Genomic DNA, 72089 nt, shown 5'->3' on the forward strand with positions numbered 1-72089 from the left:
ATGGGGGAATAAATAATGAAATATAGATGAGTAAAAAGAAGGCAGAAAATAAGGTCATTCTACTTCCCCAAACTAACTACTGGTAAGATTATCTGGTGAACATCCTTCCAGATTTTGATCTCTCTGTGTGCTTTTTAACACAATACCGAGAATTGGGTTGTCTGTCCTCTTAAATGGCACCAAGGAATCAACCCTGAATCTGATCAAGGTTCTAAGTCTTGACTCCTGGCTTACGGGGAGTTCAGAGAACAAAGAAACATGTTAAATGACATGGGGGTTGGAATCAGCAGAGTTTAAACTGTGGGGATGCCTACAGGACAAACACCCCAGTTTCTTCAACAGATAAATTGCAGGGGGAAAAATGGGTCAGGAGCATCCTACAGACCAGTGCTGTCCAACAGAACTTTCTGTGACGATGGAAGTGTTCTGTATCTGCACTGGTAGGCACTAGCCACATGTGGCTATTACACACTTGAAACGTGGCTTGCATGGCCAAAGGACTGAATTTTAAATTTTAATTTAAATAGCCACCCGTGGCTGGTGGCCGCTGCGCTGCGCAGCTATAGATTGAAAGGGACTGAAAGGCATGTCCGCCGACTGAATTGCAAAGACTTAGGTTGGATTCTTAGTCAAACAAATGAACTTTCAAGAAAAGAAATCTATGAGACCACTAAAACGCTGACAGGCATCTTTGGTGATATTAAAAGACATTGCTAATTGTGTAAGGCGTGATAATGTTATTGCGGTTATGCTTTTTAAGGAAGTCCTTATCTTTTAGAGATACTAAAATACCAATAGATGAAATTATATGATATCTAGAATTTTCATCACCATAACATGACCGAGGGAGTGATGTGTAGATGATACAAGAAGTTCCTGAGTTGGAAGCCGTATAATGGATAGATGGAGGCGCATTATTCTCTTTTCTCTACTTTGGTATTTCCTTGAAATTGTCCATAATAAGAAAACTTTTGTAAAAACCGCTTAATCAACCAGTAGTATGTGTATGTCTTTCTTCCTCAGGGAATTCCGCTTTAAGTGAACACTGACATTTATAAATGAAAAGCCATCAATTCTAAAATTATTATTATCTGGCTTCCCTGGTGGCGCAGTGGTTGAGAATCTGCCTGCCAACGCAGGGGACACGGGTTCGAGCCCTGGTCTGGGAAGATCCCACATGCCACGGAGCGGCTAGGCCCGTGAGCCACAACTACTGAGCCTGCGCGTCTGCAGCCTGTGTTCTGCAACGAAAGGCCACGATAGTGAGGCCCGCGCACCGCGATGAAGAGTGGCCCTCACTTGCCGCAACTAGAGAAAGCCCTCGCACAGAAACGAAGACCCAACACAGCCATAAATAAATAAATAAATAAACAAACAAAAAAAAAAAGTAAAAAAAAACACATGTAAAATTATTATTATTAGAGTTTTAAGTAGAAGATAAAGCAGTGCTTTTTACAAAAATCACAGCTAAGTCCATGTTACCAGCTTCCTTCAAGGGGCCTGGAATCACTCCCATTCTTTGTGGTATTCACATATCAAACAGAATTGGCAGGACAGAGACCCTAGTTGCCTCCATATCTGTATCCCCTTCTCCCTCAGCAGTAAAATCTCCAGCTTTTAGTTGGCAAGTGGCCACCCAGATAAAAGAGTATGTTTCCCAGCCTCCTTTACACCTGAGGGTAGTTGTGTGACTACATTCTGACCAATAGTTTTTAAGGGGAAGTGGTATACATGACTTCCTGGAAGTGTCTTTAAAGAGGCATGTCTCCTTTTCTGACCTCCCCTCTATTCTTCCTGCCTGTTGGAATGTGGTCTGATGGCTGGAGCTTGAGCAGCCACAGTGGATCTTGAGTCAGAAGCTACATGAAAGAATGGCAGAAGAGTAAGACAGAAAGAGCCCAATTCCTGACATGATGGAGTGCCACACAGCCCTAGACTACCTCCAAATTTACTTTTCATGAAGCAGAAATAAACTCTTGTGTTTTTCTGTTATGCACCACTAATTCTGATCCTAATTAATGTAGTTGCTAAATTTTATTTTTTCAGTTCCCTAATATTGAGTATTTACTCCATATGTTGTATCATGTTAATTGCTGTGAGAGAAACAAGTTAAAAGCTGTAGATTCAATTTAGTTGAGAGAAAGATACACAAAATATAAGATGATTAATTAAGATATGATTAAATAATAATTACTAGTAAGCATATATTGAGTACTGATTATGTGCCAGACATTGTTGTAAGCACGTTACGTATATTAGCTAATTTAGTCCTCACAACAAGATTGAGAGTTATTATCATTCCCACTTACAGTTGAGAAAACAGAAGCCCAGAGAGGTTAAGTAAGTTGTCCAAGGTCAGACAGCTTATAAGTTGGGAGATAGGACGGACAGATGGTATTGATTAGGAAGCTTACAGAAGGAGAGAAAGGGTTAGAGTCAGCTGGCAAATTTTTGTAAAGAAGACAAGATCTTGATTCATTCAACAAATGTTTATCGAGTGCTTGCTGTTGGTCAGACACCATTCAGGCTGAGAATGGAGCAGACCTGGGGCCTAAATTCTAGAAGCTGTGAGGAATGAGTAAGTTGTGTTTTGGAGGCAAGGCTGCCATGTTACACAACTCCAAGACACTGCTCTATGAATGGTGCCCCCTGGAGTTGTGTAAAGCCACAGCAGTGACCCTGAATTTGAGGCTCACAGGCTGAATGTAGCCACAGATGCATTTTGGCTGGTGTGCGGTATCTATCTATTTATTTATTTTAAATTTATTTATTTATTTATTTATTTTTGGCTGCATTGGGTCTTCTTTGCTGTGCGCAGGCTTTCTCTAGCTGCGGCAAGCGGGGACCATCCTTCATTGGGGTGCACGGGCTTCTCATTGTGGTGGCTTTTCTTCTTGTGGAGCACGGGCTCTAGGCTCACGGGCTTCAGTAGTTGTGGCACGCAGCCTCAGTAGTTGTGGCTCGCGGGCTCTAGAGCTCAGGCTCAGTAGTTGTGGCGCACGGGCTTAGTTGCTCCACGGCATGTGGGGTCTTCCCGGACCAGGGCTTGAACCGGTGTCCCCTGCAATGGCAGGCGGATTCTTAACCACTGTGCCACCAGGGAAGTCCTGGTGTGTGGTATTTAGAAAGTTGAGAGACTTCACATAAAAACTCAGATATCTGGTTCCTTTTGGAAAAGTGGAATATTCATCAATATTAGACCAGCATTTCCACACCTCGACATCCGGTGGATGCTGAATAGGGTTGCCCCCTTCGGATCCCTCCCTTTTACGAGAGGAGAATGGTTACAAGAGGCCCCTGCGTGACATGATGTGACAGTCAATTTCATGTGCCTTGTGCTGCAAGCATGGAGTGGGATGAGAGACGAAAATCACAGTATTCACAGTTTTACTTCTCCCCTCTCCTCTCAGTTGCCAGAACAGAGTCAGTATTTTGAAACTAAAATCTTCTCGAATATTCTTAGAATCTGACAGAAAGCTTTTGAGAGCTTTCCAAATTGTAGCACTAGTAATGACAACTTGGCTATCCTGCCTAGCTATCAAATCTCAGCATCGGGGAAACCAAGGAAACTTCTGGAAGACAAAGAAGTTGGTTCATTCTATATGCAGAAGATGTGCATGTTTTCTTCTCCCTTTTTCAGAGGAACCCCCAATCCCTAACAAACAAAAATCTAGATGCTTATTAGCATTAAAAATATAATAATTAAAAGTAGATACTCATGTACACTTTGCAAATCGATAAGACAAAAATCAATATATCTGAAAGGTTTATCTCCTCTTGAATGCAAACTAGGAATCAGGCAAAGGGTGGGGCGAGGGGGTGGGAGAAACAGACTCATGTTTTTCTTTGTTGTCTGTAAGCCCAGCATTCACTGGCCCCTGCCTCAGTTCACACTATTCTTCCCCATGCCAGAATTTCTCTAACCCTATTGTCATCTTTTAGTTCCTCACATTTTCGTGCTCTTTCCTACCCCAGGGCCTTTGCATATTCTGTTCCCTTTGCTTAGAATCTCTTCCTTTTACTAACTTCTCCATGCTTATTCCTCCCTACACTGCTTTTAATATAGTTGATTTCTACTTACCCTACAGGTCTCAACTCAACTGTCCCTTCTACCTGGAAGCCTTAACCAACTTTCACCACCTCCAGGGCCAGGTCCCTTGTGTATATATATATATTCCCATAGTGACAGGGCCAAATCATGGCTGTTCTGAGCCCAGGGTATTTTGTCTTTGTGGGCCACTTCCTCCATAAAAGGATATTAAAGATTGTATTTTGCAACTGCAAATACATAAATGAATAAAGATGAATATAATCCAGGCTGGATTTATTATGATATATTCACGATTATTATATTCTTTTTTTCTTCTGGCTTTAAAAGAAATGAAAATAAAAACATTTTTGTGGGCTCCTAAAAGTATCATGGGTCCCAGGTACTGTACCCCCTCTTCCACATAAGAGAAGCTGGCCTTCATGGCACAGTGTAATTTTTCTACTGAGCACGTATTCCAACTGTTGTTAGTTTCTGCAAGGTGCAGATGAAGAACATCTACATGTGGGGAATTCCCTGGCGGTCCAGTGGTTAGGGCTCCGTGCTTCTACTGCTGGGGGCCCTGGTCGGGGAACTAAGATCCGCAAGCCGTGCAACCAAAAAAAAAAAAAACAAAACAAAAACAAAACAAAGAACACCTATATCTGAATCGCCTGGAGTGACACTCAGAGTGTGAGACTTCTAGTGTCCCAGGGAAGGACTGGCCAAGGGGCCAAGGCCACCCTGCATTTTTAATCAAGCCTCTGATCATTCTAATGCTTACAAATGGCTGAGATCCACTAGAATTCACTGTTTAATGTCGGTTTACCTGGCTAAAACTTTGACTCCAGTTAGGACCATTTTGTGTGTGTGCAGTTCTGCATTTCTGCACCAGCATGGGTCCAGGCACATAGTAGGTGCTCAATAAGTTTTCAATGAATAAGGGGAAGAAAAAAAGAAATGTACCTGGACGTATGTCGCAAGCCTCCCATTTTGTCATGGTTGTAGGAAAGTAACTATATTTTCAAGGACCTTGTGTATCTTATATATCAATGTACCCCTTTCCCCTAAAATATTGCCTGGTAGAGTAGGTCTACAGTAGATGTATGTTGTTGAATGGTCATCCATGGGTGCAAAATTTTCATATATTGCACACTTCCATGATTTTACCCAGATTACAGATTAGTCATTTCATAAAAGTCTCTTTTTTTTTTTTTGGCCGCATCTTGTGGCATGCAGGATCTTAGTTCCCCAACCAGGGATCTAACTGGTGCCCCCTGCATTGGGAGCGCGGAGTCTTAACCACTGGACTGCCGGGGAAGTCCCATAAATCTCTTTTTTTATCTATTTGAATTCGAGATTTGTAATGCCAAAGACATAAGAAATCCATGGATTTTACATAGGTGATTCATTTGGCTGAATTTTTTTACTGTATTTTCTTTCAGTTGAGGTTTGGGTGAATGGAAAACATCCTGTCTGAGGTGGAGAGAAAGAAGGCTACTTCATAGAAGGGATTGGCATAGCCTTTTGCATTCATGATGTTTGGCTTTAGCAGTATAACTTTCTTACACGCAATAAGAACTTAAAAGTTCACTGAACTCTTTAATACAATGAAGTCATTTCAACTTTCTCTTGTGGGGTTTACTTTGAGTTCACTTTAAGATGAGAGCCTTCAGGTCTTTTCATTATCCACAGAATGGAGAGCTTAATTAAATTATACTTGTCAGAGCATTTTTATGTGTTCTTTAGTGGTTAGCAACTTGATAATAATAATGATAAGTTTTAATGACCCGTATAAGTTCTGTATATTTCAGTTGTGTCCCAGGGATAGCTTTTCTTCCTCTTGTTAAAATTGCACTGCAATATCCAAAGAGTGGGTGCTGCATTTAAAAACATGTGTGTGTCGGACTTCCCTGGCGGTCCATTGCCCTTCCAATGCAGGGGGTGCGGGTTCCATCCCTGGTCAGGGAACTAAGATCCCACGTGTCCATGCAGCACTGCCAAAATAAAATTAAAAAAAAAAAAAAAATGGTGTGTGTGTGTGTGTGTGTGTATAAAAACAGAGGCCTTTTATTTTCTCACTTCCCCTTTAGAAGGAGGAAGAGATAAATCATGAGAACAGGACTGATATTAGGAATTCGGTCCAAAAAAGGAAGGTTCCAGTGAATGCTGTGAAGTCCATGTAGGTAAAACTCGACTTAAGATGCCTTCTATTTCATCATAAGTGATAAGGCAGTTCAGAATGAGGGCTTTGAAGACTTGTGAGTTATCCAAGAAAAATGATACTTGTTTTCTACTTCTGGTTTATTTTATTGATATCCAAACTTGTTTCATAAAACATGACATATTTCCCATATTACATGTTTAAAGATTGAAGAATATTTCTTGTATATTTAAAAATGTACAAGAAATATTTATATACATATATTTCTAACATGTGTTTAAAATATATGAAAGCTGAAAGAAAACTTTTATTTGTGGACATCCGAGTAACTAGAAAATATAAGCAAAATATATATTTTCTCAAGCATTATGGCTAGATCAAATTTGTTGTTTGCTTGGTTGTATTTGTTTTTTCTTTTTGGTTTGTTTCTAGTTTGCTTGTTGATACCGGTTGTTTTGTTTTGTTTTGTTTTCTTTAAGATAGTAGAGTCCTTCAGCTAGTGAATAAAATCCTCCATGTTTTAACATTTTATGGTTTGTTTTATAAGCATTTAAAATGAATTGAAATGCATCTGCTGGTTCAAAGCTAAGGTATCTAGCGCTTACTCTTCAAGACACGTCTTATTTTCTAGCTGATCTGACTTAGCTAGGGAACCACACCTTGTTGGTGTTGCAGCAAATGATTTGACTCAAGGGTTTAGAGGAAATATTAACGGGTAGAAATAAAGTGTTGCTGCAGATCAATGCCACACCCCTTCTCTTTCTCAGTGGGTCCCAGCTGTCTATTGAATCCGAGTCTCTGCAGTGAGATTTCCCCGACTTTCACCTACACTCCTGTGACTTTAGGAAAAAAATCTGCCTCTGGGACAAAGGTCAATGAGCTAGCTTCATTGAAGGTTTGCAGGCTGCATTAATGTCTGGAGGCAGCAAAGAATAATGGGTCTGAGCATGGTGCCTAGCTGTGCAATCTAGGGCAGGTGAGTTAACATTTCTGTGCCTTTTTCCTCCTCTGTAAAATGGCATCTGCCCTACAGGGCTGTAGTAAGGATTCACTGAGTGAAGAGATATAAAACGCTTAGAATAGCACTTTGAGACGTGGTGAGCAAGATATACAATTGTTTGCCATTATTGCGATGTGCGTTGGTGATAACCCCCCTCCCCCCAATGGCTACAGCCCAGCAAATAAGAGTCTGCTCAGGAGGGAGGGGGCTGGAACCACTGGGGGAAAGTCATTTACTGAAAGAACAAAGTTTTCTTTTATGTATTTTGAAAATGGAATCCTTCACAGAAGACAGCTCTTCTGCATAGTAAAAATGCCAGTGAAGAAGAGAAAATGCTGATTTCTCCCAGCCTGTGGCACCAGGGAGGAGGGACTTTTAGAGCCAAAGGGACTTTTAGCTGAGTAATAAAGCAATATTCCTCAGGAACACCACCCTCGTCCTTCTCCTGGTGATTGTAAAACTCTGTAACAGAATGTTCAAGGTCTTCTAGGTATTTTACAAAAATCACTTGAGAAAGACTGCTCCTGAACCATCAATTTTTAACCAGTGCTTACCAGGCATATTCTAAATAAGTGATACCCAAACAACTGTTTAATGGTTCATCATGAAACTCTGCAATTGTTTTTTCTACTGGTGTTAGCAATAAACATCCATTATGAGAATTACAACATGTGAGTTACACAAAAACGATAAGATCGTTTTTAAAACTAATTTTTTTTCCCTAAATAACAACAACAAAAAAATCACTGTTAAAAAAATGTGAAAAATAAACACTCATACACAGAGGAAATTAAAAATTACCGGTGATTATTAATAACATCTTAGTGGATGAGAATGGGTTTTTAAAAAAATCCCTCACATGTGGTGCAGAATCTGGGATTTTTTTTAGACGTCGGGATAAAATAAGACCAAAATAAATTCAAGGAGAAAAAGAGGAAGCCATTCTACACGAATACCAGAATGGAGACCACTTCCTTCTCAAATAGGTACATCCCCCTTTGCGAAAAATGACCAGGATCTTCAAAGTAGGGAGGAGAAACAAGAATATCCCTTGGGAATTCTAGGAGTTGAAAAGCACGGGCTTAATGTAAAAGCAACAAGCACAGGAGCTGACAGAGTCTGGATGTACAGAAGGAACATGCAGACTCAGGTTACAGGGGACAGGGTGTGCTGTGGGAAGGCCAGTACTCTTTGCCAGAAGTCCTGGATTTAAGTTTGAGCTGTGCAGCTGACTAACTTTGTGACCTTAGGAAGGTCACGGTCTCTCGGAACCGCGGTTTCCTAATCTGTGAAATGGGACCATACACTTCCTCTTTCTCCCTTGCCGAGTCATATTAAGATAATGTGTCTGTGAGATCCTTTCAGTAGTACAATGCAAACATGCTGTTCCTGAGGCACAACTCCAAGCTTTTCTGTATTGTTTGGATCAAAACATTATTTCCTTGTCTGCATTACTTACCTACATGGACTTACAGTTGTCTGTAAAGATGAAATGAGCTGCTTCCCCAGAGGCTGTTCAGAAACCTGGGTGGTTGAATTCTTTGCAAATTTATCTAAAGTCATGTTTTTAAAAATAGGTACCTAGAAATACGCTTCCTCAGCTGTCCCGAGGTTAAAACCACCTCACTCACAGTTTATTCCTGACTCGGAACATTTGCTGACTGTTTTTGGACACCGGTTAATGGCCTAAGCTTAAGCACTCCTGATAAATGGATCAAGAAGTCAGTGTTTCCTCGCCAAACACATTCTCATCCTGTACCCCATCTCTGGCCAAATTCTTAGGGCTCCGGCCATAAATATGTAATGCCTCCTAGGAACACGGGCCTGCCTATCTGTGGGCCCACGCCCATCTGCTGTTCCACGTGAAACTTGGAGACAGGCCAGGGTATGGCCAAATAATGACTGTGCCAGAATGAGTTAATCACAGGCCCTCCAAAGCAGGGCGGACAGAGACCCCTCCATGCTGGACCCAGGCGGGCTGGGGACGCACTTCCGAGCCTGCCATTCTGGTGGAACAGTAACCCTTCCGGGCAGCAGGAGCCTTTGTGAAATTACTGCAGTGTTGAGCTAATTGGGTGCCGGCTCTCTGGATTTAGGCCACGGTTACTGGTTGGCTTTTCTGAGCCTGCTTTTGGCAAGGTGGGAAAGGAGGAGGAAAAAAAAATGGTGTAAGCAAGTTTCGAAATCTTAGATCATTTCATGAATGACTCAGTGTTTCCTTTTGGAAAAGTGCAATAATTGACGTTCATTAATAAGTTACCTACAAAAAAAAAATAGTTCTAAATATTGAGGAGCCTTTTGGGCTATCTGAACACAGCCATCCTCCAATCTTCATTTTTATAGCTTCCAGAGGAATCTCATTCACTTGATAACGTGTACTTGTTGAAAAATAAACTGTCACATACTTCCTTCTTCAGGCTTCCTGTTCTTTCTGAGAAAAGCATTGAGGTTGTCTTTTTCTCTCTTTCTTTCCTTTTTTTTTTTTTGATTTGAAAATGCAAAATATAATGTATCAAATTAACACGTACAGTTTAAACTTACATAATGTTATGTGTCAATTATACCTCAATCGAGCTGGAAAAAATATTCAAAATATAAAGCTATTACCCTTCTTTACAAGACTAGTTCTATTCAGACAAGAAGAGAAGAGCAACTTCTTTATCTCGTCACAGAATGAGCAGGTCATACAGTATATTTCTTTAGTGTATGAAATAAATAACGAAGTATGTTTCAAATATTATCTTTAATTCATTTGGGCATATTTCAGTTTTAGAATTAAAAAAACAAAACAACAAAAACCTCTTTTTCTGTCTCTCTCTGGACAGAAAAAATCCTGAAGTTGTAACGCAGAAGACACCCATTTTTCCGGCATTAGCACTGTAGAATCCAGCTAAAGAGCTATAAACCCTGAGGATGTCTCCAATGACTCATTACTGGAATAAATGTTTCTAATGTTGAAGGTATGCAAATAGAGCTTAATCGGCGAAGGAAGACTCTGCAATTCAATAAATAAGGTTGAGAATGTTACTGTGGTTACCGTGGACTCTATTTGCATACAGGCTTATCTTGTTTTTAAAGCAGTGGGGAAAAAAAAGAGGAGGGAGAGAAAAATCCCAACTTTCACCGCAGGTTCTCAAAGTACAATCTTATAAGGCACCACAGTTCAGGCCCCATTAACAAGCAAAAGAAAGAAAAAAAAAAAAAGCTTAGTGTGGAAGAATCCAAAACCCATTAGAAGCATTTTCTAGAATGTAGAAGGCAAACAAGACACTAGCCTCAGGTCATCTTACCGAGAAAATTACACAATCAAACTTTTTGTCACTCACGTCTGTGTTAGATCGGGGCTGATTCCGTGACTGCTCTGGTCTCAGGAGTCGGCCCTGCTCAGGCTGTGGGCTCATCACTACGTGTGTCCCTGGCTAGCGCTCCAAGCCAGACAGAGGCTCACATTGAAATAGAATAGAAAAAAGACAAAAAGGGAGAGGGGCCCCATAGCGGATTCTCACGCTATATATCGAATCACAAATCTTGCCTCGTTTAATACTGTGAATTAAGCTGGAATCACTCGTCCTCCTTTTGCAAGAAAAGCTCAAACTGTACATTTTTTTTAAATTAATTAATTAATTAATTTTTATTTTTGGCTGAGTTGGGTCTTTTTTGCTGCGCTGCGCATGGGCTTTCTCTAGTTGCGGAGAGCGGGGGCTACTCGTCGTTGTGGTGCGCGGGTTTCTCATTGCGGTGGCTTCTCTTGCTGCGGAGCACGGGCTCCAGGCCCGTGGGCTCAGTTGTTGTGGCTCGCAGGGGCTTCGTTGCTCTGTCGCATGTGGGATCTTCCCGGACCAGGGATCGAACCCGTGTCCCCTGCATTGGCAGGCGGATTCTTAACCACCGCGCCACCAGGGAAGCCCAGACTGTGCATCTTTGTACTTCCGTGTGAGCACATCTGATTCACTTTGGGCTCCAGAAGAAACTGCGCTCCCATGCGATAGCTCGTCCGTGTGTGGTGGAAGTATTTCAAGGAAATAGACTGGGCAAAGTCCACACTGACTCAGGAAGGGAATGGATTTGAAGCTTCAAAACTTGTCTAAATTACTCATACCCCCGGTGGAGGAGCAGGAGGGAACGGGCAAAGCGCATCACAGGCAGATGCCCTGCTGGCGTGTGGCGCCCACGACAGACAGCATCTTACACTGTGGACGCCAGCAAATCCGACATCCGTTTTGCCTTCCAGGAGGGGATTCACCGTCTTCCAGGTCCGACGTGCTGGAGAAATGCTGAAAACGCTTAGAGTAGAAACAAATACACATGCTCTAAAGATTCATTTTATAACCATCTTTACGTGTTTGTATTTTATATAATTAGATCATCTAGCTTTGGGGGCGTTGTCAAGGCTGCTCTGACAATTAACTCACGGACAGGACGGAACAGGTGTCCTATTTTTAGTTACTGCGCACCGCCCCTCCCCAATGAAGTCTGATTCTGAAGTGGAAAGTGAGAAAAGGGCGCAGTGGTTAAGAACCTTAGGCACGGAGAAACAGAGATGGTGTGCTTTTATTTAAGGAGCTTGGTCCCTTAAGATTGTAATACAGCCATAAGTTTTACTGGACTTTAAAAAAATCTACGGTCGTATTTTTCTACCATGCTAATACCTGCCTCTCATATCAAATTCCAGAGGTACAAAGGGGACACAGAGAAAAAGCCTATCCCCTGCCCACTATGCTCCCCCCGCCTCCAACCCTTCCCAGGTCCCCTCCCTAGAGGTCTCCACTATGACCAGGGTGAAGATTTTTTAAAGGAGATAATTACCCTGTCAATTTGGTTCTCCTTTACAATGTGAATACCTCTTTTGTGGTCTTTATTCCTGGATAGCTTGCTCTGAAATATCTTAAGATACAAAGGGAAAAAAGAGTTTCAGTGGTATGATAGTCTTTACCTATTAGGGTTTTAATTCAGCTGTCAGTGAAAGCTTTTTCTTTTTTCTTTCTTTTCTGTTTCACTTTTTGGAGATATTCTGCACCATTCTGCTGACCGAAGACCAAAAGGAGTTGGGGTCAGGGGTGTGGTGGAGGAGTGCATACAGCATTTGTGTTTTATAAATATTTATATGAGAAAGAAAACAAGGCGTGATTTAAGAAGCTGACATGTTTAACACATGAGAAAAATCATCGTTGTAAAGGATCAGGTGAAGAAAAGCAGAATAAAACCAAGTACTATGCCATTTTTTAAAAGCTGCCAGGAAACATACCAATTTAGGAACCATGGTTGTTTCTGAGGGTCATGTGTTGGGTTTATGGGTGTTTTCTTCAGCTTTCAAATTTTCTGTAGTGAACATTAAGTCCTTCTAATCATAAACATTAAAAAGTGTCTCTTAAGCATTCTATATTGTGTCTAGAATGTATCCTCTGGTCTTTCCTCAGTGATACTGTAAAATGTGTAAACTCTTATAATTAAAATATGGCAGGTGCATAGACCTAATAACAATATTCTTCTGCTTATTGTGGACTTATCCTGAATAATTCTGATTCATCTACTGTGGCCTCTACTGTATCCTATTTACATTTGTTCAACATATATTATGTATAGTTTAACCATATAGATAACATTTCAGCAACTATCCCTACAGTTTGGAAGTTGGTATTTTTAACACTATGCAGGATATTCTGTATCAGGTCAATAAACAGAAATTAAACTTGAATATTGAGGATCTGGTCAGCTTTTCTTAAAGAGTTGGTCTTGACACCTACAACAAGCCTGAGAATGGATTACAGACACTATAAAGATCCCTGGCGGTAGCTTCTTGGCTTGATCAGCTTAATGATTCATTTATATTGTAATGTTATTTTTCAGTTGTATGCCTGTGTGTGCTTAAAGTAAAAAGGACAAAAATAAGTTTGAGGGGGAAAATACATTTTAATTGCTTTCAAATGTTCCAGTAAACTCAAACCCATATACTCTTGCTCAAGAATTTCTTTGCCAGATTATTACGTACTTGCTTGCCAAATCTCTCTAGTTTTCTCTTATTTTCTTCATCTTAGGAACCAAAGAAGATATTATGCTGGCTGGTCAGAAAATGTAAATATTTTCAAAAAACTTAAACATTCAAACGTCATAGGAAAGAGTAAAAAAAAAAAAAAAAAAAATCCGATCTCTACTCCTAAAAACAACTAATAGTAAGAATCAGAAAATAGCAAAACCAATCTTAAGCCCCCAAGAAGAAAGAATATATAATTTTTTCACATTCATGTTTAATTTTGTTATCTTCAACTGTAGTTCCTACTGCAAACATCCCAATAAACGGCCAGTCTCTATGACTAAGGAAATACTCCAACTTATGATCCACCGATAAGGCGAAGAAATATCAACAAGTCCAGGAGGTCTCCTGAGTCGCTATCTAACAGATGGTGGCACCAGCAGCAGGCCCAGCTAAATGACAAGGAGCCGTGGTTGTACCCAAACCATTGCAAGTTTGCTAAGATTATTTCAGCCCATCGAACAACTCCAGGTGGGCACCAGGCACACTGGATTCTATGTGACCGGAATACAATAGAATATACGTGAATGGTGGGTGCCCGTTGTTCAAAGAAGTTTTGAATTATTACAGGTTGAAATTCCAGTGTTTCTCTGATGAATTTACAGTATTTAGCTGCATACTTGAAAACTCAGAAAGACATAAAATCTTTCATAACTTGGAGAAATAAAGAGGAGGGCACACACAGAGATGGAAAGAGACAAAACTTGAGAGTGAATTCAGATATCATCTTTTTTCACAAGCAAAAACTCAGATATAAATAATATCCCTAAAATGTTTATAAGAACAGTTTTATTTCAGTCTTGATTTCTTTGAGGGTGAAAGGAGACAGCTTCTTGGGTTCAGGATTCTCTTACAAAATACTGTTTTCTTTGTTTGTTTGTTTGGTTTTTTTTTTTGGCTGCGCCTTGCGGCATGTGGGAATCCTAGTTCCCTGACCCGGGATCGAACCTGTGTCCCCTGCATTGGAAGTGCAGAATCTCAACCACTGGACCACCAGGGAAGTCCCCAAAGTACTATGTTTATTTTATTTATTTATTTTTAAAAAATTATTTATGTATTTATTTTTATCTTTTGCTGCGTTGGGTCTTCGTGGCTGCGCGCGGGCTTTTCTCTAGTTGTGGCGAGCGGGGGCTACTCTTTGTTGCGGTGCGTGGGCTTCTCATTGCGGTGGCTTCTCTTGTCGCAGAGCACGGGCTCTAGGCGCGCAGGCTTCAGTAGTTGTGGCATGAGGGCTCAGTAGTTGTGGCACACGGGCTTAGTTGCTCTGCAGCATGTGGGATCTTCCTGGACCAGGGCTCGAACCCGTGTCCCCTGCATTGGCAGGTGGATTCTTAACCACTGCGCCACCAGGGAAGTCCAAGTACTATGTTTATAGATGGTTATTTTCAAGACAAAATATCTGTGACATCTTGATGTCTCCAAAAAGGCAATATTGGACTTCCCTGGTGGTCCAGTGGTTAAGACTCCGCACTTCCACTGCAGGGGGCACAGGTTCGATCCCTGGTGGGGGAAGTTCCGCGTGCTGCGTAGTACGGCCACAAAAAGACAGTATCACGCTCATGGGGCACTTTTCCTGCACCCTCCTAGTGTCTTGTGATATAAGCAGGGAAACTGAGTCAGGGATAGAGTCAAACTGTAGCTCTTATATGATCCAAGAACAGCAAAAGCCCAAAGTCTGTTTAATTTAATCCAGTGCCCTTGGCTCTCAACTCTACTTGACATCCTTGTTACTTAAAGCACATGAATTTTAAAGAACAGTTTTCATCATAATTATCATGTAGTGTTAGAAGTAATTCATTACTCTCTGGGGTCAGAAGGAAAGGCTTTCATTCTTAAGAGACCCAATCAAAGGTTACTTTACCCACTAAACAGCCTCAGACATTCTCAAATGCCAGAGGATGTCTTCAGAAGAAATAAAATTCGTAAGTAGGCCTTCTTTGCTCCCTCTTAGACCCCTAAGAAGGCACGTTTGCCACTAAGGCAAACACCTGCTTTATCTTGTAGTCTAAGATTATGAGCTTTTCTTATCTGTCTTCTTATTTACAGCTAAGGTACTTAATTAAAAACTAAATATAAATCTATCAACCTGATGGGCAAAAAGAAGGAGTCTTTGAAAAGACACAGATTAAGGAAGAGAAGTCTGAAATAGAAAAATGGAATATTGTGTCATAGAGCAGATTTAGGATCCCTCAGACTGCAAAATAATGTTTTCCAAATAGTTTTTAAGTGTCTGTCAAATCTGTCAATTACCTGCTTTGGGTTATTTTACATTTCTTCAAAACCTCTGAAGTTCAAAGTAAAGAATGGTGACAATGGTTAAATCCAGCATCTACAAGGAGACTGTTTCCAGGGAATTTGACATTTCAATTAAGGTTGCAACGGTGATGCCCCTCCTTTTCAAAGATGATCAAGTGTATCACCTTGGAAAACCATGTCATCTTGTTTGGAACCCTCCCTCATGCTCCTGCTCCCTGTAAGAGATCTGCTAGAGAACTTTAATACAAACCAGAAACTTAATTTAAGTAAATGGTACTAAAAAAGAAACTTCTGGCCCAGTACTTCAGAATCTTTGGACTATTAATAACCAAGAGAACTGTATTTTCAAGTTGGTGTATTGTTCATCTATTCTGCTCCCAACTTTGATCTCAATATTTACAGGGTGTCTGTGAAGTCTGGAAACAAAGAAGGAAATGCATAATATCATCATGAACCTCTTCAATCTGCAAAAAATTAGAATACAACAGAATAGACTAATAGAATGGTATAATCGAATAAAACAAAACAAAAAAACAGAGTAAATTAATAAAGTAAATGAAATAACACTATCTAATGTTTCCAGACTTTATGGAAATCCTCCCCGTGAACTTGTGGGGTGTGTTGAGCCATGAGTAGCTTGGCGAAATGGGAAACTCCACTGCAGGAAGTGGTGCTTTTCTGATGCTGCTAATTAAGGAATGTGGAACCCTTCCTTCTGAGTCAGCTTGGCGGTATGTGGATCTCTGTGCTGCTTGCTGCTTACGTGATTATTGCATGAAACTTTGGAAATAAAACCAGAGTATCTCACCACTTAACACTTAAGAGGCAGGAGGTGGTATGTGTGTGTGTGTTTTTTAAATGGTTCCTAATCTTTAAAATGGTTCGCTGCAGCTGGCCTTGTTATCAGCTGATCATATTTACAGCATAGTCTCAGACAGTGGTGCAACCCACAGAGAGGATTTGGACCATTTATGAGCTCGCATTTTAAGGTACCTAGGTTTATCAGAGCATTCTGAGGATTCACTACTACTACACAGCAATAAAAACATCTCATGGGACTGTCAACTCTTTTTAATTTCTTTTTGGTAAAACAAATGTTAATTTATTTTATTTCAAAGGTAATACAGGCATATAAGAGAAAATATTTCGAGAAAAATAGGAGGTAGAAAAAGGTCATGCATATCCCATGATCAAAAAACAACCATTTAAAAAATTTTAATAGAAATTTTGAAATGAACATAAGAATAGAGAGAATAGTGAAGCCCCCATGGCCAACCTCAGTTCTGCAGTTTCAAGATGTAAACCACATTTGCTTCAATTCTCTCCTTTTTAAAGTTTGCTAAATATTATAAACTCCAACATACCAGGCCATTCGTCTCCTATACTCTTCAGTATATATCTCTAAAAAATATGTAAATTTTTTCCTAGTAACTCAAAATGCCATTATCACAGCAAATGAATGAACAATAAGTCCTCAGTATCACATGATGCACAGTCCGTACTAAAATTTCTGTGATAAGAAAACCAATTTCAACAGTTTTACATATGCTTATATGCTCTTTTTGCTTACTAATAAAAAGACATAGTTTATTAAAAATATGATTTTGCATCTTGATTTTTTTTCCATTTGCTATTTTAACTATTTCCCAATGGCATTATTTTTTAAAACTTTCTAATTTCAAAATGGCTATGTGCAAAAGTGGGGCATAATTTGGATGATTAGCTATTCCTCTGTGTGTTTCCACATGTATGTGGAGAGAGAGGGTGTGTGTGTGTTTTCCTTCCCCTTATATTAAGTCTTGTTGCCATGAATGTCTTTGTTCATAACACCTTTTCCTTGATTAGGGTTATTTCCTTGGGATTGATTTCAGGAGTGTTATTGCTGCACCCAAATGTATGAACATTTGTAAGGCCCTTGACTTGTCTCACTGAGTTGTTTACAAAAGGACTGTACCAATTTACACTTCCACTTACAAAGGATGAGAGAGCCTCTATTAAAATGTTTAAAGGCAGTGCTTTTCAGAGCTCTTATAAATCATTGGCTAAGGCTAGCTCATGTGTCATATGGTCATAGCCATCTCAAAATAAATACACATTTTCTATAGCCATAAAAACCTGGCAAGCGCAGACTGCCAAACAACCACAAACTAACTTTGATTAAACAAGGAAACCGGTCTGCTTGTTGAAAATGTGGTAATGAGATAGTTTCCACCCAGCCGGGAAGCCCAGTCGTGGAGGGGGAGGGGAGCCTGCATTTCTTCTTGCCTCTCTACCCATCCTGGAGAAGGTAGAAATGAACAGGTCAGCAATCTCTTCCTCTACGGTTTTTTTTTTTTTTAAGCTGAGTGTTTTATTTGTTTCCATATGGCTGAGTTGATGATGCAAAAATACGATTGAAAGCGGGTTGAAAACTAGCAGAAAACTTCTGGTGGCAGGCGTTTCCTGTAAACGCAGCCCCATGGTACAGGGTAACAGAGGATTAAGGCAGAGCCATTTTAGCTTGGATTCCAAATTCTACTTTGTTTCCTTGGGGACACGTTGTTGTTCTTATTCCTTGACTTCGGATACAACTGCTTCAGAAACTGTTTATTTCTGTTCATAGCCTTCTTTTCTTTAAAGGACATAGCATATCAGTTACAAATCATTATAGCAAATTCAATTGTATTTGGAGAAATTTATGTGACAGAGTTTTTGGTTTTTTTTTTTGAAAGTAGGGAGAAAGAAAAACTATCTCGTTACTGTTGTGTTTGTGGGGGAGGAAAAAAAAAAAGAAGGAACTTGGTAAGAAAATACTTAGCAAGATGGTCTTTAAAAGCCCAGGATCTGAATCTTTAATTCTTTGCTTTTTCTTTTCTTTTTTTTTTTTTTGAAAAAGTTCAGGAAAGATGGTCCTATTATCCTCATTTGCTTTTATACTGTTTTCATCCCACTCAACGTCGCTGAAGCTGTTCCTCAAAGCAAGTGGGAACAAAACATAATCTCTTAAAATATTTTTAAGAGGACATGCAGGCTTGGTATTTGTAAAAATATGTCAACAAAATGAGCTAACGACGTTTGAAAAAAAGTTGTCAAAGAGGCCAAGGAGATTAGTTAAGTAGAAGGGCTGATTTAGGACAGGGAGAGGGATGGCTAATGTCGTTTTGGCTGACATTTACTGAGTCAGTTTTAAGGTTTTTAAGGTCTCATCACCATCAGCCCATTTAACCCTTAAAGGCGCCTGATGCATTGGGGACTATTATTCCCATTTTACAGGTGAGGTAGAGAGGCTAAATCATCGGGCTGAGGTCCCCTAGCAGCTGAGCAGTGGAGTAGGATTTGGATCCAGGAAGCCTCTGGAGACTGTATTTTATTCAGTTCCGGTTTCTGGGAAAACTTGCTGTGTTCGTGTTGGGAGCTGCTGAAAGTGAAGTGGTGAAGTAGCTGGTTTGGGATTAACTATGCTCCAGAAATTTAGGGCAACTGTCTTATCTTTAGTCTAGACTCAGGGATTTTTTTGGTCACTCTATGCCTGTCAAGGGTATGGCTCTGACCTTAATCTCCTCTCCAGCACTTCTCCCAAATCCCAACATCCTATTGGAGGGCGTGGCTTGAGAGGGCACACCTAAAGTCAGGAGATTCTTCTGTTCCACATCCTTTCCTGCTGCCACTAACCTCTGACTTCCTCCTTCAGGGGTTGCTCAGGCCTTGCTTGACCTTCAGTTTGGAGAAGATGCCCAAGGAACACTGAAAGGTGGGTTGTCTCCGAAACTTCCTGGAGGATCACCCAGATTGAGGTATGTATCTTTTTTTCCAGGGAATTCCACTTACTTAGTCTACCTTGGGTGGGCGCTCAGATGATTGAAAGTGAGTGACTCAGTTCTGGAGAGGACAAATCCCTCACCTCTATAAACACACTTCTCTTCTCCAGCCCATGAATAAGTACCCTGGCAGGGTCCTGCAGTGGGTGAGCTTCTGTGACCGTGGGCAATAATCTTCATAATAATAGTGTGTCTTAATTAAATGTTTACCATGTGCCAAATTCTCTGCAAAACATTTTACAGGTGAGGATTTATTTATTCCTCTTAAATACACTTGTCAGTGAGTATTCTTACCTCCATCTGTAAAATGGGGAGAACAGAGGCAAAGAGAGCTCAAGTGAGGTGGCAAAGGCGGCACAGCTGGGCAGTCCAGAGTCTTGGTTTGAACACAGTTTTATGAGCTCAGCCCTTTAACCACTATCCATATGACTGCTTGGAGTTGCAGGTTTCTAATCTGGGCGAAGGGGGTACTGACTCTGCCTGGGTATCCAGTAATGGTGCATACAATGTGCTTGGCCTGTAATAAGTACTTAATCAATGATCCCTATTATTACCCTCTAGTCTCCTAAGGCCAAGGTCAACAACTTAGGGTAAAAAAGAATGGCATGTGGCAGCATGGGGTTTGGAATTAGACGGGGTGAGAATTTCACTTTATTTTTGTTGTAGCACCTCAATGAAGTTAGAAGTTAGTAAGTCAGAAAGCAAGTTAACCTCTGATGGCTATAGTTTCCTCATCTGGCAAATGAATTTAAATATACTTAAATTTATATATATATTTACATAAATATAGATAGGTTATCAGGAGAACTAAGTAACAGCTTGATTGGATACATTAGGTGTGGAGTCAAGACTCTGGCACATAGCAGGGGCTCAATAAATTATTTTATTTCTCCCTTCTTATCCTTTTTATCTCTTCTATTGCTATTGTCCTCGTTTTTGTTGTTGTTATTGTAAAAGTAGCCTGAAAATATGAACACACTTAAATATCCGAGTGATTTCAGCAAAGGAGACTATCTGCTTTACTACTTTAGAAGTGCTCTTAATTTTATCATCTGTTTAATAAGCCTCTTAATACCCCAGCCAGGTCATCATTCCTCTGCTCAAGCCATTCAGTGGCCCTCAGGCTCATTCAGATAAAATCCTATCTTTACAAAGTCCCAAAGGCCCCAGGCAATTTATATGCATCCCCTGCATTCTCATTTTCTGATTTGTCTCTTCTTACTTCACGCCAGCCACTCGGCCACCATGCTAGCTGCCTTGTAGTTCCTTGAGTCACTGGATACACACTTCAAGGTCTTTGCAGGCCAACCTTTTAGCCTCTTTCCCCAGAACCCCACATGGCTCCCACTGGAACCCTATTCAGATCTTTACTCAGATGTCTCCACCTATGAAGTCAACCTGCAGTAGACTTTTTTTTTTTTTTCTTTTGGCCACTTCTTGGCATGCGGAACTTCCCTGACCAGCTATCGAACCCGCACCCCCTGCAGAGGAAGCGCGATCTTAACCACTGGTCTGCCAGGGAAGGCCCAGACTAGCCTATTTAATATCCCCCCGCCTCCCACACCTACCCCTTCCATTTCCTGACCCCTTCGCTCCCCTTATTTTTCTCCATAGTACTTAATTAACACACTAGAATGTTAAATGTTAACTTTGTGAGGATAGGCGTTTTGATTGGTTTGCTTTCCTGCGGCATTCCCAGCACCTAGAACAGTGCCTGGTACACAGTAGGTGCTTAATAAATGTTTGTTGAGTAAGAGAGTAAATGCATGAGTGAATAAAAGAATTCAGGGAGCATATTTATTTAATTAAATAGAACAGCTAAATATTGAGACACTTCCTGTGTGCCAGCAACTGTGACATGGAGGAAACTGGCCTTCCCTTCAAGGAGCCTGTGATTTATTCAGGTGGGCTAAGCATAATCCAGCAAATGTCACAAAGGAGGGGTGAACAAACAGTGACTGAACAAAGAGAGGGTGGTGGCATTTGGAGTGGTCCATGGGGGATGGGCAGGATGGCTACAGATTGACTTTTGCACATACATGGCACATGTATTTGGAGAGATTCAAAGTGACAGTGTGACAGGAAGCCATCACAGAGCAAGGAGATAGGTAAGCAGAGAATGGTTTATCAAATGTTTGTCAGAAGGCAGTAGATGGAGATACTAAACATTTTATTCCCTGTTTTTTTTTTTATTTCCCAGTGTATTCAACACAGTTTGGAATTTCTTTTTAGTAGGCATATGAGTATGCGTTACATGTAAAGAAATTAAAATATTTAGCTATCACCAAACTGTCCTGGATCCTTGCCCACACTTGAGAATTAACCAGCTTTTATTTGTGTATTTCCATATATATATTTCTTATTTATTTGAGATATAACTGACATATAACATTATATTAGTTTCAGGTGGTACAATATAATGATTCAGTATTTGTATATATTGAGAAATGATCAGCATATATATATTTCGTATGATGTGTGTATACATATATATTTACATTAATATACACATACATATATACATATGTATACATAAACATATGTATGTGTGTATTAATGTAAATATATGTGTACATGTATACGTATATATGTATATGTAAATATATTTATATATAATATATACACATAAATATTATATACATATACATGTATTTCCTTTGGAAAATATATTATTGTGTGTGTCTTTTTAAACAAAAATGGCATACGTTTTTGCAGCTTTGTTTTTTTTCTCCACAATGTCTTGGTGATCTAGCCACACCACTTCATTCTTTCCAACTGCTGTCTATATTCTTCAATTCGGATATACCGTAGTTTATGTGGCCATTTTCCTTTTGATGAACACATAGGTTGTTTCTAATTTTTCACTGTTATAAACAATGCTGCAATGAACATCCTTGTGTATGCTTCTTTAAGTACCCGAGTGATTATTTCTCCAGGGTAGGTACTGTAATTATATGCATTTCTGTTTATTTATGTTTTGATTTGTTTAATGTCTGTTTCTCCGATTAAAATGTAAGCTCCATGAAGGTAGGAATGCAATTTGTTTTGTATCTCATTCTTTAGTTACTATCTAGCCAAGTGCCTGGGACAGAGGAGTGCTCCCAAATAAATATTAATGGAATGAATCTAGCTGAAAGCTTGGCTGGGGCCGTAGTTTTGTATCCTAAGAGAGGGAGGTATGGCTTCTTTTGGTAAAATTGGAGATTTTTGCACGGGACAGTGGCAGGATGGTTATTTGTGGGGTTCGGGAAAAAGTATTCTGGGTTAGGAGGAAGACAGGTACAGGAGGACCGGTTAGGAGATTACTACACAGATCAGAATGAAACAAGAAACAAGGACTGTGGAAATAAGAAGGAAAAGGGTGCATTGAGAGATTTTGAGACGATAGCATCTGTAAGATTTGCTAGCTGCTGAGCTCTGACAGGCAGTGTGAAGGAAGGCATGGATGTTTGAGACCTAGTCTAGGATATTTTCATCTTACAAACCTATATTGCTTCCCAACTCTGTGAAAAGCACTCTGCTAATTGCTGTTGGGATATACTTTGCATGACCTTTCTCCCCTACCTTCAAAGGAGATTTGCAGACTGTTGGGGTAGACAGGCCGAGTACTCAGGGACACCAGGAACGCCAGGGAGTGACTGAGGTGGGAGGGGACTAGCCCCGGGGCAATGGAGTAAAATATGGCTGTTCCAGAATGGGGGGAGGGGAGGCACATTGGGCGAGGAGGTTTCAACTTTGCCCTGGAGCCACACACGGCTGACTGGTGAACATTCAGGAAATAGGGTGTCAAGCAATGTGCATCAGTGCTGATATTTATGTATGTGTGTATGTATGTATGTATGTATGTATGTATGTATGTATGTACCTGATTATTTTTTATTTTATTTTTAAAAAATATTTATTTATTTATTTATTTATTTTTGGCTGTGTTGGGTCTTCATTTCTGTGCGAGGGCTTTCTCTAGTTGCGGCGAGCGGGGGCCACTCTTCATCGTGGTGCGCGGGCCTCTCACTATCGCGGCCTCTCTTGTTGCGGAGCACCGGCTCAGTAGTTGTGGCTCACGGGCCCAGTTGCTCCGCGGCATGTGGGATCTTCCCAGACCAGGGCTCGAACCCGTGTCCCCTGCATTGGCAGGCAGACTCTCAACCACTGCGCCACCAGGAAGCCCTATTTATTTATTTTTAATTTATTTATTTTATTTATTTTTGGCTGCATTGGATCTTCGTTGCTGCGCGGGGGCTTTCTCTAGTGGCGGTGAGCAGGGTCTACTCTTTGTTGCGGTGCGCGGGCTTCTCAGTGCGGTGGCTTCTCCTGTTGCAGAGCACGGGCTCGAGGCGCACGGGCTTCAGTAGTTGTGGCACGCAGGCTCAGTAGTTGTGGCTCGTGGGCTCTAGAGCGCAGGCTCAGTAGTTGTGGCGCACGGGCTTAGTTGCTCCGCGGCATGTGGGATCTTCCCGGACCAGAGCTCGAACCCGTGTCCCCTGCATTGGCAGGCGGATTCTTAACCACTGCGCCACCAGCGAAGCCCCAGTGTTGATTTTTAGAGGTGAGGAAATATAGGTTGGTGACAGAGTTGAGGTTTGACGTTGGGTTCAAATGGCCCATTGGCCTTAGTCTGGAAGATAGGGAATCAAACTGTTAGCTGTGTGACCTCAGTCAGCCTACTTAACTCTTCTGAGCCTCAGTTTACTCTTTTTTAAGGAAAGGCAGTAATAACTCAAGGGGTCACGATTGATCAGATTACAGCTGGTGCCAGGCACGGCGATCTGTGACTGCTTTGATTCTGTGATCCTACCCTTGGCACAAGGAGAGGAAAATGGGGGCTTGAAGTAAGAGAACTGTAACTTCTTCATGTTTGCTGTGGCCTCTTTGTTTAACCAGGATGAGATCCTTCAGGAGATAATCTCAAGGAAGAAACACTTGAAGTTCAATAGTTCTTTCGGTTTTACTACTATTTTTTTTTCCCGTTGGCATCCCAGTGCTTTTGGAATAAAGTCCAAAGTCTTCACAGGGCCCACCAGATCCTGCCAGAAATTTTGTCTTTATTTTCAGAGACGTTGGGAGTCTGGGGCAGGGCCCTGATGTGATCACATTTGACTTTTGAAAAGATCAGTGCAGATTGTGAAGAGCTCAGTGTGACAGAGATGTGATCATCTGCATCTCTCCTGGATTGGCAGCTGCCAATCAGGGAGCATATTTATTTAATTAAATAGAACAGCTAAATATTGAGACACTTCCTGTGTGCCAGCAACTGTGACATGGAGGAAACTGGCCTTCCCTTCAAGGAGCCTGTGATTTATTCAGGTGGGCTAAGCATAATCCAGCAAATGTCACAAAGGAGGGGTGAGCAAACAGTGACTGAACAAAGAGAGGGTGGTGGCATTTGGCGTGGTCCTTGGGGGATGGGCAGGATGGCTACAGATTGACTTTTGCACATACATGGCACATGTATTTGGAGAGATTCAAAGTGACAGTGGGACAGGAAGCCATCACAGAGCAAGGAGATAGGTAAGCAGAGAATGGTTTATCAAATGTTTATCAGAAGGCAGTAGATGGAGATACTAAACATTTTATTCCCTGTTTTTTTTTTATTTCCCAGTGTATTCAACACAGTTTGGAATTTCATTTTAGTAGGCATATGAGTATGCTTTACTCTGCAAGCTCAGAATCCACTTTCCTCACAGCTGTATCCCTGGTATGTGGGAAAAATGCTGGGCCCATTACTAGGAGAAAGTAATGAGATAGTAGATGGCAGGCACCTGGCACACAGCATTCATCCTCATTTTGCATCCGGTATTTTAATGAGCAGCTACTATGTGCCAGGCATGGTTCAAGGTCCTGGGGATACACCATGAGGTGTTGGGGTGAGGCTTGGCCGGTGTCTGCACAGGAAAGGAGGCCATTGTGATGAAGGACAGTGAGGGAGGGGGGAAGGGGGGGAGAGGAGCTGAGGTGGAGACCTAGGCAGGGGACCCGGGTATGAAGAAGGTCGTGTATCTGTAGGTAAGGACAGAGGCCTTAGAGGCGGGTGCTGGATTTAGACGCCTGGCTCTGCTGCTTATTGCCAGCTACTTAATCTCTTTGTGCCCACGTTCTTTGTCTATAAAAATGGAAAAATATAGGCCCTGCCTCGCAGGGTCGTTAGGTGGATTAAATGAGTTACAAAATGAAAAGCACACATGAACTCAATCAACGTTAGAGCTTATCAGCTAAGCCTCTCGGCACGCTGGCCCTGTTTCTGGCATAGAAGTTTTTTGAACTGTCAGTGGTTTAGTCCACCCAACCCATCCCAAGGCAGAGAAATGCAGGAGGCTCTGCTGGGTGTGAGTTTGGACAAGTCCCCACTCTTGATGGAGTTAACAGTCTGATTCAGACCAAAAAATGAAAGAAAATAAAATTCCTAACCAACCAACTATATAAACCATTCACTACGCCAGTTATCTCATCCAAAAGGGAGAGAAAAGTGAGTTCAAAGACTCTGAATGCTCTTTTAGCAAAGTGCGGGACCTCTTGGGTTTCAGGTCTGATGTAAAGGTCATCAGGGGAGCTGAGTTCCAGGTGTACCCAAAGGTGAGTCCAGACACAAGCAGAGCCCCCTGCCGAGTTGACACTCAGCAGTCAAGACAAGAGTCATGGTAAAAACGACCCTTTGCTGTTAATACAGCACGGAGCTTCCCCGTGGTATGACAGGGGGCAACCCCACTATCCAATGAGGCAGGTCGAACAGAGGTTAGAAGCCTCATTTTACAGATGAGAAAACTGAGCCAAGACCCCAGTGACTGGCCTGAACACCCAAACTTCAGGTCCCTTTTGGCTGGATCTCACTGCGGCTGAGTTCTATGCATTAGTATTATTTCTATATTCATTTGTCTTGAACACATTTATTGATCGCTGCAATAGACAGACATCATACTAAGACTTGGAGATACAGCAGAGAACAAATCACAGTATCATGTATTTCTATGGAGTTTAGACTCTAGTGGGAGGAGGACAGGCAGAAATAATTACTATAATGTGTGATGAGTATAATTGCATTGGTTTGAGCTCGGGGGGTACCTGGCAGGGGTGCATGATCCAATGTCGGTGGCTGACCCAGCTCTCTACCCACTCTTTTCTTGGCTGACCCAGCTCTCTACCCACTCACTCTTTCTTCTCCATCTACATTCCCTTCCTGGAGAGTCTCATGCAATTCTATGATCTTATGTATTCATTAGTGGTGGAGGACTATGGGAGAAGGTCTGAGGTTGAAATCTAGAAATAATTTCTGGACGTCTAAATGGAGCTGGAGTAGACAGCTGGAAATATATTTTGGGGTTTGAGGGGAGAGGTCTGGGTGGGAAATATATAAATTTAGGAGCCTTATAGATGGTATTTTGAGCCACTGGACTGAATGAAATACTTAGGGAATGAGTAGGAAAAAGACCAGGCTCCAGCACTGGGCCCTGGGGCACTTCAGAGTCTGGAGGTCAGGGGAAAAGAACCAGCAGAGGGGACGGAGAAGGAGCAGCCAGTGAGGACTGGTGGAAATCAGGAAGGCGCGCGCAGTGTCCCAAATCAGGGGGAAAAGTGTTTCAAGGAAGAGGAAAGGGCTAACTGTATCGAGGGCTGCAGATATGGCAAATAAAATGAGAGCAGAGAATTGACCATCTTTGATATCCTACTGCTACCAGAGTCAAAAACCAGTCCTTGGGACTTCCCTGGCGGTCCAGTGGTTAAGACTCTGCGCTTCCACTGCAGGGGGCACGGATTCTATCCCTGGTCTGGGAACTGAGATACCACATGCCTTGTGATGCGGCCAAAAAAACAAACAAAAAAACCCAGTCCTTGCCTCTGTCTTTACAAGGTCCTGCCCTATTATTTCCTTGCTCCCCTGTCCTCACCCGCTGGGCCCGGATGCGCTGGCCTCCTTGCAGTGCTTTCCCCGGGTCAGCCTGTCTTCTGCCCTGTCTTCTGCCTTCTCACCTTGTGCTCCCTGCCTTAGTGTACTTTGCCACCCGACTTCCTGGAGGTCTCTGCTCCTCAGGGAGCCCCAGTCCAAAAAACAGCAGGCACCTTCCTCTCGCCACTGAGCCTGTGTGTTGTCTGCCTCCCTCTAGAAGGTAAGCTCCAAAAACGGAAAGAACTTCGTTTGCTTTGCTTACTGTAAGCTCTAGCTCCGGTGCCTAGAACAGTGCCAGGCCTGCAAAACTCTGGGCTTACAAGCTTTACACAGTGTGCCTCAATTTTCCCAAGAGTCTTATGAAAACAAATACTATTTATATAAATAATATAATTATATTATTATATAGTTCTTCCAGTTTTATTGAGATATGATTAACATATAGCATTGTATAAGTTTAAGGTATACAATGTAGTAATTTGGTATATGTATACATTTTGAAATGATGACCACAATACATTTAATTAACATGAATCATTTCACATAGTTACAAATATTTTTTTTCCTTGTGATGAGAACTTTTAAGATCTACTTTCTTCTACAAGAATATATTGCTATTATACAGCACAGGGAATATAGCCAACAATATAATACATTTTTTTTTAATTTAAAAATTAAAAAATTTTTTTTGGCCGCGCCACATGACATGGGATCTTACTTCCCTGACCAGGGATGGAACCCGTGCCCACTGCATTGGAAACACAGAGTCTTAACCACTGGACCACCAGGGAAGTCCTTATAATAACCTTAGAGTATAATCTACAAAAATTTTGAATCACTATGTCATATACCTGAAACTAATATTGTAATACTGTAAATCAACTATACTTTTTTTTGGGGGGCCACACCAAGAGGCTTGCAGGATCTTAGTGCCCTGACCAGGGATTGAACCCACCTTAGTGAAAGTGCTGAGTCCTAACCACTGGACCGCCAGGGAGTCCCTAAATCAACTATACTTCAATTAAAAAAAAAAAAAAAAAAATTTACCTCACCCTTCCCTGCCTCCTCCATCTTCTTCTTCATCACACCATTTTATGGATCAGGAATTGAAACCCATGGAGATTAAATACTATTCTAGGATTAATGCAGCTGTCAAGAGGTTGGAGCAGGAATGTTTGAGCCCAAGATTGGATTATTGGAGAGAAGACCTTCCAACACCTTGTCAGAGGGCCTCCCCCCAGAGAGCCCAGAGTTTAAACCTCTCAGGAGGAATAGAAGCTGATTTCCTGAAAGACTGGAGAGATAGAACTAGGCAAAGGGAAACACAGGGCTGGAGCCTCCGGGTCAGAGAGAAGGCCTTGTGGCTGGAGCTTAGAGCTCTACGCAGAGGGCTTGCCAAGACTTGAGGCTGGAGACTTAGGCAGGGGCCAGATCTACAGGGTTGGCAGGCAGGCTCTGGAGTTTGTTCTTTTTCCTGAGGCAATAGGAAGCCATTAAGCAGGGTGGTGACACGATCTGATTTACACTGTAAAAGATCTCTTGGGCTATGGGTGAAGAACATAACCAAGGCAAACCTAGAAAGGAAGAAGCTTGGAGACACCTTGGTCTATTTGGAGGAGTGAGAGATCATGGTGCTGTGGAGTAGCCTTGTGTTAGAGATTTGAGATATATTACGATAGAAATTATAGGCCCTGCTGATGGATGAAAGGTGTGTGTGTTTGTGTTTGTGTGTGTGTGTGTTTGTGTGTGTGAGAGAGACGGGGGTGGGGCTGGAGATGAACTATCATAGTTTGACTTCCAGGTTTTGGCTTACGTGGGTGGATGGAAGATGGTTCCATTTACTGAGATGATGATGAAAATTGCATTTCAATAGATGTTAGTTACTTTCCTCTTCCATCACCTCCCCCTCACCCCACAGCTCCCCATTTGGAATATTAGATGAGAACAAAAGCTTTAAAGAGGTGCTCCAAAAGTTACATCGTGACCCATGTAATTTATTTTTCTTCTAGTTTTATTGCGAAGTATTCAACATATGCCATTGCGTAAGGTTAGGGCGTACGGCATAATGATTGACTTTTCACAATCACAAAATGATGACCATGGTAAGTTTAGTGAGGATCCATCATCTCATATAGACACAAAATAAAAAACAAACAAACAACTTTTTCTCCTTGTGATGAGTACTCAGGATTTACTCTCTTAACTTTCATATATAAAATACAGCTGTGTTAATTATACTAATCATGTTGCATATTGCATCCCTAGTACTTTATATATATATTTTTTTAATTGAGGTATAGTTGATGTACAATGTTATATAAGTTTCAGGTGTACACATAGTGATTCACAAATTTTAAAGGTCCATTTACAGTTACTATAAAATACTGGCTCTATTCCCTGTGTTTACAGTATATCCTTGTAGCTTATTTATTTTATACATAGTAGTTTGCATCTCTTAATCCCCTCCCCCTATCTTGCCCCTCCCCCTCTTCCCTTTGCCTACTGGTAACCACTAGTTTGTTCTCTATATCTGAGTGTTTCTTTTTTGTTATATTCTCTAGTTTGTTTTATTTGTGACCCGTGTAATTTTTAAAGAAAGTTTACAGTGACATTTTGAGTGGAGTCAGCCTTGGAAAACCATCCAGGATATTGGAGAAGATGCACAGAAGTTGTGCTTGTAAAGTGGGGCAGGGTACTCACCAAACTTGCCAATGGGGCAGACACAGCCATGATTGGTTAGTCAAGCTGGGATTGCATCTAAACCTCTATTTATACTGAGCCTTATTCTTGGCCCCTCCCTTTTTTGGTTTGCTTATAAAAACCAGCAATCACATCTCTTCCAGTATTGTTCTGAGTCAGGTGGACCGGCCAACTCAGGGAGAGAAAGCCTCCTGGTTCCAGACCCTGCCTCCACTTCTGCAAGGTAATTTCTGCTATTTATTTTTATCATGTATTATTATGATGTTTTGTAGGGCGTTTAAAATTGTGAGATGACTTGAATGGGATGAAGAAACTTAATAGGAAAGAGAGAAGTTTGGTGTTCCCTGGAGTCGCTGGTGATCCCTACTTCATTTAGTGCATTCTGTCCTGTTAAAAGAGCTGCCCTTCTTCATTTCCTTCTCAAATGTCCCTTGTAGTTTGCAGAGCTGGCAGGTTTGCCTAACTTTTTCATTTTCTTTTCCTGCTAACTCCTCACTGCAGTTTTTCAGGTTTTCCTGCTCTGAACACTGAATTCTTTTAAGTCTGTGTTGGCTCCGTTTCAGCTCCAGGGATTTACATACAGTTTCCAAATCGTTTCTCTATAATAGTTCCACAGTAAAATAAATACTTGCGAAAATAAGAAGATCATAACGGCACCCTCCTCTGCTAATGAAGGCTAATTCTCAAAAGATGATTCCAATGAATGTTAAATATAGCAAATTAGAAGGGTTTTTTGTTGTTAGATCTGAGAATGCGGTGGCAGGCAGGAGCTGGAGAGAAAATCAGAAGTTAACTAAAGCCAGAGGGCTCCTATCACTGGGATTAGATCAGAGATAATGGTGCGATTTTATAAGCATACACTGGGAAATAGATCTTAAGGAGGGCTGGTCTGTTTGGATAATTGTGAAAAATGAGGTGTAGGTGATGTGCGTCGCATTAAAAAGAGGTGAAGTGGGGTCTTTCGCTCTTTCCCCGAATAACGTGTGCCGAGCATCAGCTCACATTTGAAGGGACATTTCTGGTTCCATTGTTTGTGTCGCCTGCGTCTCTGCAGCACCTGACTCCTTTAGAGATAGTCTAGCTGGGGGGGGGCGGGGGGGGGGAAAACAGGATTATGCGTGGGCGGAGCTAAGTATATGGAGACCAACGTTCGATTTTCGATTTTCATTTCATACGATAATAGTGAGTTCCTGGCTTTGCTACAAAAGCGAATGTTCCTGGCGTCCTCCTGTTGCTTTTGGAGTTTTCATTCTTAATTGTTTTAACTATACACGCTTTCCAAGTAAATCTTAAGTGTGGGTCTCCACCTTCTAAGGGGCCGAATGTGTCCCACAGACGCCCTTACAGCGCATTCAGATCACTCTATGTCCATTTAAAAACACAGTATGTGTTTGCAACCCAGCACTCAGCCATTGGCAGAATTTTTCAACGACTTCCCAGTTTTGTTGGCACGTCTCCAGGAATAAGGTTCTTTGTAATTCTTTGCTCAAACGTTAAGATCGCCTATAAAACGCTTAGCGGATAGATCAGTTAATAAAATTACTTTCAATTTGAAAATCTACAAGGTAATACGGTTTTTTTTTTGTTGTTCTATTTTTTATTTTTTGCCGGGCGGGGGGGGGGGAGGAGAGAGAAACAGTAACTAACAAACCATATGATGCTATTATGCTCACAAAGTGGTAGTTTTGTGAGGGCATAGGGAAAAGTACCATTTTTTGCTCAGAAAATAATTCAGTAGCAACAAGGTCTGAGAGCCAGGAGCCTCATTGTTCTTAGTGAAACGATTATTTGTCAAAACATTTGATTGTTTCCCTATTCCGACTGAAAAGTTAGGACTTTTCTTTTTGCTCAATTTTGACACTAGGATTTTTAACTATCAGTGCTATTGTGTTTACAGCTTTCAAGGTTTCAGAGTTCAAAGGTTATCTATTAACATGTAGAGTGAGGCTACACTTATGTGAAGACTCAATTTGGTTTCACTTGTTCATAGTTTCTTTGTTTTGTAGCAGTGCCCGAAGTCATTTGTTTTGGTAAGTTAAATGAAGTTTCTTGTTTAGGAAGAGTGTGTCTATGGACTGTATTTTGGTATGTGACTATAAGACTTTAAAAAATATTTTAAAGAAAGATATTCATCTTCCCTGAGAAAAGGAACTCTAGTACTGATCAATATCAGTGTACTTGACTGAGGAAAAAAAAAAAGTTCTGGCTTAAGAATCTACTTTTGGAACTGCTAATTAATTGTGAGTAAGTAATTGGTTCACTTCCTTTTTAAAAAAGGCTAACCAGACCATATGTGGGGTTAGTAGTTATATATAAAATGACAGCAAAACATCACACTTGGCAAATTCTTCCCCTTTGCTGAGAAACTGTCTCTCAAGTTCCATTTCCTACTTATTAAGGATTGCACTGCTCACCAGCGGAGCATTTATGTAGGGCTTTTTTTGTCCTGATTTATTAAATATATACTTTAAGGGCCTTTCTTGATATGTTTTAAGTTTTTCCATTTTGGATACACCGAAGGCCAATAAAAAAAAAAAGAAACACAACAAGACAAACTTGGCTATTTTGTGGTGACTTAACGTAGCACCCTTTACTTTTGCATTCGTTTGCATCTTGGGGCAGAGAACTTGGTGGATGTGATTGTTGCTTCTTTGGTTCCTCCTTGGGGCTTACTTAAAATGGGGGAATATCACTGACCTTCGGAATCATAACCTTTTCTTTTTTAGTGAGCAAATAAAAAGAATAGTTGGGAAACGCTTTCAATTAAGGGGAGGGGGAAGGCTAGTTCCCCCCCCCCCGCAGTTTTAAGCCTGGTTTCATCCACGTGGATTTCTATCAAAGCCAAGTGGATTCTTGGCATCTAGGCCAAGTTTAGAAACCTCAAGTTATAGCAGCGCAAGCTCAGCCCTTTCAGAAAAATAGTAACAAAAGTAGCTTTACGAAGATACTAATTTAAAAAATATTTTAATCATCTTATCTCATCGACCTTTCTCATGCTTGAAGAAAATCTGAAAAAATGTTGTTTGTGCACAGTTGCCTTCTAACCTACCCAAATGGGGGTAAAGGCTTTTCGTTTGTTGGTAATGCTGGATGACCCAGGAGTTCGGGCGACCAGCCCCTCCCCTAGCCTGGGCACACCTTGCATGGGAGGGGGAAGCGGCGAGGCAGAGGCCTGGAACTGCGCTTGCGCGCTGCCCTCGTGGCCCCCTCCCCGCGTACCTGTCACTGGAACCGCCGGGGCGCGCGCGGGCCACGTTAAGCCGGATGGCGGGAGGGGGGGGATGTGGGGGTGGTGAAAGGCGCGCGCGTGCGCGGGAGTGGCAGGGCGAGAACAGGGAGTGCGCGCGCTCGACCGTTCGCTCGCGTCCGGGAGGCGGGGGTCCGTGGCGGTGGGCGGGGCAGGGGCGCGCCTGCGCAGATCACGTGGATGCGGGGGCGTGGCCGAGGGCGTGGCCGGGCGGCCGGTGAAGGCAGGAGGCGGGGCGTCTCCGAGCGGCCGGGCTGAGGGAGGGCGCAACAGCTGCTCCCTGAGCACTTTCTGACCCAACAGTCCCCCTGCGCCTGACGCGCCGCGCCCCGGCGGCTCTAGGGACCCCCCGCGCCTGCACTGTCCTCGCGCGGACGAGTAGGGGGCGCCCGCGCCTTTGACCCCCGTGAGCACCCCCGCCCCGCTCACCTTAGCCCCGCGCCCGAGGTGAGCCCGGCCCCCAAATCCTCCGGGTGGGGGTGGGGGACGCTCCTTTTGGGGGGGGTCTTCAAGGCGCCAAGCCCCGAGGCGCCCTGGGGGATGGCCTCGCCTCTCGCGCAGTGGCCCCCAGTCTCTTCTGGGGGGCCGGTGCGGGCGCGGAATCCGGGAGGTGTCCGCACAAAAGGCCGAGAGAAACTCCTCGTCGCCTCCCCTCCCTCTTGCCTTCCCCGCCCCCTCCCCTCCTCGCCTGCTCCCTCCTCATTCAAACCTCGGCTCGCTCGTGTGGTGTCAGTTCAGTCCCGGCCGCCGCCGAGCGAGGAAATGGCCGAGGAGCCGGAGCCGCAGGTAAAGGGGGCGCGCCCCCCCGCCCGCGCGGGGCCCCAGGGGGCTCCTCGTCTCGCCCCTCTGGCGTCCCCCGAGCCCGCCCTCGAGTTTCCCGTGCTCGTTATCTCGCCCTCTCTCCGAACGGTTCCCCCGCCCCGCCGGCCTCCCCCCATTCCTACTCTCTATTCCGCTCCTCTAGGGCGCCCCCTCCCCTCCCGGCTTCTGAGCGATTCCAGTGGCGAGAAGGTGTCGGGCGAGCCCCCGGTATGCACAGACTGTGTTTGACCATTACACTCACTCTGGGAAACAGTCTAGATGGCTTGGGGGCGGAGGAGTGCCCTCTTCCCTGGGTCGGGAGCCAGGGGCCCGCCGGAGGGAGCTCGGGGGCTGCGTGGGGGGTTGCGTGGGGGGCTGTTCCTGAAAAGTTGGGTGGCTCCGTCGGGCAGGTCTCCCCGTTTGCCCACTCTGCCGTGGGGCGCGGGCGGAGGGGAGCGGGCCGGCGCGGGGTCCCCTGCTATGGCCCGAGAGGGGCCGGGGCAAGTTGGAAACAGCCAAAACAATGCGTCCTAACAGGCGTCCCCCGCAAACAATGGCCGGGACCGTCCGCACGGGCCGGGCGGAGGGCGCGTCTACAGGGGCCGAGGGAGGGGCTTGGCCTCGCCGCGGACCCGGCCACGCACCCCAGCCAGCCCCCCGGGCGCCCCCAAATCCGTCCCCGGGAGCCCCGGTCCTCTGCCCATCCCTGAGCAGGCGGTGCACCGGGCTGCGTTTCCTGGATGTGTGATAAGGTTTTTTTTTTTCTCCCCCCCTTTAATTTTAAAATATTTTTTTTAACTTTTTTTTTTTTAATAACTCTTAAATGCTTTAAGAATATCTTTATCACTAAATTCTAGTGGGAGACGCAAAGCCAGCTGGAAGCAGAACTAGGAACTCTAAAGGGCAGGAGGGATTGAAATGTTAGCCTAAAAGTGTTTTTTTTTTTTAAAAGGGAAGTTTCTACCAGGAGGCGCTGAGTGGCGAGACCGCTCAGTTTCAGATGTAGAGCCCTCTTCACTCTTGATTTGGCCCCAAAATGCGAGCCGCACGGGATGGGGAGGGAGAGGGGGAGGAGGGCGCTGCTGGGGGCCCCGGGAGGCTGGATTTGGGATGGCCCGGGCGGTCTTGCTCCGAGGGGGCCAGAACTGGCCTGCGGGGTGCGCAGGCCGCGGTACCTGCGCCCCGGGGATCGGAACAGAAGTTCAAGTCCCGGGTTGGAACCCACATTTTAGGATTCAGGGTAGGGCCACCGAGAACGGGAAGCCACATTCTTGGGCGGGTGGGTGGGGGTGGGGAGGGCGGGGGGGCAGTTTCCCCCCAGGGCTTAGTAAAGAGAGCAGGAGAGGGCCACCAGTGGCCACTTCTGGGACCCCAAGCAGCCTGTTATAACACTTGGAGCAGTGTAAACTTTCTTTTCTCTCATTTTGTTGCTTTTTCCAAGAAAAGGATAGTCACTTCAGAGTTTGAGGCTTTGCTGTGTTGTCCCCCTTTGAAATTCCTTGAGCCTCAATTTATCTTTCTGAATCAGCCTATAGGGCTTGGAGCGTTAAGCTTGAACATTCCTTAACGTGTATTAAAGACAAGGCGGGTACAGTGGTTCTTTGGCCGGTCTGGGGTCCTATGTTATTGACCGCCGTGCAAACTAGCAGGTTTCCTAGTTTTCTAGATCGTTTGGAATCATTAAGGTGTATGTTTTAAGAAGCCTAGGTCTGATTTAGTTCAGGTTGATTCAATTATGTCTTCATCGCTTTTGAGTTGGTTGAATGAGTTGACATGAGATTAAGCCCAACAAAAGAAAAGGCAGGGTAACAGCAGCTGCCAGCCAGGCCTGGCCACTAGGTAGGGGTCCTTAGGAGGCCTTTACCTTCTCTTTTGTATGTGTCAAGAAGTACATTTAAAATGTTTTCGACTGTACTTTTCCCCCCCCTGGAATGGATGGACTGTCTTGATTGATACCAAATAAGACTTAAAATAGTGAATTTTGTAATACTTTGAGAATGAGTAATAGATCTAGATTTTCTAAAAAGCCTTCAGCGCAGTAATGACAAGTGTAGAGCAATAACCTAATTGCTTTTTGTCTGAAAAATATAACAGTCAAGCCACTAGTTTGTGCTTGCTTAGTTAATGTGTGCTAAGAACTTTTAAGGTGTGTCCTTAATGGTAGATGACTTTTTCTGAGAAGTCCTGTTTATTTTAGATACTGTTTTGTTTAGTATTCTAAAGACTGTAGTAGTGTGTGTGCGTGCGTGTGAGTGCGTGCGTGCGTGTGTGTGTGTGTGTTTAATCCTGGTGTTTTAGTGGAAGTCGACCCCCCCCACCCCACATTGCTGCCATTTTAAATCAGTTATATAAGTCCTGAATTCCAGAGGCAGGGACTTACTTAAAAATTCAGTTGTCAATAGCTACAGGCCAAATTTATCATTTATTTGGCTTGTTTGGTAGAATAGGGTTAATAATCCGATTGTTTGGAATTTTAATTATTTGGCGAGACGAGGGAGGCTGCTCCTGTAGAATTGCACATTGATTTGTGCGCTGGAGGAGGGAGTAGGGGAAGATTATGATTTTTCTAGGTAAAGGACACAGACTTTTTTCTTTCGTGTCCAACTTCTTTCAGTCCTTCTATCTTCACAACACCGTCTAACACTGCCGTTTGACCTTTGCTGTGTGTTTTTGTTTTTAATAACTTGTGAGATCGAAGTTTAGTCGTTGTCTTGGGTTCATATTATTCCCTTTCACTTCTTAATCAAAAAAAGGAACTAATACACCACTTAGATAAAACTTGTAGAAAATGTTTTGCTCCTTTGTCCTGAAGAATCGATTTAGATAACAGCTGGATATTTTTTTTTTTTTTTTTCCAAGTAGGGGAGGAAGAGGGAGGGGTGAAGGTTTTGACTTTCCCAGTAAAGGTTTAAGGTGGAGGTTGGTCTGCCTTCTCTTAATAATCCTCCATTTTTGGCAGTGGAACTTCAGGGAGGAACAGCAGCCCCTGTTTTAATAAAAACCCCTTCCAGTGATCCTTTTCAAGAGGAAATCTGGAAATAAGACTCAGTCATCAAGTCACTTACAAACTGATGAAATAATTAAGGAATATAATGGCCTGGCAAGGACAGAGTCCCTCTGTCTCCTCATTTCAGATAAATGCTAATCACTTCTCTCTCTTTTAACAACATTTATGATGAAATGGCCTGTTTTTGCCACAGCAGGGTTGCTTTGCCAACCCAGAGCACTCTTAATTCTGATACGCTTGATTAGAGCCTCAGGGGTCCCAAAAGATGTGCTGTTTTCCCACTTTGTAAAATTACATTCTTTTCTCACAGTTGTCGCAAACATGATATTGGTTGATAAGAACTTTTGAGTAGTTTTCATGAGTCTTTACTGCTTACAGTCTACTAGTTTAAAAAAAAGATAGACTTTTATCTCTCAAGACTATAAATGGACCTTTTTTATGTTTTACATGAAGCTTTGTTTCCATTTGCTCAAAAAAAAAAAAAAGAAAAGTCAATTCAGATCATTCCAGCTCACAGATGCCACTATGGCCTGTAAGGGTTTTCTAGGTTGCTGGGTATGACTTGTTTTAAATGGTTCATTTCTAATTTCAGTTTAATTGTGTAATAGTGTGTTTAATAGATGAATTGGAAAGGTGAGGTCAAAGAACTGAACAATGGCTATGTATTTTCAAGCTTCAGAATTACACAGTAAGAATGAAACACATGAGACAGTTGGATAAACTGATGAGTATTCATTCCCGTAGAATAAAATAAATGTAAGGAGATTTTAAGTTAAATGACTTTATTTGGAATATACTGAGTAGTTTTCAAATTGTTGAGGTGTGCTGCAAAAAAAAAAAAAAAAAAAAACCTGGAAGGTATTTACAGAACAGCCACTGAAGTGGAATTAGAGGAATCCAATCATATTAAATATTCTAAATAGTGAAGAGTTTAGTTACAGCATGTAAATGAAAGTCGTGACAGTGGAAGAGTCTTGATTTGTATGCCTCATCTTCAGATCTTTGGGGGAGGGGTGCTGCCTAGTTTAAATGCACATGGAAGAAAGAATGAGTTACACAAAGACAGCAGGAAATTTCTTAAATCTGGGGGAGGGAAGCTTGATCATCATAGCTGAATGGCCTCATTTGGGGGCAGTATAAAACCTTCTGAAATGTTGGTGAAATGTTGACTTTCGGCAGTAAGGTGATCTGGATGATTTTTCTCCAACTGATACTATGGTTAGGCAAATTTGCAGTGGTATGTAGGGCAAAGGGTTGGGAATTGAGACCATGAGGGCAGATAGAAATCTGACTTTGAGGAAGTCGGAGGACAGGGACCATCCTTTCCTAAAATCGGCAGCTATTGATAAGTAAGCTCAATTCTTGTATAAATCTATCTTCCCAGTAAATAGAGGGGCAGCCCCTGTCAGCCAGGTGCCCACCACACGTTGCTCATTTACGCTTTGGGTTGGAATGCTCATTAGAACACTTTATATTTGAACATTTGTGGACGGACTCTTCTGAACATCCTCATAACTTCCTGCCCAGGGTAACAACATAACTGAGTTACTGGAAATTTGGGGCCAGTTTGGTAATTTTGTGATAAAGTTGAGAAATAAAATTACTAAACCCGAAAAGACAGCTGAATAAGTTGTATGAGAGAATTAGTTTAATTCTTTAGCCTTTGTCCTCGAGCTTTACCAGAGTTGCTCTTGGCCTGCAAGAGAGCAAATGGGAGAGCAACCCTGGAGTGAGCTGCTAGTTTTTTAATGGGTTTGTGTAATGTTTTGTGTGTTGGTGTTCATTAGTTTCTAGTGTGTCGGGGAACCTTCTGAATTTAAAATACAGTTCTATGGACTGGAAATGGAGAGTCCACATATGTTTTGTTCCTGAGTCAGTATTAGGAAGAACACTTTCCTACCTGTAACAAATCAGGATAACCTCAGAACAGTTCAGTTATACCAGAAGAAGTGTTTTTGTGTTTTTTAAATTAGTGGATAAGTTCTTTTCAGTTCAGTATATAAGTCTGCTGAGTAGTGATTGTATTAATTGAAGGGAGACTTTTTTTTTTTATTTTTTGAAAGCAAATAGGTGATTTGAAAGAGCCAGACATACAGCTTTAGCATTTACTCAACAGAGATGGGGAGGGGAATATTTAAATGTGGCTAAAGAAAGATCTCATGCCTTAAAAGGCATTGCCCTTGTTTATATATAATCTGAAGTTGGTTAAATTGGCTATAATTAAGAACACTCACCATTAGGCACTGTGGAAAAAGAGGTGTAGTTGCGTAGGGTAATGGGTAATATAATGGTTATAGTGATTTGTATATCTGTGTGTGTGTGTGTTATATACACACAGATATACAAATATATATACACACACGTGTGTGTGTGTGTGTGCAGTGTTTTCTTTGTAGATAGTTAAAGAATACAGGTAGTTTTTTTTTTAGTTCGTTGAAATCTCTCTGAAGTTAGTCCTGTCCAGAATCTTTGCAAAATACTTAAGGTAGTACTGGTTAAGTGGTAATAATAGAAACTCACTGATAGCAGTGCTTAATCTTGCTTAAGTAAAATTTAAAAAATTTCCCTTATAATTCTTTTTTTCACGTCAAGATGGAATTTTTAAAAGCCAGTTTACAGGCCACAGTATCTTAATATTGATAATACTGAAACTAAAACTTAATATGTGGTGCTTTAAGTTCATATTAAGATCGTTTATCAAGCTTAATTAATTTAGGAGGAATCAGGCAGAGTTCTTAATCATGACGCTGAAATATGCTAGTAGGAATATATTTTTATCCTACTTTGGTCTCTAATCGCATGTAGCACCAAGCACCTACACAGAATTTCAAGAAAATGAGCCTTTATCCCATCGGATCTTCCCAAGCTTTGCCTTTGAACAATCATTTGCTTTCAAATAGATTGTAATGTTGAATGTAAACTTTGAATATTTTAGTCTTTCTCTCTCGCTGAACTTTTAAACATCTTTCCGCAGTGATGTTAGGAAAGTTGGGCTGGCCGTCTGCTCAGTGGGTGTGACCTTGGTGATTTCCTTGCAATAGTGTTGAAGGATTTAAAGTTGTAGGTTTTGATTGCCACTGTAGATTACTGTGTAGAGCTCTCTTCACTTGTCAGATTAAGGAAAAAACAGTATGTGCAAAATAGAGAAGGAAAACCTATAGAAAAACCGGCAGTTTCCTAACCACATCTTGGAGATAATTTTGAAGTTTAAAGGATACAAATGAATTGGCCGGAGACTAGTAGTTTGTTTAGACTGAATGTTTTAGTGATCATTTATTTGGACGCTTAGGTAACTTGGGTGGTGGTAGGGGGAGTAGATTTGTAGGAATACTGCAAATTACTTGACTATAAATAGAATTTTTAAGTGTTTTTGACAGGTTTTGAGGACCTTGAATACCTTATTGCTCCATACTATGGTAATAAATATTCCATGCCAAGACATGTCAGATAACCTGTTCAGCCGAAGTAGGGATGTGGGGTCTCTAAAGGCGACAGTTTGAGTACAGCTGTATATTAAGAACAGTATTTCCAAGTTACATTGTCAGCAAGGTGGCATTCACCTCTAATTTACTGTGCTTAAGCACAAATTATGGTGCTTTTCATTAAGCGTTGTATACTGGGTAGTATCAATATTTGCTAATTTCAAGGTCGATAGGTATTGGCAGAATTCATAGGAAATTTACTCACAGATGAATATCTGCTTTAAAAAGAGATAAATGACCTAAAGAACACCAGACTTATATTCCAGGTGGTTGTAGCAGTATGGTTTCTATTCTTGTCAAAGCTTGTGTTGTGGTGAATTAAAAAAAAGTATCTACTTAAGTGATCACAATATAAATTAAACCCTAGTATTCGCTCAAAATATTAGGTTATACTGAATAACCTCTTGCCTTAGGTGCCTTAGGTGTGTCTGGCTGATGGTCAAGTGCTGTCATTAACCTGAGTAAAGGTTAAGAAAACTTGTTTTAGACGTTGAAAAACATTTTTGCTGAGTGCCTTTCAATAAGCTTCGCCTGTTCAGAATGCTCACTTTTCTGCAAACTAAAAGCAGTTAGACTGTAGGTGTTGGTTTATAACATCTTCCCTACCCCCTCCATCTCCAGTTCCTTGTCGAGACAAGACAATTCACTTTATCAGCAGTGCCACTGGCGTACTGTTGGCGTCCGTGTGCTCCATACGTGAAACGCCGAAAGTGCTGGGGAGCCTGTGTGTGCACACTTACCTCAGTTGGGATGGTGACCTGTTGCTGTGTTACCAGGAATTAGGTTACGATGTCTGGTTTCCTTAAGTTCTGTTATTATTAAAGTCTTTATTATTGCAGGCACTCTATAAAGATTTTTGATTTTTGTTGAGCAGACTGATTTTGTGTGTAGTTATTGATTTATAGTTTAAGGAAGTGTTTTGTCTGCATTTAGTTTTCTAAGTCGAGTTGAGGGTATTTGCTCAGAGAGATGTCCCTAGCAGGCCCTGCATTTTGGGTTTGGTAGGTCAATAAGGAGAGTGGTTATAAAGCCAAGTGATGCAGTTTTGCTTCTACTAGTTAACTTTATGGTATGATTATATATGATTCATTTTTTATTATACTCTTAACATTGCAGAAAATGGCAATTAGATGGCAGCCACAGATAGCCGTGTAGAAGTCTTGATGAACATTCAAGTTAATTTTAATATGAAGTCAGTTACGGTTGGTGACTGTGGCCAAAAATACACGTACTCATTCTCTACCTGTACTGATTTATGTGTTTCTTGAGAGCCTCACCCTGTGCCAGGGACTCTTTCTAGGCACTGGGGGGCAGCAGTGAGCCGGGCCAACAGGGTCTCTGCCCCTGGGATCTTACTTTAAAGGAATGGCCCATAGTTTTCGTATCTTTTGGGAGAATAGTAAGGATTGCTTGTGACCCTAGTGCTGGGGACAGCTGGGCACAGTTAATGACCATCAGAATCTGTCCCAGAAGCTTCCCTGGAGGAAGAAGTCCTTGGGTTTTGCCTGGGAGGGTCTTCTTCCCCATCTGACTGCACCTGAAGATTCCCTGGCCTGGGACATCCTTCCCTCCCTCCTATTCACCCTCTTGGGCAAAACTGAAGCTCTTCTTTCTCCTAAGGTTTTTCCCACTACCCTCCTTTACCAGTCCTTTAGGTCTTGTGTTGGAAGCTGATGATGACTTACTTAACCCAGATATTTAACATTTCAGAGATAGAGTTGAAACTGAACTGTCTTTCTAAGACAGGAATTTCCAGTATATGCTGTTACCCCACGTGGGAAATAATAGGGATGTACACACATCATGTTTAATCCAGATACTGAGTTTAGGATTGGTGTCTTTTGGGGAAAGATTATTTATAGAAAAGTGGAGTTCCCCCAAACTTAAAAATGTCACAGACTAATCAAATTTCTTAAAAAAAAAAAAAAAAAAAATAATGTTGAGGTCTGACCTGGGGGACTTTGATTTTGCCAAATTAGGACATTAAAAAAAAAAAAAAAAAGCCTGCTATTGCCACTCTTTCGTTTTATGAAAAGGGTATTTTGGCACCAAAAAGTAGAAAGGACCTCAAATAAAGGACAATCTTTATTCAAATTGGAATTAATTCACATAGCTTTTGTGCTCATTGAGCAGTTTTTCTATTTCTCATTCAGCTGTTGGCCAGTGAAAACAGTGTTGTCGGGTTTGAGAACTGCTTTTCTAGAGTGTGTGCTGTTACTTTCTTCAGTTAAAATATTACCTGGGACACTAGCACTCAGTAAATATTTGTTGAATGAGTAAATGACTACACAGAAACCTGAATTATCAATCACAGATCCAAATATCATTTAACATCTTGATTAGCATAATCATTAAATATTCTTTTGAGTATGTCTATCCATAAATGTAGATCTAACCCCAGGACCACAGAGTTTTGGAACCCGGCAAGTGGTCCTGTAATTTAACCACCCTCATTAAGTAGACAGAGAAAGGTGAGGTACGTGGTGGTGCCAGCTTCAAGGTTGTGACTTGGCCGGGACTGTTCTGTCCTGCCCAGCAGCCGGTAGGCAGCCCGTGTGTTCATCCTTCCCTGTGATTGCAGTAAAAGACTAAGAAATGAAGAGAAAACACTTGAGTCCATTCTTTCTGTACCCTAAACTTTGATCTGCAGTCTTATTTAGAAAAGCTTCATGTTAAAGATGTAGTTTACTCAAAACTAAAGATAACAGGGAGTATGAGAATTTTCTTTCTCTGAGCGTAAAGAAGTGGAAGAAATGTTTCCTCCTCTTCTGAGCCTACAGGCCCTTGCTCTTTGAGGAAGTGGAGAGAAGGAAAGTTGTGTGCTTTTTTTAATATAACGTTGACTGTGGTGGGAATAGTTTGCATGTCTTTTTGTTTTCTTGGGTAGAATTAACTGACTTCAGTTAAGGGGGGTTGGGACTATTTAAAAACAATTCCTGTGCTTGCCTTAAAGGTGGAGGGCGTTGGCTTTAGAGGTTAATTCTTCTCCAAGAGTGAAAATTAGCTTCTAAATCGGACCCTGTAGAGTTAAATCAACTCATGCATTTTTTTACCTGGCCAGTGCATATGTGAAAGGTGGATTAGAAATGAGAGGATCTATTTTCTGTTGAAACACTAAGCCATGTTGAGCCAGCTATGTTGAGGATTTTATTTTAAATGTGTACATTCACAGAGTAGCTTTGTGTATGTATTTCCTTATTTGTTGTTTGGACAAGGAAGCCCTACCCTGCCTGACGCTGTTAAAAGCAAACTGGGATTTGGGCAGTGGAATGAGGGCCAGAATATCCAGTGAACCAAAATACATCAATATCAAGGTTCTGCTTGGCCAGGAGGAGCAACGGTTCTGAAGTGTGTTTCTTGAATGGGGATTTTAGGAAAGGTTCCCATTTTCTTGTGCTTATGTTGTTGACTTAGGTATGGCTAATCTTTGAGTGTGCTTTTAGGCATTTGTGTTTCTTGTATGTTTTGTCTGTAAGACAGTTTGAAGCTCTGGCTTTTGAAATTTTACCTAAAGTGCTTTTATTGTTATTTTTTACAGTTCTTATAGTCTCTATATTTATACAGGTTGTTTGTAAGGATACATTTTAGTGGCAGTTAAAACATAGTCAGCTGAAATGGACAATTTCTGTCCTGAAACTTTACATTTTAGATTTAAATCATTAAAGTACCAGGTTTTGAGTTTAACTGCATGAATTTCTGGCAGTTTGATAAGGGTACTGATTGGATAATATGCTAATGATTTAATTAACGAGCGCGTTTGTTTAACAGGATGCGCTGTATTAGTTAAAAGCGAAGCAGCTGAATTAGGTACATTCTGTGCTTCGTGGGAAGGACCACTGTGAGTCATCGGCCAGCCTTCTCTTTTCTCTGACTGGAGCTAGCCGTTTCTATTTTTTTTTTCCTTTAGGTTTTGGAAATCCCTTGTCTCCAGGTTGCTGGAATTGACTTCTTGCTCAACTGAATCACTCACTTGATGAAGACAAAGAGAACTCATGCCTTGTGCTGACTCGTCTCTGAATCCGAGCACTGGGGAGTCTGTCTGCCTGGTTTGTGGAAAGATCCAGTGATTGTTTTTATCACTGAGCTTCCTGAGACTTCTGAAGATAAGAAGTCAGAGGAATATACACTTTCTTTTGAATTTTTATAACATACTTGCTCTAGTTTTGAGGCCTCGGGCTGCTGGGCGTGTGAGTGACAAGTCTTTACAAGTGGCCTTATTCCAACTCCAGAGATTCCTCACCCAGATTCTAATTTTATATACAATCCTCAAGAGACAGGAAACATGCCAACTCAATCCCTCTTGATGTATATGGATGGACCAGAAGTTATTGGCAATTCTCTTGGCACCCAAATGGAGATTGATGATGCCATGACAATAAAAGGGACCGCCGCTGTTCCTTTCAGAGCCACGCAGGAGAAAAACATAATCCAGATAGAAGGGTATATGCCCTTGGACTGCATGTTTTGCAGTCAGACCTTCACACGTTCGGAAGACCTCAACAAACACGTCTTAATGCAACATCGGCCTATCCTCTGTGAGCCCGCCGTTCTGCGTGTTGAAGCAGAGTATCTGAGTCCCCTTGATAAAGTTCAGGTGAGAACAGAACCTCCAAAGGATAAGAATTGCAAGGAAAACGAAGAACTTAGCTGTGAGGTGTGTGGGCAGACGTTTCGAGTCGCCTTCGACGTTGAGATCCACATGAAGAAACACAAGGACTCTTTCACTTACGGGTGTAATGTGTGTGGCAGAAGATTCAAGGAGCCCTGGTTTCTGAAGAATCACATGCGAACGCACACTGGCAAGTCGGGGGCCAAGAGCAGACCGCAGCCAGGCCTGGAGAGCCCGGCTACCATCAACGAGGTGGTGCAGGAGCACGTGGCCGAGAGCGTCTCATCTCCTTACAAGATCTGCATGGTTTGTGGCTTTCTGTTTCCAAATAAAGAAAGTCTCATTGATCACAGGAAGATGCACACCAAAGACACTGCTTCCGGTACCCGCAGCTCACAGACAGACACGCAGCAGGAGGGAATGCCATCTCCGGGGGAAGAGTTGCTGCAGTTCTTAAACCTAAGACCCAGATCTCACCCTGAGATCGCGAAGAAGCCGGCCAAATGGATACCTCAGCTGGACCCGTTCACCACCTACCAAGCCTGGCAGCTGGCCACCAAAGGGAAGGTCGCCGTGTGCCGAGAGGTGAAGGAGCAGCCGGGCCAGGAGGGGAGCACTGACAACGACGAGTCCTGTTCAGACAAAGAAGAGCTGGGGGAAATTTGGAACACGAATAAAAGCCATCCCGAAGGTTCTGGGAAGTCCAAGACAAGTAAAAGCGGCTGTCCAGGTCTCTCACAAGATAAGGAGAAGCCCAGACACCCCACCGGTGAAGTGCCTTCTGTGGACGCGGACCCCAAGTTAGCCAGTAACAAAGAGAAGCCGACGCATTGCTCTGAGTGTGGCAAAGCCTTCAGAACCTACCACCAGCTGGTCCTGCACTCCCGGGTGCACAAGAAGGACCGCAGGGCCGATGCCGAGTCGCCGTCCATGTCAGTGGACGGCAGGCAGCCGAGGACCTGTTCTCCGGACCTGCCCCCCACCCTGGAGGAGAACGGAGCCATCGATCGAGAAGGTGGCTCTGAAGACGGGTCCGAGGATGGGCTTCCAGAAGGGCTCCACCTGGGTAAGCTGCTGGGTGGTGCACTGTTCCTCCTCTGCTCGGTGCCAGAGGACACTGGCCGGTTATCGGGGTGGGGAGGTGGGTTTGAGTCCTGGCTGTGTCTGGTGTCATCCCCCTGTTGTAAGTCCCTTAGCCTCTCGGGGCCTTCACTTTCTCATTTCTGTAACGATAGGGTGGAGTTAAAAGGCTCATCGAGGTTTCTTCCTGTTCTAAAAGTGATGTGATTTCATACTTTGCTAACAAGAGACACACATTATTTTATTTTATTTTTTTAAACCAATCTTTACTTTTTAATTAATTAATTAATTTTTGGCTGCGTTGGGTCTTCGTTGCTGCGCACGGGCTTTCTCTAGTTGCGGCGAGCGGGGGCTACTCTTGGTTGCAGTGCGTGGGGTTCTCATTGTGGTGGCTTCTCTTGTTGCCGAGCACGGGCTCTAGGCGCGCGGGCTTCAGTAGTTGTGGCTCGCGGGCTCTAGAGCGCAGGCTCAGTAGTTGTGGTGCACGGGGCTTAGCTGCTCCGCGGCATGTGGGATCTTCCCGGACCAGGGCTCGAACCCGTGTCCCCTGCACTGGCAGGCGGGTTCTTAACCACTGCGCCACCAGGGAAGTCCCAGGACACACATGGTTTCACCTCGTGCATCGGCGCTGCTTGGCTGGGGCGATTTTGCCCCCAGTGGACATCTGGCAGTGTCTGGAGACAGTCTTGGTCATCACCACTGTGTTGGCTGTGTGTGTGCCGCTGGCACCCGGTGAGTGGAGGCCTGGGATGCGCTACACGTCCTCCCAGGCACAGGGCAGGCCCCCCGTGCCAGTAGTGTCAGGGTTGAGAGATGCTGGCCTTCCCTTACAGTTTCCCAGCATTTCTGATCTTAATCTATAAAAACAAGTTATCCTTATATGCAGTGCACTTCCCTTTCTATCAAGGGCCAGCTTTCACACGTTTATTCCAAACGGATATCTGTGGGCACAGATCAGTACTGGGAATGGTTGTCAACCAGAGAAAGAGTATTAGGCCATTTGGTGCTGCCTGGTCCCCTGTCCTTCGTGTCTGGGGGCAAGTATTCATTCACAGTCAGCTCAGTCACTGAAATAATTTGTAAAGGAAAGAGAATGTGAACACACCAAAGATGATTTAAAGATCTCACTTTTGCTCAGTCAAAATTTTAATGTACTGATGGCGTTTATGGGAAACGGAAGCCATCGCTGAGGGCCTGTTGACCTATCTCTTGAGTCCTGGTGGGCATCATCTAGGGCTCTTGAGTCCTGGTGGGCATCACCTAGGGCAGAGGATTCCACCTGTGGTTCAGGTCGTGCCCATCTTCACGTAAACCATAGCTTCTCTATCCATTTAATAGTATTTTCTTTGAATAGAGGATTTTGCTGCTGGAGAACAGTGAATAAACCCCTGCATAATCAACACGGGAATGATGAGAACATGAATTAGTCTTAGAGAAACAGTATCGTTTACAGACTGGTCTTGGGTTTAAACATATGCTGGCCTCTTGCATTGTAACTTGACTGTGTTGATGTCTCTAGGAACCCCATGTGTGAGATCCAGGGTGAATGTGACCAGATAATACATCTTCTCTGAAGCCGGTGCCCAGTTCTTTTTCTGATCACAGGATGGGTGTGAGAGCAGCAGTTTTCATATCAAATATTTAGCATGTTTAGAGTTTCCTGGGAGACAGGAAACCTAGCACTTAGCATGCTTACAATCTTCATTTTTCAGAAATCTAGAAAACGCATTATGGTGTCTTAATGACATCATAAACATGACTTTAAACCAGCCCTCCAGTCTTGGCTAAGTGATTCCTCTTAGTGGCAGTGCAGTTCGTGGGCCTGCAGTAATGGGGAGGTGATTAGGCCTGTGAGATAGATGCCCCGGTGCCCTGAAAGACATGAGCTAGCCGGTCACATTCTGCCAGTAGGTGGTGTGGGCAGAACTGGGTGGAAAACTTGGGCCCAGTCGGCAGGCAGATAGAATAGCCCATGATAGCTGGGAGCGCCAAGACTTGCATTGAGTCTGGTTCTACCACTGCCTTGTTCTGTGACCCATTTCGTGTTGCTTAACCTTTCTTTGCCCTGATTTCCCTGTTTACAGAATTGGTTCATTGACCCTTGTCTTCCACCTCCCAAGGATGATTTCAACTGCCTGTTTATAAAAAGTCCTTTAAAGGGCAGCACAGCAAAATCACAGGTGGTGCTAAAGGAGCAGGAACCAGGTAGATGTGGAGGTTTCATGCCCTTTGTGTTAGAATAAAGGCGTTTCATAACGTTTTGGATATGATGCAACATACCGTAAATCCTGACACATAGCTGGAAGTAGGAAATTGCAGTGAGGTGCAAGCCCAGCTACAAAGTTGGGTGTGATTGTCAGAAAGAGAGCTGGGCATTCTACGTTAGGGAATGGACTTTCATGAATTAATATTATGATGTGGTCTTCTAGTCTAGATTTATTTTATTGTTATTTACTATCAGCCTGGCTTTCTTTAGATTTACTTTTAAGATCAGAAAGCAGAGTAAATAATTTATCTTTATTGTTTTTCAACTTTAAGCTATAAATAGCTTTAATAATAGTTGTTCATGTAAATTATTTTTAAAAGTCTTCATGACACCTTTTTAGATCAAGGGTTGTCTCTGCTGTCTTAGAGTGTCTGGAGGTTTAGAGGTGGCTACATTGTGTTCAGGGAAGTTTAGGGGTGACAGAGATTTTATAGTCAGTCCTGTCTTTTTTTTTTGGCAGTGCCTCGTTCCCCGACTAGGGATTGAACCTGGGCCCTCGGCAGTGAAAATGTGGAGTCCTAACCACTGGACTGCCAGGGAATTCCCTATATAGTCCTGTCTTTATTGTACCTGGAGGCTCACCGTGGTTTACTAATAAGTTGCTTTTTAAAATCAGTGAAATCTATAATCTAGACTGCGGAATGTGGAAGGAGCCAGGAAGAGGCCATTTAGTAGGGAATTACAGTTTTTCAAGGCAAAAGGACAAGTTATGCTAAATTTAAAGAGATGACCCGACTTCTGTTGTAGTCATACTGTGATGTATGTAATATGACATAATTTAATAATATAAGAGGAGGTTTATCTAGAACTTAACGCCCATATTTGGCGAGCCGGTACTTTAACTGCAGCACGACTGTCTGGGAGGGCTGCTGTGTCCTCCTCTCATTAGCGGCCCCACCAGGACCTTCATTTACTCCCGTGTCCTGATCAGGCCTCAGAGAGTGAAGTTTAAAGTTCAACCCCGTGGCATCTGGGGACAGATTTTGAGTTGTCAGGTACATTTTGCCCGTGGTGAGTGCTTGTGGATAATACAACCTGCTTTCCAAAAACGTTGCTAAATTTTGACAAACTTTCCTAGGTGTTTGCCCAGGGCCAAGCTTTTTAATTTTCTGTAAAGATTAAGTTGTGCTCACTGCCCTCTAGTGGTAACTTGCTTAAGTTTAAGATAAAAAGCTTTTCCTCTGGTGGTCGGCGATTCGTATTGGCTCGGTCTTCTAAATTACTTATTCTGAAGAAGCTGGTTATTCCAGCCCGTGTGCAGGTCCACCTTGAGTTTGCCAGGTTCTGCGTGTCTCAGACTTGTTGGGAGAGCGGACAGCTGCCCGTTGGTTTCAGTCTATGAAATGGTCCTGTGATCGAGGCAGATGAAGAACTGAATCTTTAACAGTGAACTCTGCTGTGCTCAGAAAAAAAACTGATGCACACGTGCTTTAATACTGCAGGCAACCTCAAAGCAACATTTGGCATGTTTTTAGCCAACACCTAATATAAAAATTATTTTATACTTTCCAAAAATGTTTCTATCAAGAATCTTTAAGTCAGCTCGCCCTATTCACATACTTGAGCCATCTTCTTACATGAATTATTTTTGTTTCTGTTTTAAGATAAAAATGATGATGGAGGAAAAATAAAGCATCTTACATCCTCAAGAGAATGTAGTTATTGTGGAAAGTTTTTCCGTTCAAATTATTACCTCAATATTCATCTCAGAACACATACAGGTAAGGAACTTCTTAGATTTGTTTACAGCATGTATTAGTTCAGAGGATTATGATGTAGTTCTGTGTCTGATTTTTTTTTGTTGTTGTGTTGTTCAGATATTCTGCTAGATCCTTGGACTAGCTTAAGAATATATGTGTAGTCTGTTGATTGTAGCTGTCATTTTGATTCCTTTAGTGTCATTGTAACTTGAACTGTTTTTGTTGTGAAGTTAATTTCTCACTCCTTTATCCTAACTCTCATCTTATTAAAACCTCTTTAACGTTTTTTAATGCCACAGCTCTTTCGCATGAATTTTTATGATTTAGAATGCAGTGAATATATTTAATAATCATTTATTTATTTTTAAGTTTATTTTAATTAATTAATTTTTGGGGGGCCGTGCCACACGTCTTGTGGGATCTTAGTTCCCCGACCAGGGATTGAACATGCGCCCTCGGCAGTGAAAGCGCGGAGTCCTAACCACTGGACTGCCAGGGAATTCCCAATAATCTTTTCTTTAGGTTGTAGAAGCAGCTGTAACATAATGGTTTAGGACGCTGTGTGGACTTGAATTTGCATCTCTTCTGCTCACTGGCATACAACCTTAGGCAAATTACTTAACTCTTCTGCGCTCCCATTTTCTTAGCTGTAGAAGTGGGATAATATTCACTCCTGTAGGGCTGTTATGAAGATTAAATGAGATAATTTTAAAGTGTGCTTTTTAATTTTTTAAAGACGTGTTCACGTTTTCAAATATTTGGGGTAGAAAGCGTGATGAAGCAAACAACTCATGACAGATCCTGGATGTGAAGATTAATAGACAGGAAGGGAAAAGGAAAGGACCCCATTTTCTCTGTCTTATTTGTTTCGATACCTTTCATAAACTTCTGTAATAGAGTGACATTTCTTGTTTTAGGTGAAAAACCATACAAATGTGAATTTTGTGACTATGCTGCAGCCCAGAAGACCTCTCTGCGGTATCACCTGGAGAGACACCACAAGGACAAGCAGGCTGATGCCGCTGCTGAAGTCAGGAACGAGGGGAAAAACCAGGAGACGGAAGATGCACTTCTAACCGCCGACAGTGCGCAAACCAAAAATCTGAAAAGATGTTTTGATGGTGCCAAAGATGTTAAAGGCAGCTCACCTGCAAAGCAACTGAAGGGGATGGCCCCTGCCTTTCAGAACGTTCTGGGCAGTGCTGTCCTCTCAGCAGTACACAAAGATACTCAGGATTTCAGTAAAAACGCAGCTGATGACAGTGCTGATAAACTGAGCAAAAATCCTGCCCCTGCTTCTTTGGACGTGTTAAAAAAGAGATCAGCAGTTGAACCTCAGGCACACAACCTCACCTGCAGAACAGAAGTGGACGTGGCCCCTCACCCAGACGGCCGGGCGGCCCATCACGTCCAGGTCGGCCACAGAGAGAAGAAAGCGGAGGTCGACGCAGACTGTCAGGAAAAACCCTTAAACTTATCCCTCGGGGCTTCCCACTGCTGCCCGGCAGCTTCTTTGGGTAAAAGTGTGACCACGAGTACCACCTGCCCGTTCTGCACCTTCAAGACATTTTATCCAGAGGTTCTAACGATGCACCAGAGACTGGAGCATAAGTACAACCCTGACAGCCACAGAAACTGTCGGAACAAGTCTCTGCTTCGAAGTCGACGGACCGGATGCCCCCCAGCTTTACTGGGGAAAGATGTGCCTCCCCTGTCGAATCCGTACAAGCCCAAGCCCAGGCCCGCCTTCCCAGCGCAGCCCAGACCTCTGCCGTCCGAGAAAGCGAAGCCCACCCCCGCGGGGCCCGGCAAAGCCCCTCTGACTTCAGGGATCGACTCCAGCACTTTAGCCCCCAGCAACCTGAAGTCCCACCGGCCGCCGCAGAGCCTCGGGGGGCCGGGGGCCGCGGCCCGGCAGCCGCCTTCCGAGATGTTCGCCAAAGCCGGCGCGACCCCGGCCCCGGCCGCGGATAAAGCCAAGCGGCTGGAGCCCAAGCCCAAGCCTCAGCCTCTTGCCGGGGCCCCGGCCCAGCCCGCCCCGGGCGCCGCCCTCAATGGCTGCAGCGACCACACCCCCAGGAATGACGGCTCCTGGGCACCGCCGGCCCGGGACTACTTCTGCGGCCGCGGCGCCAGCACCGAGCCGGGCGAGCCGCTCCCCAAGCGGCCGAGGGTCGGGGCGCCGGCCCTCGACGGGGACCAACCCGGCCCCCACTACCGGCGGCCCTTCGACCTCCCCAAGTTTCATGTGGTGCGCGGCCTCACGTCGCTGCTGCCCCCCGAGTGCGCGTGCCCGCCGCCCACCGCGCTGCCTGCGCGGCCCCGCTTCCTGAGCACTGGCGAGGCGGACGCGGCCGTGCTGCCCGCGCAGAAGCCCTTCGCTGCGGCCGGAGCCCTGTTCCCCTGCGGCCCCGTGGGCCCCGCGGCCGGGCCGGCGCTAGAAGGTGGGCATCCTTGAGGCGGGGGCTTCCGGGAGGGCGAGACGTTCCGAGGCTGGGCAGTGGTTCGGGGCCCCCAAGCCCAGCCCTGCAGGACAAAAGCTTATTCCCCAGTGTTAAATCTCGCTCTTTTAATTTAATTTTCTCCCTGGTTGGGAGGATGATGAAAAGCGCTTGAGGACCCAGGAGTCTGATGTCAGGTGTCACTTACGCCCGCTCACCTGACTTCATCACGGTCTAGTTTTCTCCTTTGCGCATGTGTGTTGCGTCTAGCGCGCCAGCCCAGCCCAGCCTGGGAGATGGGAGCCCGGAGGTGGGGTACTTATGTCCATGTCTCACCACCCCTACTAAACTGTGAACTCACTCAGGGCAGAAAATGCGTTTTATATAACTTTGATACGCAGCCCTGTCAGGTGCCCGGCACAGGGCGGTGCAAGGGGTGCTCAGTAAATACCCGTGAGGACCCTTGATCCGCCAGTGCAGAAGGCTAAGAACTGCTGGTTAAAGCATCTTTTGAACAGCTTTGATGCTCAGGCTTACAGAACTGTACTGCCTTCTTCAGCCTTTGTTAAGTATTTAAGTGAATTGTAAAAAGCACGGTTTTTCCCCGTATTGTCCATTACGCTCATAGATACTTTGGTGTCTTTAATGCCCTTGCTAACTCATGACAGTTTTATAGAGGTGTCTGACACATACCTGTGCCTGCAAAAAAGTAGATCAGAGTGTCGTGGGGACCTGTCCCCTTTGGAAAACGTGATGAAATCACCATGCCTTCCTTTGTCAGACATAAGCTCTGCAGGTTTGTCCGCCCCAAAGGGACAAATCCATTTTGAACCTCTCAGTTTGTATTAATTTCAAATTAAAGATTGTGTGTGGTGACAATGCTCTATCAAGGATGGCTTGATGCCAGTTGATCTGGTAGGGACAGCAAATTAAAAAACAATTGCTTTCATACACTCCAGTGACTTTTATAAAAATTCTGATGAAGAGATAATTTTTGCAGCCTTTTGATTAGAAGCGTCCCTTTTTTTTCCCCCTCCTCGGCACTTAAAATGGACATGAGTCATAACTGTGTCTTTACTTGAGGAGAAAAGGCTCTGTGTTGCAAGTAAATCAGTCTTTTTTTCCTTCCTCCTCCACACAGTTTTGGTTCATGATACACAGGTTTAAAATACTTATGCTGCTGTTTCCTTTTAGCTTTTTAATTTTTACTAATGACCACCTAGCACTTAGATAATTTTAGCTTTAGTGACTTAAAATTCTGTGCTAAGAAATGTCCTCATGGCATTTAAAAACATTTCACCTTGTAAGTAACTTTATAACATGTATGTGTCTTATGTGTTCTGGTCACATTATCAGTTAGGAATTTTGAAAATTGACTTCTAACAACCCACACACATCTTACCTAACTGTTGAACTTAATTCTAAATGCCCTTTTATGCTTTTTTTTTTCAATCAGGAAAAAGGCCTGTGTCCTATCAACACTTATCTAGCAGCATGCTACAGAAGAGGAACTATGAGAATTTTATTGGGAATGCACATTATCGACCAAATGACAAAAAAACTTGATTTCCTATTTTGGGGATGAAAGGTGAGCACATATAATGTATTGATTTTACTTAATTGAAAATAAACCATCTAGCTTATCCAATATAATAATACGAAGTAAAATTGCTTTTAATTTGAATTTTGAAGTGTCTTAAAACAGAGTCCTCCCGGTCTCTGCATATCAGCGGCGATGATAATGGTGAAAACAACAATAGCAACTGGAAGTTACTAAGCATTTGTTTCATGCCAGGCGTTGAGTGAAGTGTTTTATCGCCATGAGCTCATTTAATCCTTCTTACAGCATCAGGTCAGGGGTTAGCCAACTGCCCGCCACCTGTTTTTGTCAATAAAGTTTTATTGGCACACAGCCACATCCATTCCTTTACATATTGTCTGTGGCTGCTTGGTGCCACAGCAGCAGAGGTGGGTAGTTGCGACAGGGACTCCATGGCCTGCAAAGCCGAGAATATTAACTGTCTGGCCCTTTACAGAAAAAGTTTGCCGATCCCTGGGTTAGGAGGTCCTGTGCCCACTTTACAGATGTGGAGACTGAGACTTGGATGGTGTAACTTGCCCAGCGCCTTACGCTGCCTACTTTTGGTCGTAGGTCTGCACAGTCCAAGGCCTGTGCCCCAACCCTTCAGTTTAAGAGCTTGTTCAAAGCCTTTATGAATCCTTATCTGTTGGGGGAGGGGAGTGGGACAGAGCAAGTAGGTTTATTTCGACTTTTGCGTTCACATGGCAAATGCATTTAACGGTAGCTACCCCAAAGCCTCAGTATTCTTGGAGTTGTACACGTGTTAGTTTAGTTACTTCCAAGTTTGGGCAGAGGGCATGATGTCTGTGTGAGAGTCACACTAGGACGCCTTTAACAATAAATTGAATGGAAAGATTGGGGCTCATGGACCGATTTAGTTCCCTCCCAGATAACTCTTGTCCTGTCAAACCACCCCCATATCCCCATGGAGCAGACTCTTGACTGAGCACCTGCTAGATCTAGGTACAGAGATAAAGGCTCACGGACCAGGGCAGAATTTCTCCTTCTGTTTTCACTGGGACACATGGGGCCCATCAGCCTCTGCAGCTCTACATCCTTCTCTCCCGCTCAGGTGATGCCAGTGGTGTGAGACTGGTGTCATCACAGGAATGAGATTAAATCCACTCTGCCTTAAAACATGAAAACAGAAAATTTATAGGTTGTAAGCAACAGATTATTTGCCCTGCATGTAACAGCAGATGGGAACCGTCCTGTTTATCCAGCTCCGGCCTCTTCCTGCAGCCTCTGGGCTACTCTGCTTGCATTTCTCTCTCCCCGGGAACATCCTTCCTGCACCCTCTTTGCCAAACAACCTCGTTCTGAGATTTCAGGACCAGCTCACATATCATCTCTGCAGAATGTTTGCCGGGAACTGGGGCTTCCCTGTTTGTGTTCCGTCTGAGCTGTGGTTCTTACCCGTTTGTGCCCATCTTACCTGTGCGTCGGGCTTCCACTCCGAGCTAAGCTGAGGAGGAGCCTCCTTCATTCAGTGGCTGGCCCATCGCTGGGAATTTCAGCCATAAAACTCAATAGATGTTGGCTGAACAAATATTGTTACACATGTTTTATGCACCATCCTTCTCATGGAGGAGGTTATTCTAGGTCATTTGTTTTGTTAAAAAACACCCCTGGTCCGTGCCATGAATTTCCCTTTCATAGGGTATAAACTTCCAGAGTTTCTTACAGGTGGCAGTTGCCTTTGGCAACTGTGTCTGATATAAATTCTGGTTCTTGGTTAAATCATCTTCATTAAACCACTGTTAAGTATATATTAGCATCCCCTAAATAGTGCAGCTTTTATTTATTTAGACTCCTGAGACTTTGGTCACAAAATTTAAGCTTAAATGGAACCCATTGCATTTCTAGATCCCGTTAGTTCTATTTATTTATTATACTTGTTTTTTTCTTTTTTAAGATTTTTGTAAACTGTATTTAGTTTCATCCTAATCATTTTTAAACCTTTCCCCCCCCCCCCTTAGGTCTTGATGGATATAAATGTGTACTCTCCATGAAATTGAATTAGTTCATCTTTTGAAAAAGCAGATGGTGAAAGCTACTGAAATAAGCTGTGATTGTACTGTACATATAACATATAAGGAACACTACGGTTTTGTAAAGTTGTTCTGTTAACTTTTGTACCAAATAGCAATAAAAACTATAGTTGGAACAGTTGGGTTGTACACAAATGGAGACCGGACATCTCTATTTTGCCCTGAATAATATTTTTTTTAGAATTGACCAAATAAGAAGTGGAATTTTTTTGCATACTTGAGCGCTGCTGAAAAGAAATCATTTGGGCTGGGGGGTGGGATGGGGAGAAAGTATATAACGCTTGCACCTCAGGTAAAACTGTAAATATACGTTGTAAACCTGCTTGTTGAGAACTGTGCGTGTTCTTTCCTCTGACGTTGCTCCTCGCTTTGAGCATGTTTCTGCTACTTGTCCTCTTTTCGTTCAAAATGTATGTTTTTTAAAAAAGAATTTCTCAGTGATTTGTATTATGTGAAATCCTCCGCAGTCTCTTGTCTTAACACAATTGTTAACAGAAGCGTTGACCCCCCTATGAATATGTGCTGCATGTACGGAGATCAGCCATTCTGAATTGGGTGCCCTTTTACTGCAAATTTCAGTATGTCATCTGAGAAGGACCCAGATCCACAGCCCTTTTCTGAGGGAATGGCGTGGTTTGTGGGGTTCTTAAGTGCGTGTATGTACAGGGAAGCATTTCCTCTGTAGGCCAGCCACACATTCAGTAAGCATACCAAATCGTATGTGGAGTTACTGAAATTTGTTTTCTATCAAATTAATCATTTTTGTTGGACAGTTCCTGGGTTTTTTTGGCATTTGCCTAAATTCATATATAAAAATATAAACACTAAATTGTACATGTGAATTATATATATATTGGAAACAATTTTAAAAAATGAAAGTTTGGGGGTAAATTTTAGGTTTGCATTTGGAAGTCTTGGTGTGTCTGGCATTTGGGTTAAGTGTGGACACACTCAGGTTAATTACAGACACATGGATTTTGCAGGAGTGCTGGCTGAGTTTTCTGGTACTCAGGGGAGAGGTAATCTGTTTTGAGACCTCAGTTGTCTTCCCATTTTTGGTTGTTTTGAAGCAGCAGCGTTTTTCTCAGTGTACATGCAATTTGGGTTTTAATGAGAGGCTAGCCACCAGCTGGCTTACTAGATGTTTTAAACTTCTGTTCTCTTAATCCGCTGTCCATGGCTGAGTGTATTCTGCAGTACCTGGGTTTAGCGACCACAAAATAGTTTATTAAGAAAACTGTTTCAAAAGTAAATTTGCACTGTTAATTTTTCTTGCCCTGCCCTTCTCCATTAGAGCAAGGGTAATGTCCTCAAAGAATCCTGATGTTTTTTTGTTTGTTTTCATTATGCAACATGACGCCTACTCAATAGAAAAGTCTTAACTCCCAGGTGAAAAGGGAGACCTGGTTTGAGATCAGTCTGCTGGCATCGTGATGAAGTGCTTTGTATCAGGAAAGTGTACACTATTTACCTTTCTTCCTGTTCACAAGCTGAGCCATATGTACATAATCTAGATGTTTGTTTTCATAGTTTTGCACTTTTATAGCCTACTTTTGAAGATTAACACATTTGCAAGATGATTGACCTGATCCTTACCTAATCCAATGAGTGTTACAGAAAGCTTGCTGTGATGATAAATATAAATCTTAAAAGGGGATACATGATAATAGAGGGCTGAAATTTAAATCTGTATTTAAAAAAAAAATCACCAAATCTATTTGAAAACAAGTCAATTTGTGTTATGCTGAAATTTTTGGGGGCTTTCAGATTTCTCCTTTTTAACCACATTTCTGAGTGCATAAAAATATCAGTTTTTTTTTCTTTCCACAGCCCTTGTACTCCAAAATATGTTTTGTTTTTTTTTTTGTCCATCAGTATTAACTATTGGGATACTACTGGTTTTGTGTTTTTTTTTTTTTTCTTTGAGACAACAGTACATATAATAGAGGTACAATCTGTTGGATTTTTGTTTATGTATTTATTTCATTCCAGTTTGATTTATTTTAATTGTTGATACTTAAGTTGTCAAACCGTAGACATTACTTGTTTTATTTATGATATATTTCAGCTTAAAGTTATGTTATTATATGTGGATGTAAATATAGATTTGGTGTTTCGCAGTCTTGGGCTTTGGTCTTTATTGTGTCCCTGCTTTCTGATTTGTTTTAACTTTTTATAAATGTAGTTTTAGGCATACACAATAATAGATTAGTATAATGAGTCCCCATGCGCTCGCCAGCGACACTTTGCCAGACTCTTTGTGATTCCCCACCCCTTTCCTGAGTATTTTAAAGCAAATCTTAGACATGATTTAATTTCATTCTTCAGATACTTCTAAGTATCTCTAACAGATAAGGGCTTTTCCTGATCACACCTAACTAAACGGAAAACGATTTCTCATAACTGACCTCCATGTCTGTCTGCATTCCCTGGTTGTCTCAGAAACGTCTTCTGACAACTAGTAAGTTGCAGTCAGGATCCAAACAAGATCCACTTACTCGGTTTAGTTGATAGGTTTCTTAACCCGATTTTAATCTTAACCTTCTACCCCCGAAACACACACACACACACACACACACACACACACACACACACACACTCACACTCTTCATGACATTTTATTTATTGAAGAAACTGGGTCATTTGTCCTATAGAAGTTCTCACTTTCTTGTTTGGGTTTATTGCATATTTGTGGTTTCGTCTAACCTGTGTCTCCAGCCTCTATATGTAGTCCTATAAACGGTTAAATAAAAGTCTAGAGGTTTAAAGTAGATCTCAATTTTGGGGAGGCGGGGGCTTCTTCATCCCATCGCACTTCTACTGCATCACCTCTGGACACGTACAGTGTGTGACTGTTAACTACTTTCATGTATTCAACCCTTTTTTTCTGTACAGTTTCTCAAATAGCTAAAGTTCAAAATTTTTGCATGGATAGGCTGACCATATCTTAGCCCGGCTCAGGCAAGTGCTGCAAAAGAAAGAAGGCAAGAGCCCTCCGTGGCTGTGTAATGTCAAGAGGGTGAGAGAGCTGAACTTCCAGAGGCTGCACTCGACCCCATCCTTGGGGAGGAGCCCGAGGTCCCCAGAAGGCCACGTGTGATCCCAAGGCCAGACAGCTTTGCTGGGCGTTATGAGGGAGACATCTCTTCTGTTACACTCGGCTCTCTTTCCAAGGGTCAGAGAGAAGTGCAGAATCTCAGGTTCATTTTCAGACTTGGTTAGACCTAAGTCTGCCCTTCCTTCCTCAGAAGTTGGCCGTTTGTGGTGCCCGGGTGACATCTCTGTGCCAATGTCTGGGACTTGGGCACCTGATGTTAATCCAATTGTACAGCCTTTCAATGAGATTCTACTTCCTAGTATGAATGGGACATACTCATGTGACAAAAGATTTCCAACCTTTTGTCACATGTGAGTTTATGAAAAGTTACACCAAAGAAGAAAAAAAAAAAAATCACATTCCTTTTCTGCCCTTTACCCTTATTCGTCACAGTGAAATTGCATCCTCACTTTTGCACACACATCAAACTCCTGAATGTCTATGGCTCCTATGGACTGTAGCCATAGAATCAGAATCACCTGGCATGTCTCCCAGCCCGACCTCCCCTGGATTCTGGTTGGCAGGTCTGGAGCAGGGTTGAGAAACCTGAATGCCTACCAAGCACACCAGGTGATTCTTATTTACTCCAAAGAGTGAGAAGTTAGCTAAGGTTCCTGGATGTTCTGTTTGGGCAGCTGTAATCTCATCGTAATGATGGTTAAAGTGTCCCTGAGCTTCTGCCTCACAAGCATCATCGTCAGTGGCTGATTGCCGTCCTCAGCGCCCCAGGGATTTTCACTTTAACCTGCAGCAGCCCCAGCAGGGATTTTAGGAACAGGTGGATCTTTCCCTTCCGTGCCTCTTGACATGGCAGGACCCAGGGTTCAGGGCTCTGTCCGCATTGGTCCGGCCTCAGGACTGTCCACGCCCTGGCCCTGCCCCTGAGCCCAGATGTGTCGCTCACAGCTGCCTCTTGCACATCTGCACCCAGGTCCCCAGCTGGCATCTGAGCTCAGCATGCCCGGAATGATGGCAACCCAGGACAGCCCATCTTCCTCACTCTGTGGAAGGGACCAAACCCTTTCAGTCACCTTGGGCTCCTCTTTCTCACTTCCCGTCCAATCTAAGAGCAAACTTGTTCCCTCCATTCTTTCAAAACACATCCGGACACATGGACGTTTCCTATCACCTCCGTTGCCATCACCCTAGACCAAGACACGAACTTCACCTTGATGACTTCACCTTTTCAGTCTCCCCTCTTCCCTCTTTAACCTCTTCTTCCATCTAATCACATGGCTGCCAGAACTATCTTTTACAATAGAGGTCATTTTACCCCATCCTTGCTCAAACCCTGCAATGATCTTACATGACTCACAGTATAAAACCCAATCCTGGCCATGGCTTTGCTCACCAGGTCTGACCCCTGGTTTCCCCCATCCCCTCCTCTCATTGATTACGGCAACCACAGGGGACTTGGTTGTCCTTCTGGAACATCTTAGGCACCTTCCTCTTTCAGCAGTGATGCCCTTGCTGTTTCATGCCTGGTACCTCCTTTACCTTGGATAATCCACGTTCAAGTGCTCATACGTCACCAGCCCCCAAGTCTCTCCAGCCCTCTCCATCTCTGGATCTGGCATTACTTTTCTTCCTAGCACTCAGCACCACCTGCCATTATAATGTGTATTTGTTTGGTTGGTCTTCCCCCAGTTGCAGGTGAACTCCCTGAGGGCAGAAATTTGTTATCAATGTATCCCCAGGCCTATGCAGAGATTGGCACTCTTAATATTTGTTGGCAGAATGGATGGATGGATGGATGGATGGATGGATGGATGGATGGAATGATGGATAATATATGTGGTTTATTCTAGCCCAGCGATTCATTAAAGACAGAGAGGTGTTTGCCTAGAATTATGTCAGAATAACCTCATACCTTTGAAATTAATTACTGAGTTCCTTGACATAAGCATTTCCATGGCAACAAATGTAATTCACACTCACCACTGGTTAGTTTATTTTTGCTTATACATCAGTATACCAAGTGAGAGGAGTTTTACCGAGAGGATGATTGTGGGTGGGACTGGTATTTTAGAGGAATAAACGGTAGCTAGGATTGAGAGAGCTTCGGTCTGGAGTACTTGAATGATTGCTTTTTTTACTGGGTGTGCGTGTTTGTGAGGGTGAGGATGTGGAGATGGCTTGAGGGCAGAATTTGATAATCAGGTTGCAGGAGAGCAGAGATAGCGCCTGGAAAAGGGTATTATTCACGTCTGAGAAGTTTAGCCATTCACAAATCACCGATATATATGCAGAAAAAGTTTTCCTTGGTCTATGCCAATCCAAGCATCATTTGTTGTAGGAAAGGTTGACAGAATTCGGCCATTCTGAAGACTTTTGGCTTCAGAATCCCTTTACACTCTTAAAAATTCTTCAGGGTCCTCGGAAGTTTTTTTTATGTGGGTTATGCCTATTGATATTTACCATATTCTGGTTTGAAACGGAATTAAAACTTTAATTCATGAGGAAAAACAAACCCACTACATGTTAATGTAATTAACATATCTTTTTATGGTAGATAACAAAATTTCCAAGGCAAAAACATTTTATGAGAAGAATGGCATTGTTTCACTTTTTTGTCACTGTCACTAGTGTCTTACTGCCCTGCATTCAGTCTTTGGGGACATCCCACACCATGTGGCCTCTGGAAAACTCCACTCGAGAGAGAGTGTGAAAATCAAATAATTTCCTGGTATTAGATCTTTTGACCCTTGGACCCCCTGAGGGGTCTTTTGGACCCGTAGGAGGTCCCTGGACCACACTGTTAGGACTTTTGGAATAATACAGTTGACTGAAGGCTTTACAGAAGACAGAGGTATTGCTTGACGCCTCCTGTATACTCCATTAAAAAACCCTGATTTTGCACAAAAGAGCAAATACTGCATGATTCCACTTAGAATAGTCCAGTCCACAGAGACAGAAAGTAGAACGGTGGCTGCCAGGAGCGAGGGGTAGGGGAGGAGGATGAGGAGTTCAATGGGGACAGAGTTTCAGTTTGGGCAGATGAAAATGTTCTGGAGATGGAGGGTGGTTATGGAAGCACAACAGTGTAAATGTGCTTAATGCCACTGAGTTTTACACTTGAAAACGGTTAAAATGGTAAATTTTGTGTTATGGGTATTTTACCACAGTACAAAAAACCCGTTAATTTTAAAACTACAAGCACAATATGTCTTTATGAAGAAGCAAGCTTCGTGTAAATCTATAACGTAGGAAGTGAAACTTCCTCCTCTAAAATAACCACCTTTAATAGTTCAGAATCCATGTCTTCTGATTTTTCGCTGAGCATTTACTTAATAGAAAAGCATGAAGGGACTTTACATGCATCATCTTAAGGCGGAGAATTTATTCTCACCGTTTGACAGATGAGGAAGCCGAGGCCCAGAGAATTTAAGTAACCTAAAGGGGTTGAGCTAGGTCTGTACTTTTAACATAGAGATGGGTAGCTGGCTATAGTTTCTATGTGAGTTTTTGTCAAGTGTGAATATTTCTGTGAATTAAGCTGAAGCAGTTACTGGGGTTTGATTACATTTGGGACCAAACCAGTCTCTAGTCATGAGGAAGGCGATGAGCACAATTCACTTTTGCCAAATTGCATTTGAGAGGTGCGTTCTTAAAGACAGTCAATAATCGAACACTTTGAATAATTCAAGACTATTTTCCCCATGGAACTGACCAAGACCCCAGATATTTTAACCCTGGAAAGTGCTAAATAAACTACACCACCAGGTGGCGCTGTGGTAAACAAGCTTCGTTTACTCGTCCAACCAGCTTTGCTATTCAACTATTTGGGACAAAATTTCCCAAGACAGAGCAATAGTGATTTGTGTTATTGCAAATGCTGCAGGAACTATGAGACTCTATTAATATGATTTTATTGAAATATTTAACATTTTTGTAATTCAACATCCCACGAGCTAGCCTTTATGTTCATTACTCAGTGACTGTAACTCTACAGTAGAATGACACCACTTCTATTTTGATGTTTATTTCCAGGAATGCCCCAAACCCAGTTTAATTAAAAAAAAAAAAAAAGGAAGAAAGAAACTGGTTGCCATCGTCTTCTCCTCTTTGCCTCAGATGCTGGCTTCAGAGAGAACCAGGGGCAGGATGGAGATGCCTCTGCCTTCTAGTTTACAGGGAGGATGTGGGGCAGGAAAGTCCAGGTTCAAATCAGTGATCCTGGAAAGTGGTGGGAGGGTGTGGTGAAGTCCCAACATTAAAGGAAATCTAGTCCTGGAGGAAGGAGCTCCAGGGGGAGCGGATTGAGCCTGTGCCCTCCCGCCCTCTTCTCTTTCTCTACGAACCCATCCTGCTTTCCTGTCTCCCTGCTTCTCTTCCCTCCACCCCCTCCTCCCTTCTAAGGTGACTTCATCAAGAACTTCCGGAAGTAGATCTGGCTTAGTGTGGCTCGTGCAAAGGTCCTGGGTTACTCAAGAACAGTGAGAAGGTGCAGGCGGCCAGCTGGCCAGGTGGCTGAGGAGAGAGGAGATGGGGACCTGCTGGCTGTTGGAAGGATTTGACTTTTGCTCTGAGCGTGATGGGGAGCTCCTGAGGGCTTTGAGCAGAGGATTAACATGATTGGACTTAGTCACAGCCGTATTCCAGCTCCATGCCGGGACATGGTCATTGAGTCACTGAGGTTACCTCCAAGTGGGGTTGAGCTTTCATACAGTAGAGACCCTGTGGGGCTGCTCATCCCACCATGTTGAACTTGATTCCCATTCCTGGAAGACCCCACCTGTTGGTGCATCTGAACCCCATAAGGAAGGTCAGGAGGGCTTCCTGGAATGTCACCTAACCTGAGACTTGCACATGGATCTGAGAGGGTTTGCGCCTGCTGTTCCCTTCCAACTTCCCTCTGGAGGTGGAAGGCAGAAAGACCCACTTCAGGGATCATCAGTAGGTGGGATCCACTTGAGTAAGAGAATTTTCTGCCAGGGCAGGGTTTGAAGAGGCTGCAGAGGTGCTGGTTAGCCGGTTAAGGAGTTTTCATTATCATGTGGCCAACAGATGCAGGGTGCAAAGCTGCAGAACGACAAGATCCATGGTTTTATTGACCAGAAGCAGTAAGGCAATGTCAAAAATCAACAGCAAGTCTTGAACTTTTGGTTGAACTTGTATTAACTCTCCCTCATTATTATCGGTTAGTTTTGAAGGTGAGCAGGCAAGTGTAGCAAATTGGAAAATGGAATCCTCTAATGACTCTTTTTATTGCCTTTTGCTGATCCTTAATATAAAGCAAATAATCGTAAATCACAGCCAACTCGATGGCTTCCTTTCATCTACAATACAAACGACGCCTGGGGTTGAGAAGTTTACAAATTTTCAGAAGTAGCATCCACCTGACTGGACCCCAGCTGACACAGCGAGGTCTTACTTCATGCAAATTTGAAATTGTGAATTAGATACATGTTAGCGTTCCATGGTAGGCACCAAATTTGCAATAGTGTGAATGCTACAAAATTAGAAATTCTCCGAGAATCTTCATTCAGGCAGTGTGGACTGAGGTTGGGGACACATCATTGCCACATGGTGGCGCCCATCATCAGGTAAACAGAAACGTGGGTGCTCCTTTGTTGAGATGAGATGTGAATTATGTGGCGTCAAATGATGCGTTTTCTTCCCTTGAAAAACAAGCAGCTGCTCTGTAGTTCCAAGCTGGATTTGCCTTTGAAACCAAAGGGCATGTGACATAAGAAAACATTAAAAAATTCAAGTGAAATGTTGTAGCTGATAGCGTTTCCTTATGTCGTAGCCCTTTCCATACTGTTGAAATGGCCATTTATGTAAAAATAAACAACATCACACATGCAAATGGTTAAAACAGCCAAATAGTGTTTATAGTGAAAAACGAGGGTCTTGCACTACCTCCCTACCCCCTCAGTGCTGCTCTGCTGATGCAAGACCATTTCTCCAACCTTCTACTGGCATTACCAGCGATATGGCTACTAGCTCTTGTCTCTCGAATCCTCTCCATTCCACTGTGCCAGGATTTTTAGTTTGCCCGTTGCAGTGTTTCTCAGTGGGGACACTGTTGGCATTTTGGGGGGGGACAAAGTTGTGTTGCGTGGAACTGACCATTTATTGCAAGACAGAACATTAGCATTCCTGCCCACACCCCTACCCAGAGTGGAGGGTCTGCCTGTTACGTGAGGAAAATGTTGCCAAGTGTCCTTGGGGTGGGCAGCACCTCCTTCAGTTGAGGACAGCTGCTCTACTGCGGACCTTCTGCCTCCCCTCTTGTGAAATGATGATAACGATGGTGTCTGCCCCGTCTCATCACATCTCTGCTTCCACTTCTCAATTTGTGTCATTTGTACTTTTTCTGTTCCATGTTCAAGACTGGTGACACTTGATCTGGGTTCTGGAACCATAAGAACCGTAAGAACGTTGTCCATACTTATCTAGTTTGATTCTAAAAGCTGAAAAATCAGTAGTTATAACTATGCAAATGTCTCTATGCCTTTACCTATTCTGGATATTTCATACAAATGGAATCATACAATATGGAACTTTTTGTGCCTGGCTTTTTCACTCAGCATCATGTTTTGAAGGTTTACCCATGTGACAGCAGGAATCAGTGCTTTATTCCTTTTCATGGCTGAATAATATTCCATCGTATGGATACGGCACATTTGTTTACCTTCCATTTGTTGATAGGTGTTTGGGTTGTTTCTGCCTTTTGGCTGTTGGGAATAGTGCTGCTAGGAACTTGCACATACACGTTTCTGTTTGAATATCTGTTTTCAGTTCTTTTGAGTATATACCTAGGAGTGGAATTGTTTAGTCATATGGGTTATTATATCACATACACTTTTTTTTTCTTTTCTTTTTCAATAGGAAAACCCATTTTTAGTGTGTTACTTTTCCCCGGACTTTTAGTCTAAACGATAGTAATTGCGCTTTACGATTGAGTCTTGAATGCCTGGAACAGTGATAAACAGGAGTTGCTAAAGAAATATATTTTATTTTAAATATTATTAAATATATATTTAATGAGTAAATGAATGAATGATAGTCACTGAGGCAACCCTTCATGGCAAAACGCACCAAGACTTCTATTGTGCTAGTCAGTGAATTGGTACCCTATTAATTACAACATTTGAAAAATTGTTATATAATATGGGCATAAAATTCTCTATGAGAACTGATTCTAGTGAATGTTTATTGACTCCTTATTCATGCCAAGGAGCATAGGCTGTATTTTGTTTTTAGTTTTTGGTTTTTCTATCTCAGTCTCACAAGTTATGTGTGGGGCTTGCTGGTCCATTTTATTGATTAGAAAACTGAGCCTGCAGCCGTAAAAAGAAACGAGATTGAGTTATTTGTAGTGAGGTGGATGGACCTAGAGTCTGTCATACAGAGTGAAGTGAGTCAGAAAGAGAAAAACAAATACCGTATGCTAACACATATATATGGAATCCAAAAAAAAAAAGTCATGAAGAACCTAGGGGCATGACGGGAATAAAGACGCAGACCTACTAGAGAATGGACTTGAGGACATGGGGAGGGGGAAGGGGAAGCTGGGACAAAGTGAGAGAGTGGCATGGACATATATACACTGCCAAATGTAAAATAGATAGCTAGTGGGAAGCAGCCGCATAGCACAGGGAGATCAGCTCAGTGCTTTGTGACCACCTAGAGGGGTGGGATAGGGAGGGTGGGAGGGAGGGAGACGCAAGAGGGAGGGGATATGAGGATATATGTATGCATATAGCTGATTCACTTTGTTATACAGCAGAAACTAACACACCATTGTAAAGCAATTATACTCCAGTAAAGATGTTAAAAAAAAAAAAAAAAAAAAGAAAACTGAGCCTGGGAGGGGGTGTCCACTTAGCAGTGGAGCCTAAATTCACACCCTCATCTTAGAGCAGTCTCTACTTAATTGGACTACTTTTTCTGGAACACTCAGAACCTAAACACGAGGACAGGTAGAGAGGGAACTTGAGTTTTATTAGGGAAAGCCCATTAGAGTCACTTCCTTAAACGGTGGTCCCCGGAAAGGTTTTTTCCCAGGCAATGGTAATGCAGCCTCTGTCCACACGGGGGCAGTGTTCGCTCAGAATAGCAATTGTAAGGGAACAAAGGCCTCAGTCACCAACAGCAGGCTGGCTGCTGGGTTTCTAGGCCAACTTTAGGAAATTAATCAACGACTGTAGATCGCTGGGTCAACAAATATAAAACAGACCAGGCATCAGCTCCGAAAACCACAGCGAGGATTCTCACCTCTTCCATGGGAGGGAAAGGGCTCACGGCACACGCTCCCAAATGTCTGCCCGACGATTGCATCAGAGCTGCCCAAGCGTGGTCCCTGGTTCACTCCCCCTGTGCTGGTTGTCACAGACAGATGAGGACCCAAAGAAAGGGCACCGCTTCCCCGAGGAAGAACTTTCTAACTCGAGGGCAGCCAAGTGCACGACAAACATCTCAAAAGCAGCTGAAAGCGACTGTCCAAGAAGACCTTCCATTGGGTTGGGGAGGCCAGGGTGCTCAGATTTTTGGAATTTCATTAACCAATAACACTGAAAAACTGGTGTCATCATAGGGGTGGATATCGAGTTTTGATCTTGCCAGTTAAGGGGATAAAAAAATACAGTTGGCGTTTACTATTGCCGTCATTTCATAAAAGGGCAAGACAGTTGGAAAAATATGAAGACTAAAGGGTAATCCTTTAAATTGGATAAAAAAGAAAATTTCATGAAAAACAAATCCACGGAAACTTCATTAAGACTCGAGGAGGCATTCTTCTAAGGGTGTTAACTCTTTTGGCTTGAGAGAAACTTGTTAAGGAAATCAAGATTCGAAGGGCAAGTAACTCATCTGAATTTCCCTAAATGCATTTCTTGTTTCTACCAGACTGGAGGAGCGTTCACCTTTCCTGAGCATTTGCATCGGGCTGTGCATTTTCTTTCTTTCTTTTTTCTTTCTTCCTTCCTTTCTTTCTTTCCTCTCTTTCTTTCTTTCTCTTTTCTTTTTCTTTCTTTCTTTCTTTCTTTCTTTCTTTCTTTCTTTCTTTCTTTCTTTCTTTCTTTCTTTCTTTCTTTCTTTCTTTCTTTTCAAATTGAAGTATAGTTGACACAGTATGATATTAGTTTTAGGTATACAACATGGTAATTCCATATTTTTATTTTCTATGTACTGACATTTAATTCTCATGACTCCCCTTTGAGACAGGAACTTGATATCATTCCCGTTTTACAGGGAAGGAAACTAGACCTTGAGGCGTTTTTATGACCGGCAGACAGCTGGTGAGGCGGAGGTGCTGAGATTTGAACCCAGAATATGGAGTGAGCATCCCCTCCCCCCCACCGCACCTAACCACTGGGCCACAGAGCTTTGCCGCCCTCTGGTTGCTCCAGGTTGCTCTGGGAAGGAAAGACGTGGGTTTCCTGATAAATTAAAAAACAACCACCACCCCAGTAGGCCATTAAAAAGGAAAATCACCCGTACTTTCCCAATTTCGACGCAGCTAATGTGTGAGCATGATTCTTTCCATTATTTTTTTAAAAATTGTTATGTTTTGAGGTTGAACTTTATAAACGAATTTGCATCCTCCTTGGCTCACTTAAAAGTATAAAATAGGGCTTCCCTGGTGGCGCACTGGTTGAGAATCTGCCTGCCAATGCAGGGGACACGGGTTCGAGCCCCGGTCTGGGAAGATCCCACATGCCACAGAGCAACTAGGCCTGTGAGCCACAACTACTGAGCCTGCGCGTCTGGAGCCTGTGCTCCGCAACAAGAGAGGCCGGGATAGTGAGAGGCCCATGCACCGCGATGAAGAGTGGCCCCTGCTCGCCGCAACTAGAGAAAGCCCTCGCACAGAAACGAAGACCCAGCACGGCCAAAAATTAAAAAAAAAAAAAAAAAAAGTATAAAATAAAGCATTTTCCCCAGTTATCAATATCCTCCATACCATAATTTTTGAAGGTTGTAACATCTCCCATTGATGAATGAAATGTGTATTTTGATGCTACTGCCCTGTACTTAGTGTCTTGGTCTGTTTGGGCTGCTGTAACAAAACACCACAAACTGGGTGGCTTATAAACAACAGAACTTTATTTCCCACGGTTCTGGGGGCTGGAGGCCTGCGATCGGGGGTCAGCGTGGCAGGGTGAGGGCCCTCTCCTGGGTGACAGACTTCTCGCTGTGTCCTCACATGGTGGAAGGGGCTAGGGTCTCCTTGATAAGGCACCCTCCCACTCTGGAAGTCTTCACCCATGTGACAAATCACCTCCCAAAGGCCCCATCTTCTAAAATCATCACACTGGGCATTAGGATTTCCACATACGAATTTTGGAAGAACACAAACATACAGACCACAGCACTTACATTAAGTTGATCCAAGTGTTCATTGTTTATAGAAAAGATTGCATTGGATATCTTTGTGCATTTAGCTTTTTTCACATTTCAGATTTCCTTCTGGCTAGATTTTTTGGAAACAGAATTATTGGGTCAAAGGCTAGACTATTTATTAATTTTTTCCCCCAGTTTTATTGAGAAACAATTGACAGACATCACTGTGTGAGTTTAAGGGCTACAGCATGATGGTTTGGTTTGTACATATTGTGAAATGATTACACAACAGGTTCAGCTAACATCCATCTTCTCATCTAGATGCAATAAAGTTTCATGAGGACATAATACTCTCATTTGTTTACATGTTGTCTGTGGCTTTTGTGTTACAATAGCAGAGCTGAGTAGTGGCAACATGGACCGTTATAGCTGGCAAAGCCTAAAACATTTACTATCTGAACCTTCACAGAAATAGTTTGCTGATTCCGATCTAGCATCTCTTTAATTAATTAATTAATTAATTTTTATTGATGTACAGTTGATTTATTATATTAGTTTCAGGTGTACAGTATGGTGATTCAATATTTTTATAGATTATACTCCATTTATAATTATAAAATACTAGCTATATTTCTTGTGCTGTATAATATATCCTTGTAGCTTATTTATGTTATACATAGTAGTTTGCACCTCTTAATCCCCTACCCCTACTTTGCCCCTTCCCTTCCCCTTCCCTCTCCCCACCGGTAACCTGTATCTGTGAGTCTGTTTCTGTTTCGTATAATTCGTTCATTTGTTTTAGTTTTTAGATTCCACAGGTCAGTGATAACATACATACAGTATTTGTCACTGGACTTATTTCACTAAGCATGATACCCTCCAGGTCCATCCACGTTGTTGCAAATGGCCAAATCTCATTCTTTTTTTATGGCCGAGTGGTGTTCCATTGTATACATATACCACGTCTTTATCCATTCATCTGTCGATGGACACTTAAGTTGCTTCCCAATCTTGGCAATTGTAAATAATGCTGCTGTGAACACTGAGGTGGGTGTAGCTTTCCAAATTAGTGTTTTTGTTTGCTTTGGATACGTCTAGCATCCCTTTAGACTGCCTGTGAGTTCCCCTGAAGATATAATTCTCCTAGAAACTTCTTGAATATTACAGTAACAAAGCAGAGTCTGAGTTAAATAATTATTTCCATAAAATATGTCCAAATTTCTGTTTTAACTCCTTTGTGAAATGAGGCAGAGTATAAATTTTTAAATGTCATAATAAAAGGCCATATGATTTAATCTAATATACATAGAAATATCATCTATAAATTTTCTTATGAGGGAAGAGAAAGTATCTCTTTCTGTTTAGTCATTTCTGGAGTCTGTTTAGTCAGAAACATCTTTTGAAAATTGTATTTCATTTTTCAGGAAAAAAATCTGAATGTAAAGAGGAGGCTTATTTCTCAAGGTCCCAGCATCCCAAAAGGGATTGTCTTAGTCCGTTTGGGCTGCTATAACAAAAACACCATAGACTGGAGGGCATAGATGACAAATATTTATTTCTCACAGTCCTGGATACTGGAAGCCCCACAGTTATAAATACCTTAGTGACAACAAGAAAGCTGGAAGCCAAGAGGCCTAGGGTCCAGTCCCAACTCCACTGCAACTTGCTGGGTGACTTCGGGTGGGCCACACAACCTCTCTGGTCATCCCTAGGGAAATGAAGGGATTGGATTAGAGCAGAGGTGACAAACTCCAAGGCCATTAAGGCCAGTAGGTGGCTCAGATGTGAGTGGACATGTGTACCTGTGAATTGGGGAGGGCGGCCTGGGGACCTGGACCCATTTAAAGGGAACAGCGGCTACTTAGCTCTGGCTGACTGGTGCCAGGTGGGAATGCAAGTCCAATGTCACCAAATCTTCAGATTTTTAAAAAGAAGCCAGAAACCAGGGTATTTACGTGACATCTCCCTTTATAAAAAATACTGGTTCAAAATGTAAAAGACACATGTAGGACAGATGAAACACATTTGCAAGCTTCCAACTTGTGTGTTCTGGTCTGTGCAGCTCAGATAATGATGATGATGATGATGGTGGTGGTGACAGACACACACGTGTGCGCACACACACAGCACACAGACACACACCGGCGACGTGCAGATCTGTCCCCTCCCTGTGCCTGTGGCCTTGCTTCCACTCTTCCTTTCAGGCCAGGAGCCCCAGCCCCATGCCGCCGAGGGGGGATTGGTGGGGCCTGCTTGCCAGGTGCAGGGTGAGGCCACGCTTTTCTGCTGAAGAAGGTGCTTCAGGAATTGATGAGTGACTAGTTAATGCTGGCTCAGAGCCGGCTAATCACAGGGCAGCAACAATCATCATACTTAGAGACGGACTAGAAGCCTGAGGTCCCAGCCCGGCTGTCCTCCTCTGCCCCAGAGACCTGACTCTCTCCTTGACACTTCCTGGGCCTTGGGAAGAGGACGGAGCAAAGGAATCACCCAGAAGGAGGAAGGTCGCCTGGAAAGCTGGTCCGGGGAGCCGAAAACCCAGGTGTCCGAGGGTCCTGACACATGAGTGGGGACCCGGA

General features: G+C 43.0%; 1 protein-coding gene across 4 annotated transcripts; it reads left to right on the top strand.

Annotated features, from left to right (window-relative positions):
• The first annotated feature begins 17703 nt into the window (after window positions 1–17703).
• Window positions 17704–56199, top strand: ZNF217 (zinc finger protein 217). 4 transcript variants are annotated; one of them, XM_068524242.1, is made up of 8 exons: window positions 17704–17779; window positions 19149–19251; window positions 29998–30077; window positions 44299–46066; window positions 49951–50067; window positions 50964–52490; window positions 53944–54075; window positions 56049–56199. In XM_068524242.1, exons 4-7 carry the CDS (start codon window positions 44674–44676, stop codon window positions 54051–54053), a joined length of 3147 nt encoding a protein of 1048 aa, XP_068380343.1. In that variant the 5' UTR covers window positions 17704–17779; window positions 19149–19251; window positions 29998–30077; window positions 44299–44673; the 3' UTR covers window positions 54054–54075; window positions 56049–56199. The 4 variants fall into 4 exon arrangements, with proteins under 4 accessions (XP_068380343.1, XP_068380346.1, XP_068380345.1 ...); XM_068524245.1 differs by lacking the exon at window positions 29998–30077; XM_068524244.1 differs by lacking the exons at window positions 17704–17779; window positions 19149–19251; window positions 29998–30077 and adding an exon at window positions 33368–33548.
• Window positions 56200–72089: the final 15890 nt, after the last annotated feature.

Source organism: Eschrichtius robustus, chromosome 16 (genome assembly GCF_028021215.1).
Source record: "Eschrichtius robustus isolate mEscRob2 chromosome 16, mEscRob2.pri, whole genome shotgun sequence".
NCBI lineage: Eukaryota > Metazoa > Chordata > Mammalia > Artiodactyla > Eschrichtiidae > Eschrichtius > Eschrichtius robustus.

Excerpts from the sequence above, each read along its gene's own strand:
- ZNF217 (XM_068524242.1), top strand. The coding sequence starts at position 44,674 with ATGCCAACTCAATCCCTCTTGATGTATATGGATGGACCAGAAGTTATT. Across the intron at positions 46,067-49,950 it reads TCCAGAAGGGCTCCACCTGG|ATAAAAATGATGATGGAGGA; the intron begins GTAAGCTGCTGG and ends TTCTGTTTTAAG. Across the intron at positions 50,068-50,963 it reads TCATCTCAGAACACATACAG|GTGAAAAACCATACAAATGT; the intron begins GTAAGGAACTTC and ends TTCTTGTTTTAG.